The sequence below is a fragment of the Juglans microcarpa x Juglans regia genome, chromosome 6S (assembly GCF_004785595.1).
Source record: "Juglans microcarpa x Juglans regia isolate MS1-56 chromosome 6S, Jm3101_v1.0, whole genome shotgun sequence".
In the NCBI taxonomy this organism is placed as follows: domain Eukaryota; kingdom Viridiplantae; phylum Streptophyta; class Magnoliopsida; order Fagales; family Juglandaceae; genus Juglans; species Juglans microcarpa x Juglans regia.
The window spans coordinates 13938568-14004457 of NC_054605.1; the positions used below are offsets into that span (position 1 = coordinate 13938568).

The 65890-nt window shown below is 34.2% G+C and overlaps 4 protein-coding genes across 5 annotated transcripts; 3 read left to right on the forward strand and 1 right to left on the reverse strand.

The window, feature by feature from the left end:
* The first annotated feature begins 13570 nt into the window (after positions 1 to 13570).
* Positions 13571 to 14917, forward strand: LOC121236464 (transcription factor MYB3-like). 2 transcript variants are annotated; one of them, XM_041132891.1, is made up of 4 exons: positions 13571 to 13885; positions 14099 to 14228; positions 14310 to 14604; positions 14743 to 14917. In XM_041132891.1, the coding sequence occupies exons 1-4, from the start codon at positions 13747 to 13749 to the stop codon at positions 14782 to 14784; spliced, it is 606 nt and encodes a 201-aa protein (XP_040988825.1). In that variant the 5' UTR covers positions 13571 to 13746; the 3' UTR covers positions 14785 to 14917. The 2 variants fall into 2 exon arrangements, with proteins under 2 accessions (XP_040988825.1, XP_040988826.1); XM_041132892.1 differs by having other exon boundaries at positions 14310 to 14601; positions 14740 to 14917.
* A 5397-nt stretch (positions 14918 to 20314) lies between these two features.
* Positions 20315 to 21387, forward strand: LOC121236640 (transcription factor MYB3-like). The gene is made up of 3 exons (XM_041133077.1): positions 20315 to 20545; positions 20751 to 20880; positions 21024 to 21387. Exons 1-3 carry the CDS (start codon positions 20407 to 20409, stop codon positions 21385 to 21387), a joined length of 633 nt encoding a protein of 210 aa, XP_040989011.1. The 5' UTR covers positions 20315 to 20406.
* Positions 21388 to 23064: 1677 nt separating this feature from the next.
* LOC121237844 (probable glycosyltransferase At5g03795) lies at positions 23065 to 30048 on the reverse strand. Its single transcript, XM_041134744.1, has 5 exons — positions 29815 to 30048; positions 27749 to 28397; positions 27534 to 27664; positions 25051 to 25399; positions 23065 to 24163 (listed from the first exon to the last, which is right to left on the reverse strand). Exons 2-5 carry the CDS (start codon positions 28214 to 28216, stop codon positions 23477 to 23479), a joined length of 1635 nt encoding a protein of 544 aa, XP_040990678.1. The 5' UTR covers positions 28217 to 28397; positions 29815 to 30048; the 3' UTR covers positions 23065 to 23476.
* Positions 30049 to 33135: 3087 nt separating this feature from the next.
* On the forward strand, positions 33136 to 44790 carry LOC121237508. The gene is made up of 10 exons (XM_041134252.1): positions 33136 to 33452; positions 40742 to 40801; positions 40881 to 40920; positions 42096 to 42274; positions 42415 to 42453; positions 42635 to 42721; positions 42976 to 43036; positions 43696 to 43820; positions 44327 to 44418; positions 44506 to 44790. The coding sequence occupies exons 1-10, from the start codon at positions 33405 to 33407 to the stop codon at positions 44618 to 44620; spliced, it is 846 nt and encodes a 281-aa protein (XP_040990186.1). The 5' UTR covers positions 33136 to 33404; the 3' UTR covers positions 44621 to 44790.
* The last annotated feature ends 21100 nt before the right edge of the window (positions 44791 to 65890 follow it).

A 65890-nucleotide genomic window follows, 5' to 3' on the forward strand; every position in this document is an offset into this window, starting at 1 on the left:
CATGAGTAGTCTGTTCACGGAGGAGTTGGAATTGATGACCCTATTGACAGGAGATAATGGGCCAGGCTAGGTTGGAAGAAGGAAAGTCTCGAGTGACACTGAGATCACTGAAGGAGGAGATGATGTGGGAATCTGGCTGGGTGTTGTCTGAGGTAGAGATGGTGAGGTCAGGGTTGAAAATTTGGTCGATGAAACCTGAGTTGAAGATGGGCTGTGATGGAGGAGCTACGATGAAGTGCTTACTCTGTTTCGCCGGCAACCCCTGTGACAGATCCATGATCTGCTTGTCCCTGTATGGCGTTGTTATCATCGGCTCCTAGTGCCTTAAGAGATCGGGAACTTTCGTTGCCTTTTGGGCTACATCGATGCCACCGGGATCAAACTCCCATCTGATGGCTAGGCCTTGCTTTCTTACGATTAGTGAGTAGTGATTGCTAGGGACAACCGAAAGAAAGGAATACAAGGGAAAATAATTTCTAAGAGGAAGATATGAGAATGAAGAAATGGTTTTTGGTTTCTAACGGAATTTATGGAAAAATGAGAAAGAATAAGCTAAGCGGGGTTGACTACTTTTTCTTCTATCGTTGCTGTGTATTTTTCCTCTTATTGCAGAGCGTAGAGTTTGTTTTCCAGACTTGAAAACTCTTCATTGAAGTTTTTCCTGAAGTCTTCACAATTTTTCTTGATATTTTTTAATGTCTGCAAAATGACTTCATACTGTTGTTGTGATTGCTCGACTAGCTCTTTGATGTTAAGTAAGGATGAAAGAATTTCTTTCATTTTCATAGATTGATGAAGTGGCTGCCAAGGATAACCTGGATCAAGATAGCACTTGTAACACACTTGATAGTAGGTGTTAGTAGGTGTTTGGATGACTAGAAAATATAAGAGAAAATACAAAGAAATTGACGTTGACCTAGCCTCCAAAAAAAAAGTGAGAAAACAGAATAGAAAAATATTTTTATTAATGATTCTCGATGGTTCTTTTCAGTAACTACAGTACCCTTACATGTTAAAATGCAAACACTGGATAAAAGGCCTCAGCCTTGCTCCAACATGACCCGTGACTAACTAAGCAAACTTAAGAAAAGAAAACAAATCAACTAAGGCTCAGCTACTCTGCGGCCCACTCCCTAACACGATAACAATTAAGTAAATCAAATCCTATTAAACTTGCCCAAGCTTGGGCCAAGCATTCCATTCGTAGATTGTGACATTTTCAAAGATATTTGTGCATTGTAAATGAGCTATCCATTCGCGTGATCGGTGTCAATGCCTTTCGAAAAACATATACCTAATTTCAAGAAAGTTGCAATTAAGTATTTATTTTTAATGAGAAGTCACGTGTCAGTTTTTAATTAGTTGACATTGATATCTATGAGCAAAGTTATTTTTTATTTTATATTTTTTTGTTCAGAATCTTATGTGATATAATATATATATACATATTTTTTTGGACTGTTATGTGATATATTTTAGATAATTTGATAGGAGTATAATTACTTAAAACGTGATTGAAAAAAAAGAAAAGAAAAATGGTACGATGAATACTATGCCTTAAAATATACAATTATTTCGGCCGGGCTGAATGCCTCCAAGTGCACGTTTTAGCCATCATTAATTGAATGAAAGAGTCACAGGCGTAGGCCGCGGCCACACTGTTTTTAAAGGAAACACAAAATCTTTGTTTGGTGCGATTCTCGAAAGAATCAAAGCACGGCAGGGAACATTAAATATATTGGAACCATCTAACTAAAGGTCGTAATGCCATTCATTACACACCATATTTAAAATTTGGATGCATCGTAGCTAAAAGTCATCTGCACCATCTCCGATTCGTAACTAAAAGCATGCATGTGATTTCATTTGGACGTGCGTGCAGCCCTACAAGTCTCTTTGTGCTGTACGAGCGTCGACTCAACCATTCCCCCAATTGGATTTTACATTTTTCTTTCCAATAAAATTATTTTGCCTCATTTATATACCGTTCTATTTGACAGCTTGATAGAATTTTTTTTTTTAACTTAGTAATTAAGAAAATAATTTTAAGTATATTGATATTTTTTATTTTTATTTTTTTAAAATATTTAAATATATTAAAAAAATGTAAAAAAAAAAAAAAAAAAAAAAAAAAAAACTAAAACACAGTCGGTCAACTTGAGTGGGCTATTTTGGGCTGCAGCCCGACTCTTTCTTTTCGAATTTCTTGATATTTGGTTATCAAATTATATACTAGATTAAGATCCCCTATTCATATTATTAATAGTAGATGCTTTTTTTAAAAAAAAAGTGTGTGACGCTTACAAACTCTATAATTGTATCTAATATTACTTTTTTATCTTTTTTGCAACGGGAAAGAGAGAGCATTGGATGAGATGGGTTCTAAATTCAGAGAGATAAAAGAGAGAAGAATCAACAAAAAAGAAAGGAAATGAATATGCCCTTCGAACTGTGACATAGTTTTAGACCGGATTTATTACGTTAGGTGTGCGGTATATTAAACTCAGACCGGCTGCTTAACAAAGTTTTCCATGTTTTTATAATGGTGATGAGCCACAGCAAAGGAAGCTGAGAGAAAAGCTGAGAATTAGCGCCGGAGAGACAGAATACATGCCTAACTAACATTCACGAATTCATGCGATCGAGGTTGGATATATAAATCATTACCTTGATTTGACTCCGAAACTTTTAGCTGCGATTTGGTACCATTTTGAATAATCCTTTGTGGACGGATGTATATAAATTTAAAACGTGTTTGGTAATATTGGTGATTGCAATATTTTAAAATTCATTTTAATTCATCTCATCTTATTATTATAATTTTTTAAAATTTTTATACAAAATATAATAAATAATTTAATTTTTTCAAATTTTAAAATAATTTTTTTAAATTTTTACATAAAATATAATAAATAATTCAATTTTTTCAAATTTTAAAATAATTTTTTTAAATTTTTACATAAAATATAATAAATAATTTAATTTTTATTTTACTATTTACAAACTATTTCAATTTATTTTTACGTCCAAATTCCTTTTAATTGGTTGGGAAGATCATATTGAGGATAAATATAATATTTTTTGGGGTGACTATTAATTGAGGTGACATTTCAGGTGACTATTATTGTGTAAAGTATTGTTCAATGTGTTATGTGTAAATCATTTTCTTATTTAGAAAAACAAATATAAAATATATTATTTGGAGTAATAATTTGTACATATTTTAAATATAGCATAGTTTTTTTATAAAAAAGTAAACTTCCATCATAAAAAAATATAAAAAAAATATATCGTTTAATATTATTTTTAATAAGATTCATTTTTTTACAAAAGTAAGTATAACTTAAACCTATACCTAGTATTATTATTGGTACGCTTTGAGATATTGTTTTAATCACAATTGGAGGATTTTGATATTTCGAATTTATTTGATCAATTAAACTAAATAAAACTCATAAATTATATTCATTTTACAGCTCATGACTTTATGGACATGCATATATGAATGATGCAGCCTAATGAACTTTCTATAACAAAAGAAATGGTTTTTTCCACTTTGGCGATTTGAAAGGTTGGTGGGTCTTGGCCTTGGCCTTGGGGGCGACGAATGGGGACACAAAATCGTACGTTGTTTCTGAGCAAACACATGAATGGTTGTTGGTGGTACCTTGGAATTTTTTTCAAAACAGGTGAATCTTAAACCCGCATGTGATTGCATTGAAGACAAAGGTGGCTGGCTAATTTTATGCCCAAATTTATTTAATTAATTAATTGGCTAAGAATTTATTAAGGTGTGCTACTAATTACAGCTATTAGAAACTATGCTATCGGAAATTGTACACATATTAATATTATACATTTCGTATAATTTGGATGGACATGAGCTCTATATCCCAAGGCTTGAGACCAAACTCAAAATAGTTTAATGTTGATATAAAGTTGGTTTCCAAGTTTGATGATGTCGAGATTTTATGTACAATTGGACTTTTTACTCCTTATAGATGTAAGATGGATCAAATTAGCTAATTTGATACTGCATTCAAAAAAGATTGAAACGTTATTTTTATTTACCAACGGCTTCGTAATCTTCATTCTCTCACCATCCTTTATGTGATAATAGATTACTGAATAAGAAGGAATTGATAATAAATACTAATCATTTGACGACATCGTCGAAAATGATCGATGTCGTCAAATGATAGAACGATGATAGAAAAAAAAATGATGAATATCACTTCTCTTAAAACAATACAATAGTGTAAAACAAAAATCCTCATATTAAATACAAACTAAAATCATGCACACTTTCTTGTACATATCAATCAATAGAGTAAAGTTCTTTCATTGACATTGGTAAAATAGACATAGGCACCTATTATGTTAGGAGACTTTTAAGTACTTGTGGGGGGGTTTGAGCAGCCATCTTAACTGCCTCTCATTTCAAGGTGGTGTGCCGAGTAATCTTACTCATCATCTTAATTTTTATTATTTTTTAATTATTCTATGATGTATTATTAGATGATTAAAAATTATTTATTATATTTTACTTGTGAACATATCATCTAATCCAATGTTATGAAATGTTGTAAGGATGATAGAAAAATAGATGATGAATAGATTTTTCTTTTGAAAAACAAGTTTTCCTCCAAACTAGATTAGAGAATGTTTCCTTCGATGCATTTATAAATATCATAAACGTCCATTAAACATATCATAAGCACATTAAAAAAAATTAATTTAAAAAGTTGACACATGTCTATTCATAAAAAAATAAATAAAAATATTATAGCTACAAAATGATTACATAAAAATAATTAGACAAATTGATGTAACTTGATGTAGTTTGTTAGATTGTAAAGTTACTTTTATTATCAAGCATATATGATGGATTACATGAAACCATGTGATATGTTGTGTTTTTGCTATTGTTGACTTAAAAACAAATATTCAAAATAGAGAAATGATATTTGCAATCGTGGAGTATATAAGTATCGCACAATCCCTTTGAAAAAAATGAGTAAATACAAGATCCACATAAAAGAATTAACTTTTTAAAAGTAGTTTACACTATTTTTCAAAAAGATTACACGAAACTTACGTATTATATGACTGTATCTAATATTACTCTTTAAAATAATAATCTAGAGCTAGCTTGGTAGGAAAAAAAGTAATGACAATAACAGTTAAAAAGTTGCAGAGCAATTTGTTAATGTGCTGGAGAAGTGATGAATCACCTTTTTTTTCATTTTTATTTTACTATACAATATCTATAAAATTAAAAGTAATGTCAGATATAATTATAAGTTTTATAAATATTATGCAATTCTTTTAAAAAAAAGTAAGGTCTATCATTAAAAATTAATTTTTTTATGTAAGTCAAATATTTATTATTTTTTTTAAAAGTAATGCGCAATAAATGTGTTTTATAACTGTAAATATTAATTTTTTTAATATAAAAAGTTGGAGGGTGTTCATGAATACCGTTCGCTACAAAAATCATATTTATCTTTTCTATGTTCTTTTGGGCACAATCATGGCTTATCCCAGATTCCAAGATCAAAATGGAGAAAAAGGGCACAAGCCAACGAGGTGGTGGAAAGGAGCATTTGGCATAGGGTAGTAAATGAGTATTTTTACTACTCTATTATTATTTATTTACTATTTAATATATTTAAAAGTTTTTTATTTTTTATTATTTTTTAAGTACTTTTTTAACATTTTTAATCATTAAAAAAATTAAAAAAATATATAAGTTTACTAATAATTACTTTTTTAATTATTAAATAAAATTAAAAAAATTGAATATAAAAAAGATAATAAATAAGTAATAAGAGGATACAACCTATCTTTTTTCTTTACATTTGCAAACTACGCTTTTTGTTCATTAGTGCTACTGGCTCCTGTTTGGGTTTTGTGTCCCCACGAGAGCCTTTGATTTTTAAAGAGTTCTGCTAAGCCACCGAAAATATTTTTTTAACCATAATAAATATTTTTTAAAAAATAAAAAAATTTATAATATTATTAAGAAATATTTTCTTAATCACTAAAATAAAAAACATTATTCTGAACACTTTATAAGTCTTGAATTCGAGATCCAAAACATTTCTCATTTTCAAAATACCACTTCCCTCGCTTCCACTACCAGACAAATAGAGGTAAAAACACACGTGACTCACGTTTAATTGAAGTGTGATCCTCCGTACAATCATAATATTTTCAAGTCTCATATATTTATTTTAAAAAAATAGAGTTTATTATTAAAAATTTATTTTTTTATGTAAATTCTATAATTATCTTTTTTTAAAAAAAAATACTTGAGATTTGCACATACAAATATTATTTCTCAACAATTAATAAATCACTATACACACCATTTATTGAGATCTATATGTTAAGAGTTAAGAAAATTCTATATACCAGATCACTATTTTATTTTCTTCACACTATGTAAAATGAGACACATTTATTATCATTAGATGATTTTTTATTAGATGATTCTTTATCATCTAATAGTGATAAATATAAAATATCTTATATAGTGAGATAAATATAAGATGATAGTGTGGTGTAATTACTCTAAGAGTTATAACTTATATATAGTCATCTATTATGAGTCATATTTATGGTAAGATATCAATAGAGAGGAGCCGACTCGAAGGGTATATAGGACATTAGCAGGGCACCTAAAGAGCAAGGCCCTAAACATATAAATGCCTTGATATATTTTGAAAATAAAATAAAATATACATGGTATAAATCTTCTACAACAATTGGCGATAGATCGTATTGGTGAACAATGGAGAATGGATATTCACTTACCTACTCCATAGCTTGAGATATAAATTGTAATTTGTAGTCATGTTTCGCACGTCTTTAGATTAGGCTTCGACAACTCAGATTTTTAGAAAAGGACTTGCAAAAGATATGGAGGGAGGCAACTAGGAGAGGACGGTCTTGGGGTCGGGGAGTCTCCGATGCCAAAATTAGTAACTTATCTTGAAAGTTTGTAAATAAATAAAAGAGTTTAAAGATCAGAGAGTTTTCGCATACCTGGAGCTTGCTATTTATATAATGGGTATGGGGAGGCAAAGATCGTGTTTGTCTCCATGGAATTCGGGCAGATGATGGGAAAATAAATGATAAATAGATTTTTTCACTTGAAAAATAAGTTTTCTTCCAAATTAAATTAGAGAAGGTTTCCTTTGATGCATTTATAAATATCATAAACGTTCATTAAACATATCATAAGCACATTAAAAAAAAATTAATTTAAAAAGTTAACACATGTTTGTTCATAAAAAATAAAGAGAAATACTCTAACCATAAAATGATTACACAAAATTAATTAGACAAATTGATGTAACATGATGTAATTTATCAGATTATAAAGTTATTTTTATTATAAAGCAGATCTAACGGATCACATGAAATCATGTGATATATTGTGTTTTTGCTATTGCTGACTTAAAAAGAAATATTTAAGATAGAGAAATGATATTTACAGTCGTGGAGTGCGCAAGCGCTGCACAATACCTTTAAAAAAATGAGTAAATACGATACCTACATGAAAAGAACTAACTTTTTAATAGTACCACTCTTTTTCGAAAAGATTGCGCAAAGTTTACATATTTCACGACTGTATCTAACATCTTTCTTCAAAATAATAATCTAGAGCTAGCTTGGTAGGAAAAAAGCAATGACAACAACAGTTAGAAAGCTACAGAACAATTTGTTGTTGTGTTGTGTTGGAGAATTGATAAATCACCTTTTTTTTCATTTTTATTTTACTATATAGTGTCCATGCAATTATGAGTAATGCTACATACAATTATAAGTTATGCAAGCGCCATGCAATTCTTTTAAAAAGAGTGTGGTCCATCATTAAATTTTTTTTTTCATGTAGATCACATATCTACTAACTTTTTTTAAGAGAAATGCGTGGCAGACGCATTCTATGACTGTAAATATCATTTCTATGATATAAAAAGTGAGAAGATTGTGGATGGATAAAATGTTAAGCCCAAGATAGAGCCCAACCACCAGCCTACTTTAGAGGACAAGATAAAGGGATAAGGCCTAAGGGTGGGGGACAAGAAGGGACATAGAGCAGGTAGGTGGCAGGGGCTAGCAGGACAGAGGGAAGGTAGGAAAAAAGGGAAGATGACACATGTAAAGGGGTTAGGTCCCATCACTGCAAACTGATACGCACAACAGGGAAATGTATAAAAAGCTTTTAGCCAGAAGACTTCTCACGCTGACTTTCACTCTCTCAATCAGATCTTCTTCTTCAGCAACCTCTCGAGGAAGACAGCATCTCCAATAAGAGGAGCTCCAACTTTCTTTATACATTGAGATATGAAGAATTATGAGTGACTGTGAACAAATATATTATAGTAGAGACTCCCTTCCCCAAACCCCATCTAGATGCAGAAATTAGTGGATGAGGAACTCCGAGCTCATTGCAACTACTTTCAGCCCATTCTAGCGTGCTATGCAAGAGAAAAGCACAATGCCCGAACATTTGCAGGTGAACATTGTGCACTAAGGTGCACAATAGCACATAAACGCTGCCCCCATGTGCATAATACTCGAATAGGCATTGTGCCCAGTGCCATGCACGTCCACTGTGCACTGTGCGTGCATGGAGAATAGCCTCGTGCGCCCAGAGCTAGCGGTGCCATGCCGTGATCCCAATCAACTCACCAGCGATCACCACTCGAACTGTCGGCGGCTTTTGGCTCCACAGCCACGGCCCTCGCCATGGGGTCGTGAACAGAGCGTCCTGTGCGCACAGAGACTTTCACAAGGCCCGGTCATGACGCAGAGGGAGAGAGTGCCAAAGCCCCGTCTGGTTTGCCGGTATCGTCTATCTCCGATGGTGCATCGCCGGCCGACCCTCATAACGGTGGTAGTTCCTCCGGGACAGCCACATGCTCAACCTTGCATGCAGAGGAAGATACCAAAGCCCAGCCCTGACGACTCTTGGCTGGGCTGCTTGCAACCACCTAGCAACTCGCTGGCGCAGTCTACTGCCTATAGGGTGGTTCCCGAGTGCCCAAGCCAACCAATGACAAACGTTGGCCGTGCATACCATGAGCAGCTGTGCGAGTTGGCTCACGTTGTGTGCACCATGTTTTCGTCGGCTGCCACCGACACCTCTTGCCGCCCCAGAGGTGGTGCCCAGACCGCCACGGGAGGCACGGGGTGGCTTCCTTCCAGCAGCAAGTATACAACTCATTTGCACGGGAAACAATTGCTCGAAAACCACTGCATGTGAAGACACTTCACCTACATGGGAAACAACTGCTCGAAAACCACCACACGGGAAGCACCTGCACGAGAAAGTTTCCAATGTTGGGGATCGACTCTCCTCAACTTGGAACACACGACCACTACATCGCTACATCCACCATGTTGGGACCTAGTTGCATGAGAAGCTCATGCATGGCGGCCCATCGGCTTGGGACAGAACCACCTACTCGGGGGTCACCGGCTCAGAAGTCATATGCTTGGCAGTCACCAGATCCGAAACCACCAGCCCTTGATGTTGCTCTTGTCAGCTCGGGAATCTCACTTAATGCTCGACAAGCCCACTACTTGCATGGGGCTCGGCATGGTGCCCATTTGCCCAGCTCCTCGGCTCAGACCAGACCACTTGCTGCACGGGAGCGAACCTATGAACCCTCTCCTCAGGTTGGACCTCAACCACACAAGACCTAAGTCTACATAATGCTTGGACACAGCTTGCACGAGACTCGAACGCCAGTGAACAGAGCTCAGACGGTGCCCCATTTGTAGGGCTCGGGCAAGACTCACTTGCACGGCTTGTACTGTTACTTGGTTGCACTCAACTTGTCGGACCCCACGTTGAGTCGAACCTACATGTCCCATGCAATTGTGCTCACGGATTCTTAAAAATTAAAAAGAAAAAAGAAAAGAAAGAAAAAAGAAAGGAGAGAGAAGGGAAGAGAAGCAAACAAAAGAGAGTCGATAGATAGCTATTGCTAAGATGTGATCATAATTTTATCATTCCTTTTGAGTATACATCATTGAATTTAATACTTTCAATTATTTGGTCAATAGTTGAATGATTTGTTGTGTATGTTAATTCGAGAGATGATGCATGTAGTTTAGTTTCGTATGATGTATGTCATGAATTGAACGAAAGACAAGAATGTACCAACATGATTTGTGCAGTTTTTTATGTAAAATATTATTAATCTTAATGTGCTCAAGCGCTTGTAAATTCGTATAAACATATAGCGGGTTATCATATGTTGAGTAATTCTAATTCTACTCAAGAGGGAGTCTTAGATAAGTTAGAACATTTCGCCCACAAATAGGATGATAATTGATTGATTGTATAGTTAGGATTTAGGATTGGATTGGTTAGGTGAGTCGGATGCCTTAGTGTTTTCTTCTTGGGTAAATCTTTTTTTTTTTCAAGTGTTTGGTCAATTCGGATTTAATTTAATTTGTTGTTGTTTTTTAAATTCAAAATCTACCACTTTTCTTGATTTTCAAATTACTTAGAATTAGAACAATTTCAATAGGTAAATAGTTCTCATGTGTTTGACATCTTTCTTATCATTATATTATTTGGTACAATTTCGTGTACTAGCCAAATTTCTTTTCTCTACCAGTCACTTTGAATCTTTTTTTTTTTTTTAATTTTTTTTAACTTTTTCTTTCAGTATTTTTGTAAACTATTTAAATATATTTTTTAAAAATATTACATATTCATTTAAAGATATTTATTTAATTATTAAGTAAAAAAAATATTAAAAAAATTTCGATAGAAATCCTCTGCGGGCATAGTGTTTACCTTTCCAAATACCACTTCCCTCGCTTACACTATCAGACAAATAGAGGTAAAAATACTAAAAACATACGCAATTGGGCTGCATGTGACTCACGTTTAATTGAAGTGTAATCAGTCTTAGTATATCCAGGTCTCGTGCATTTTTTTTTAAAAAAAATAGGATCTATAATTAAAAGTTAATTTTTTATTATATAAATTTCATATTTATGCCTATTTTTTAAAAAAAAAAATATATATATATGTGAAGTTTGCAACTCTAAGACTACAAATATTATTTCTTAACAACCAATAAATCACTATACACACCATTTATTGAGATCTATATGTTAAGATCAGTTATATCTCGTCATTTATTATGAGTCATCTATATGGTAAGATATCAATAGAGGCCGGGAGCCGACTCCAAGGGTATATAGGACGTTAAGGCAGTTGTCATAGGCACCTAAAGAGCAAGGCCCTAAACATATAAATGCCTTGATATATTTTGAAAATAAAATAAAATATACATGGTATAAATCTTCTACAACAATTGGCGATAGATAGTATTGGTGAACAATGGAGGAAAATGGATATTCAATCAATTCATGCGCTTAATAAAATAGAAAATATGGGAGGGTTGTCACTTAAACTACTCCATAGCTTGAGATATAAATTTTAATCTGTCCCATATTCTTGGACCAATATTTGTGAGAATAAAGTTTAATCTTCGATATAAAATATATTTCTGACCCATATTTTTGTACAAGATTCATTTATTTATTTTTATTTCTTTTATGTATTAGAACAAACAAAAAGAAAATATAGGAGGATTTTGCTATACATCAGCAATTATTCACTCTCACATCGCATACTTGATAATTTTTTTTTTAATAAAATGTGGAGTGTAAATAGTAAATAGTAACTGATAAAAAAAATTATTTATTTTTTATTTTTAGAAAAAAAGTCAGCAAGCATTTGAAGCTCCCATAAAGTATAAGTACATAAGGATTCTCCAAAGTGCTTTATTATTAAAGATCCATATCCAAATAGAAAATTGGATATGCAATTACTACTATTAAATGCTCTCTAAAGTGAAGGAAGGAAGAGACGCATGATAAGAAATAATAAGTAGCATTACTCACATGGTAAAAAATATATATATAATAGCTTTCCTTTTATCATGCTACTTACACATAATAACAACTCAGATGGATTAAATCTAGTTCTAAACTGAGTAATTATGTTTATATAATACATTTCATAATATATTTTATAATATATATTTTAAAATAAGAGTATTTTTATAAAATGATATTACTTTTATAAAATATTTTAATAAACTATCATTCATTTTAAAATACGAATGTGTAATGTGTTGTAAATTTCTTCTAAAACTATGTTTTCCTCGTAGCGGACCATCATTCTTGTCCTAATTATAGCTCATAAAATTGTCAAAAAGTGATTCTAATTGAGCTATTTACTTTTTGTATACACATTTCAAAAAATATTATTTCTCTAACTTTATTTTTTCATGTTTCTGTCTATTTCTTTTTTTAATCACTTCCTTTCCTACAATCTCAAATAATATTGAACAAAGGTGAGATAATATTTAAAAAATAAATGAATATGCTACGTAGCACCATGCATGAAAATTTCTGAATCGTGTGGAGATAATACCCACTTGAAGGAAACACATTAGAATGTGGTCTGCATTATATATATATATATATATACTCAAGTCTTTCTGTGGATCATAACATCAATCATGATGATGACTTGCTTCATGTCAGTGCTATGCATAGACGTAATTATTAAATTTTGACAGATCTTATAAAAGTAATCTAACCTAATTTAATATGAGTGAGAAAATTTACTATGTGGCCTTAAGTTGATATTTCTATTTAACCGCTAATTAAAATTAATTAATTTTTTTATTTAATAATTAAGAAAATAATTTTAAATATATTAATATATTTTTTATTTTTTAAATATATTTAAATATGTTAAAAAAATATAAAAAAAATTACACTAAATGATATGCCTAACTGTCAAGATGAGACGGCATAATAACCGCACCCATTTAATATATATGTCAAATTGTAAATATTTTAATTTTACTGTAAAGTATGATATGTTACTTAAGATTAGCATTCATTATAATACATGAGATGAACTTTAAAAATCATACTTAGAAATTATGATCAAACCGGTCCCCATGGAGGTATAAGTCTACTGACATGTAACCGTTTTAAAAAGTAGTAGATTTTATTATTAAAAATTTAAATTTTTTTTCATACGGGTATTGTATTAATTTATTTTTTTTAAATAGATTGTACGGTATTTACAAATTATATTACTTCAAATATCATTTCTTTAATCCTATATATTATATTTTTTCCCAAATTAATTTATTAGATGATTATAATATATATATATATGAATATTACATAAATTAATAATCATGATCGTGTTCAAAAACAAATGGCATGCATATGAGCCTGGGAAGGGAAAGGGAAAGGGCAAGTTACATCATTTTCTGTGACTTTACGTACGGCAATAAATAAATTATTGAAGCCAAATATTTAATTTGCCAATGAAAACATTAGAAAAAACGTAGAAAAATGACATTTTTTACTTCCCATTCTTACGTACGTACACCAACTGCTTAACTGGTAGTTGGGAGAGTTTAGTTCTCTAGTTTTCTTTCCCTCCCCAGCAGGAAGGGTAGCTGGGGGGATTAGAAGACTCTTTGACTCCCAAATTCCTTTGCCAACAATCACCAATCTTCCATGTTTTTAAATCCTCGTCACTTCTGATGATCTCACTCGTCTAGCTCGCTCCGATCTTCATCAGCGTCAAACGTACAAGTAATTTCTCACTCTCCCGAGCAGCAGCAGCTAGCAAGAGTACGGCCATCTCTCTCTCTCTCTCTCTCTCTCTCTCAAATGGCACCAAAAAATGATGGATCGGCTAAGAAAGTTGTGATGAACAAAGGAGCATGGACGGCAGAGGAAGATCAAAAACTGTCACAGTACATTGAAATCCATGGTGCAAAGAGGTGGAAAACAGTTGCAGTCAAAGCAGGTTATTACCTATTTATCTATCTTAAAACACTATCAATTAGTCTGCAATAACGAAGGAAAAAGAACAACAAATTAAAGGAAGTAGTACTATTATATATATATTGACGAGAAAGAAAGAAAAATTAAGGTTAAACCAAGTACTACGCCATCTCTACATTTTCCGTTGCTTTATTCGATCGTACGCCTAAAGGCTTTTCATGATGCTCTTTTGCAGGTTTGAATCGATGCGGGAAGAGTTGCAGACTGAGATGGCTAAATTATCTGAGACCCAACATCAAAAGAGGCAACATCTCAGATGCTGAAGAGGACTTGATACTTAGGCTGCATAAGCTACTGGGAAACAGGTAATTCGCTAGCTTATTAATTTAAATAGAGAATTAGCACAACAAGCAACGTGATATTAATTTGCATATTTATTTATGCAGGTGGTCCCTGATTGCTGGTAGACTTCCGGGACGAACAGACAACGAGATAAAGAATTATTGGAATTCTCATTTGTGCAAGAAAATCAATAAGGAGAAACCAATCGAGACTTCAACGGAAAAAGAGATTGCGCCTGAGAAACCATCACGCGTCATCTCTCATCATGTAGACACAGAGGGTGTTAAATTAGGAAGTACTGGAAATAATTCAGAAGGTAATTTTGATGTCAACGAGTTCCTTGATTTTACCAGTACTACTGAATTAGGATCTTGTGGATTAGAGTGGGTGAACAAGTTCCTTGAACTTGACGAAGATTCATGGCTCATTGAGAAAAGTTGACCAGTACCATATGTAATAAATTAATGTTTTCTCCTTGAAAATAAACTCCATTATTAAAAGAAAGGAAATGTGGGATTGGAGTGGATAAACAAGTTCCTTGAACTTGACGAGGATTCATGGCTCATTGAGAAAAGTTGACCAGTACTATATGTAATAAATTAACGTTTTCTCCTTGAAAATAAACTCCATTATTGAAAGAAAGGAAATGTGGTTTCTGCTGTAAAAAAGACTATGATTTAAACTTTTCTCCGTACTCATGATCATCGTGGTGGGTGATATATCTAAAGCCACAGGCAGCTTATAAATTAAATTGTGTCATTCGATCACTGTCACATCATCAAGCTGGCAATTAAAAGAGGCAAAAAATGATCAAAGTCAAGCCAAAAGCAAGCAAGCAAGCTAGCTAGCAAAAGATCAGTTCATATGATCAGTATATATATATAGTACTATGTATAATTAAATCATGATCAAATGTGTTGGAAGTTTCCGAGAGTTGGGTGGGGCGCAACAACTTTATATTGGACTATATATATTATATACAATTATAGCGGAATTTCAAAGTCAACAAAACATCATCATCATCTTGAACATATATATATATATATATATATATATATGCCCACTGAAATCAAATTAATAATAAGATCACCATGAGGAGAGCCATGTATATGTGTATATATATATATATATATATATAAGTTCCTTAATTAATTTTATCCTGTAAATTATATGGTAATTGGTTTCTGCATGTGGAGTCGACGCAAAAGCTTGAGCTAGCTAGCTAGCCTTGTTAATATAATATTAATATATGCACGTGAAGTACTAACTAGCAGCTAGCCTCTTGGCTTCAACATGATTTTGCTTCGTCAGTACTCTCAATTAAGAACTAATATTCATGTTTAAAATCCAAGCAATTGTATCTTAAATTAATAATATTGGTCGAGTGTTTTTAAAACTACAGTAGTTCGTACTACTACTACATGCAGAATATATCATGACCTTAATTAAGAACTTAATATCCTGCATGCGAGGACATGTTTGAATAAAATTTATAATTAGCTTATACTATAATTTTTTAGAAGTACTATTGATGAAGAACAAACAAAGATGTGTGGGATATTGTGCTACTTTATGCATGAAAGTGGATTGTAAGTACTATATATATATATTAACGGAGTATTTTTTAAATAATTTTTTTGCATAATTAATCGGCCTTGATCAATAGAGATCGATCATATATATCATGTTTACATAATTAATATTATTAATCAGCCACCTAGCTAGCTAATTAATTCATGTCTTTATCAATCCAATCAAATCAGGGTTTAAGATTCACTTTCGAAACCTGATCTTTCTTTTCTTCCTGAAGTTGGCTTCCATCATGTTATAATAAAGATAATAGACACTAAGTTTAAGGAAACCCTATTCTCTCTCTCCATTTTTTTTATTTATACACAGTCCCCCCTCAAAACACTCAAATCAGAGGAGTAGGGTTGGAGCTTTGTCTCCTCCCTTCTTCCCTCATCCCTCATTCATTTTCTCTCGAGTTTTTCTTTTATATTTTTTTGGTTTTATTTGTTTTTTCATTCACAGCAGAGTGAAATATAGATTTGTTATTCTCTGGAGCCAGATGACCACCACGCGTCCCACCATAAGATTTCTAAAGTAACGATCCTTCAGACAGACGAAAAATCTCGTCGAACAGAGCGACGCGTAAGCTACAAGGGCGTCCCAAAGTGTGCGCATGACATCCACATGCCACTGCAAATGGAGCTCTATCGTCGCCACGTGCGGTTTTTTTGGGACCAGGGCTATCAATTTCTTCAGACCTGACATTCTGCCGTACTTATAGGGTTGCGCGTGTCCCTCACGCACCACCACAGTCTCGGTGTTTACATTTTTTATTTCCTCTAAGATTGAAAATACAGATCTACAGCTTTCCAAGCTGTAATTCGCTATTTTTTATGTATTTTTTATGTTTTCTGTTATTTCCTTTATTTTAGGTTAAAATAATAAAAAAATAAAAAATATAGTCTCTTGAATTTTTATCCATAGAGTATGTCCTCTACTCCGTCTTAGACACAGTATAAAGTTGTTTAATTCTGTCTTAGGACAAAATGTGGGCAGAGGCAAACCTACATTGATGCTTGGGGGGTTATCCCCCAAAAAAAAAATAAATAAATAAAAACTTGTTTTAGTATATAGTTTTTTAAAAATGTCCTAATATAAAGATATTTCCCCCCCCCCCAAAAAAAAAAGAAAAAACATTTTCAAAAATCTTACTTAATACTTAGTTGTCTAGGTTTCTTTTAGTTTTTCAACAATTTTTCACACTCACACCTATTTTTAGTTATTAATAAAATCTCATATTCTCATTTTTTTTTTTCATATCTCATAAAAAGTAAGAAAATATCTTAGTCCCTTTTTATAAGCTATTTGGTAAATCTACAACCTCATTTTTTCTATTTATTTACACTTTATTTTCAAGTTTTCCACTAGCTAATTTATTAATTTGGATTAGTTTGTTAGTAAGTATATATGTACTACTATTGAATTAACAATTAGGAGTGAAGACAAAAATAAAACCACGTAGCTAATTTTTATCGTTTGTTTACTTAATTTTTATCGTTTGTTTACTTAATTTTTATCGTTTGTTTCAACAAGTCTTACATAACTATTTCTATCTTAATTTTTATTGTTCATTTAAGTCCAATGGAGCTCAAGCGAAAGGTTCAGATAGATTGGTAGCTTGAATAATTTAGTTGTCCCTAGATAACTACCTTATATGGTTAATGTCAAATGTTAGTGACATACTTTAATATCTTAAATGTTGATTACCGTTCACCTTACATACGATACACTTTGCTAATCGCTCCACATGTACCAAATCCTAGTTCCGTCCCTGAATGTGGAGTTTGTTAAATCTGTCTTAGGACAGGTGTTGTCTCTCAAACTATTTATCTATAGAGAGTTACAGAAATGGATTAAATTATGTCAACCACAAAAAAATTTGTATATTGGAAAATCTTAAAAGTAATAATTAATTTATATTCTGTATGTCTCAGATTAAAATAGTAATATCTTATTATAAATTAATAGAGTTTGTTCTTCCTTAAAAAAAAAATCAGGATTTAATTAGATACATTTGAAAATTTCGTACGTGGTAGGTAACGTATACATACATAAATCATGTACGGTCATGAGAGAACAACGTAAGACGCATGGCCCCACATGTGATCATGATCATCTAGGTAGCTGATACACCATTAACCTTTCAAAAAGGGATAATGCTACAGTCTTTGGGAGTGTAGAATTATTTTACATGCGTTTTTTTTAGAAAAATGATACGCTTATCGCTGGGGGCTATCGCTGTAGCTCCCGCTCCTATTTTTTATTTATTTTTAAAATATTTTTTTTATTTAATAATTAAGAATATATTTTTTAATAATATTATAATTTTTTAATTTTTAAAAAAATATTTAAAAATATTAAAAAATACATATATAAAAAACTAAAAAATAATTCTTAAAACTAACGATAACTCTCAACGGAAATTGAGAGCTGTGGCTATAGAGCCATCCTTTTATATATAATGGAACCGGTCTACCTAAACGAGACTTTGGAAGTAAGAAAATTCTAAATGAATGAGATTCCCATGCACACTCTCTTGATCACTGTATCATGTAGGGGCTACGTACCGATTGCAGGGGCGTGATTTTAGGGTTCCCAGAAAAGGCTGATTCCAGTTGCCCATTGCTATTTTTACTATTTTAAACTCTGAACAATTAGGAATTAAGTAGATAAATAAAATTTCAACATTAAATACAGTAAAATTAGGATCAATATTTCTCAGTACTGTTTAATCATATATATGTTGCATCTCAAGAAGCTATGCAGAAGTATCAATAATAAGGTCACGTTGCAGATGTATATACTCCATTTATTCCAGAGGGGAAAAGTAGGACAAAAAGAAGAGGCAAAAGAGTCCAGAAACTGATTTGGCTCTTTCCCAGTAACGTGTCAATGCATTTTACAAGTATCCATGAATATTAACGGTGAATATGAAAATCCATATGGAGATATTTCTGACATGCTTGGATGAGATTTTAAGAGCTGCGATTTCTCCACAATCCATGACTATGGGATTGCATACGCTTCTTCCATTTCTCAGCTCCCTCAGCATTAATGGCAACTTTTGTTCTTTATCGATATGAAGTACTACTCTGTTTTCGACATTAATACAGCTTTCGTGCCTTTGTTTTTCTTTTTGGATTGACAGACAGACAGACATGCATGCATGCATGCATATATATATATATATATATATATATATATATATATATTTATATATATGAATCATGTTAATCATGAGAATACTATAGGATTACTATTTTCTATCACACATGTACTACTCTTTTATTTTTTATTTAATAGTTAGGGAAGTGACTATTAATGAAGTAATATATTTTTTTAATTTTTTTTAAAAAATAAAATATGTTAAAAAATAAAAAATAAACAAAAATTTTAAATACACTATAAAATAATTAATAAGTGATAGGAAGTAGTAAATTTATCCTTATGAATATATATATATATATATATATGAATCATGTTAATCATGACATGAATACTATAGGATTACTATTTTCTATCACACATGTGCTACTCTTTTATTTTTTACTTAATAGTTAAGGAAGTGACTATTAGTGAAGTAATATATTTTTTTAATTTTTTTTAAAAAAATAAAATATGTTAAAAAATAAAAAATAAACAAAAATTTTAAATACACCATAAAATAATTAATAAGTGATAGGAAGTAGTAAACTTATCTTTACGAGTTTAATGACATGATGGCATGCATATTAATCCTGAAAAAGAAAAGTTTAAAGAATTAAGACATCCTTCTGTATTTGGATGTTGAACTAAGTTGAGTTGAGATGATAAAATATTGTTAAAATATTATTTTTTAATATTATTATTTTAGAATTTGAAAAATCTGAATTGTTTATTATATTTTATATTAAAATTTTAAAAAAATATAATGATAAATTAAATGAATTGAGAATTTAAAATGAATTTATGAACCCAACAAAGTAAGTCTCTGGTCCGACGATCGAGATACACGTTTATTATGAGATGCATGACCAAAAGAACAATATGATGGCATGCATATTAATCCTGAAAAGAAAAGTTTAAGGAATCAAGACATCCTTAGTCTGTCACGTTTATCATGACATCACCAAAAGAACAATGAGTTCTCGTTTATTTTCATAATTATTTTTATTTTATTTTATCTAATTATTATAATTTTTTAAAATTTTTATAAAATAAAATAAATAATATAATTTTTAAAATTTTAAAATAAAAATAATATTAACAAAATATATTTTAACAATTTTTTAATAATTTTTTAATTTTTATTTTAATTCATTTCATCTGAAAGTAGGCCCGAAAGTACTATCACTTCTTTAGAAAAAAGAAATAAAGGTACTAGTACTTGTATTTCCAATGTTCCCATCCTCAAACCAACTGTACACTAGCTGTAAGCCTGTAACTGGTAGTTGGGGGTGCGGGGTTTCTCTAGTTTTCTTTCCCTCCCTAGGAAGGTTAGCTGGATGGATTAATTGACTATTCAACACTCAACAGTAAGAAACCAGCTTCCATGTTTTTAAATTGGAACTTCTGATCTCTCTCTGTGATCTCTGGCTAGTACTTTGATCTCTTGATCATCAGCAGACAAGTGTGGTACTGATCTCTCAAATGGCACCAAAGAATGCTGGATCGTCAGCTAAGAAAGTAATGAACAAAGGAGCATGGACAGCAGAGGAAGATCAAAAACTGTCACAGTACATTGAAATCCATGGAGCAAAGAGGTGGGAAACAGCTGCCGCTACAGCAGGTGGTTATAATAACGTCATATCTCTGAAGATAATACACAATCTCAGTCCACAAGAAAGGAACAAAAAAAGAAATTGAAGTAATGTTAAGGACAACGAAAGAAAGAAAAGCTTAAACCTGGCCAGTGCTACTCCATTTATACATTTTTCAGTGTTCTATTTCATCGATCGTACGTACGCCTAAAGGGTTTTCATGCTTTGTTGCAGGTTTGAATCGATGCGGGAAGAGTTGCAGACTCAGATGGCTGAATTATCTGAGACCCAACATCAAAAGAGGCAACATTTCAGATGCAGAAGAGGACTTGATACTTAGGCTTCATAAACTACTAGGGAACAGGTGATTATTTGTGGATTAACAGCTTAAAGCCTGCTGGAAGAAATTAAACATGATTGTTTTTGCAGTACTACTGCTAGAATTATAACAATAGATATATATATATATATATATATATATATATATATATATATATATATATGCAGATGGTCTTTGATTGCTGGGAGACTTCCGGGACGAACCGACAATGAGATAAAGAATTATTGGAATTCTCATTTGAACAAGAAAATAAATCAAGCCATGATCGAGAAGACATTGGAGATTCCAACAGCAGTAGTAGTACGAGATCGTACTAAAATAACTATGCCTCAAAAATCTGGTGCCAGCATTAATGATCAGGTGGGCATCGAGGCAGCAGGTGGTCATGTCAAAGAAAATGGGTACACTAAGCTGGCCGCCAACTTTGAGTTTAGTACTGACTTAGGATCATCTACTGGTTTAGAGTGGGCGAACAAGTTTCTTGAACTAGACGATGATGCTTGGCTTTTTGGAGAAAATATGAGTTATTAAGCTAATGTTAATTTTTGTTGTCACGTGAAATTAAGGTCATGATCATCATGAGTACTGCGATTCGATCCTCATGATCATGCCTAAAATTATAATTAGATGTTGTTTTTTCGATGTGTGTGTACGAATTTGGTCGAATATTTTTAATCTGCAGGTTACATATAATATTGATTATATAATAATGTGGCACAGCTAATTCAAGACATTGGAGTATAATTACTTAAAACGTGATTGAAAAAAAAAAAAGAAAAAGAAAATTACAATATTTATGGTTGGGTTATTTGCTAATTTCTTAAATATTTTTTTGTAAGTATTCTTATCGTCTTTGATCACTTAGGTAGTATATATCTTATGAGTTTTGTTATTTAATTTGTAAGTTTTGTTTATCAGTATCTATAGTATGGTCCTGCAATAATATATTAATTTCGTGCAACAAAATGAGTTCCAGCTAGCTGACATCCGGCTGTCAATGACACGAAATTTGGATGGTTTTCTATGTCATTCTCTGCCAGAGCACGAGCATCAAACTTTTCTTATGTCACTTTCCTGTGAAGTTTAAAAATAGAGCATTGATACACTACCAACGGTCTCACAATTATTCTACTACTTTGTAATAAAATAATATTTTTAAAAAATTTAAATATATCAAAATTAAATCAAAAGTTAAAGGAAACAATTAAAAAATCACTTTTTTTATTATTAAGTTGTATACAGATGATATATAAGTTGTCATCTTATCATTATTCTTAAAGGCAAATATAGATATGGTTTTCTATGTCACTTCCCTGTAAAGTTTAAAAATATGGATATGGACGAGAATACACATTGAATTCACGTGATTTATTTCAAAAAAAAGAAAAAATCACGTGATTACGCAAACAAAGAAACAAACATATAAAATTTATGGGCATATTTGAGCATCATTATTTTGGTCTCGATGGTTAAAAGTCTAGTTAAATTAATATTTAGTAGTCTCAATACTTTTGAATCAATAGTTAGATTTTTAATAATAAAGTGTCAGAGTAGGAACTACGTCACGTGTTCAAGTCACGGTAGGGGCACCCTATAGGCTAGATTAAAAGAAAAATACTAGTGAAATTCCTCAAACTTACCGCTCAATCTTACCACTCATGCATTTTTATTTTATTTATTTATTTATTTTACTTAATGGTTAAGAAAGTGACTATTAATAAAATTGTGTATTTTTTTAAATTTTTTTCGTTAATGATTAAGAATGTTAAAAAAACACTTAAAAGAAAATCAAAACAAAAAAAATAAAAAATTTATAATTAGCGGTATGCTCAACAGTAAATGCTGGGCGGCCCACTAGCATGATCTGGATTAAAATACATTGATACTATGTATGAACATAATGTTAAGCTATTGAATTCTGATAGATGAGTGAAGCCGCCGAAAGAGAAAGAGCTACCACTGGATTAATGTCGATAGTGGACGTTAGATTCAAAAGCGCGACGAAATGCTATGATCCTTAGAGTTAAGAATTAAAGGTCTAACCAAATTAGTATCTAACAATCTTAAAATTTTTGGATCAATAATTATATCTTTAACAATCAATTTACAGAAGAACGTGAAAAGAGTGGTGTACTGTTTAATTAATTAATCAATGTGTGGGCCGGCAGCCTCTCCCGCTTTTTTCTGGGCAATTATTGGGCACACAGGCCTTAATACTCGCTTACATTTCAAATAACGTCAACTAATTATCGTATCAACAAAATGAGCTTTGAACTGGCAACTGGAGTGCGTACCATCATGATGATGAAAATATGGCATTGATTGGTTATAATCAGAACCTTTGACCGTCTGTTAGGTCCGAGCCACTTGGTCAACGCGAATTATCTCCACTGATTGATTATTGTTCTTTTGGATTTCAATCCACACCACTCATTGTACCCACGGACAGTAGATTTTGGAGGCTTAAATGGATTCCTTCCCAATGTCTTTTTTTCACAATGATCCTCATTCTTGGCCCTGGTTTTGGTCTTTTAGTGCAGCAGTTGCTGGTTTGGATCTGCTTTGCTCTCCAGGGTACTAGGAAAACCAATCTGCATTCATGGGAAAACTAATAGAATTGCTAGGAATTTGTGACTTGAATCTGCTTGAGCCTGTTGAACCATATTGAATGCAGAATCATGTGGAACAGATCGTATCTAATTGGTCTTGGGTTCCAGAGAAAATGTTTCTGCACCATCTTCACATTAATTTGCATCTTTAGATATCTTCTCATTGGGATTGCCATTAAAATCTCCTTCAGCTTAGGAATATCCTTCTCCGTCACCACGACAGAGAACGAGCTCCAGTCTAGTACTTCACTGAACGGGAGGACAAAATTATCTGCAATAATTACCGGAACACACTCGTAGTATATGGCCTCAACAATCCTAGGGCTGTTCACTTCATATCCCATTGGGCATATACAATATTTACTGCTTTTCATGTGCTGCACATAAGACATCTTTCGGGAGACTCTGACTGGTAGAGGCCCATATATTTTCATATCTTCATCTTTGTCACGCCAGTACTTGAGCAATGTGGGGCGGACTCTGCCATGCATGTTTCCTGCAAAGAAGGCAAGAAACGGACGTTGGGATACTCTATTCCCACCAACATTTCTAAGAGGTTTTCTGGGAGTCCTTATAGTAGTTTCAGGCAGGGAAACATCCTTCCCAGCAACAAATATTCCTTCTGATAGGTCAGCATTGCATAGAGCTTTTATGGTGTTTTTGCTTAGTTCCTCATGCTCTGTTACTGTGTAGGGGCCCTGCAAAGATCAAAATCGAGCAGAGGGAAGTTAGTTAAATAAATATGATAACAGTGGCTTGATTAATATTTATTTATAAAAATAAAAAAGCTCTCAGCATTATGAATTCAACTGTTCAACCTTAGAGAGGTAACTGGAATGTAAGACAACATAGAGCCGCAGACATTACTAGCTATTGAGGTGAGGTGGCTACATCTCCAGCCAAGACAAGGATTTGGTACACAACAATTTTGTGTAAGGCGTTCAGGGGTTCAAAGAATAAATGCAGCCTCCAAATCAATAATGGGGAAGGGAACTTCTAAGATGAAAATTGCCAAGATAATTGAAAACATATCACTAGATTTTACATTAGCAAAAAATACAAAGAGAAGTAGAGAAGGCCATCTGGGATGAAGTACTTTTGCTGATAAACATGCCAATGGCATAATACAATCATATGTATACTGCACAATTAATGTCGAAGAGGAAATGCATCATTATATTAGTCACAGCACCTGATCTACGTATATCTATAAATGTGCCTTTCTGTGCTGAACTTTAACATCTGCAACCTAATGTGTACCATGTGCCGTATCAAGCTTTTCAAAGGTTTTGAGAACTTCACTGAGTGGAGATGTCGAACTTAAAAAGCAAACAATCCAAAGTCTCCATCCCATAGTTATTTTCTTAGGGGGGTCCCATCCCCCATTCAAATATACAGGTTACACTCGTTAATCCCAAATAAAGTTTTGAGTGTCATGAGAAGCGAATTTTAGTATTTTACATATTGAATTTTGCACGAAGGGCTTAAGCCAGCCAAATACAAAAATAAATGAAAAGAGAAACCTGTCTTTGACTATTAAAGAAGTTATCGAGATTGTAATTAAAAAAAAAAAAGACTACTGTACCCAGTCATGGCATGCAACAAGGAAATGATCCGCCCCATGTGTCCGGTTCCAGAACGGATACTTTGCAGCAATCATGTTCACATAGTCCCTCAGGAAGATTGACAGTGGTTTCATATTATGTGACCTAGGCACATAGAGTGCCATCTCCAGCTGGCGAGCACTGTACGGTAGATAAAATAAGTGAGCTTTTTCAGGGTCCCTCGTGGTAAACTGCCTGTTTCCCTCCATCAATCTCATGAACCATCCTTCAGAAGCATAAATTCCTTTGAGATGAGGTTGGTGGAAAATTGGCCTTGCTCCATCAGGGTAAATGAACACTTTAAGTATCATTTCCATCAATTCATAGCTCCTGCAATAGAGGAAAGAGAAAGGCTTTTCAAGTGATTTCTGAATACAGCATTTCTGACTTATTGGATGCACAAATGGATGAGGGATCGCATGGGCAATTCCTGAATATCAATAGAACGTTGATCGATATTCAGGAAGAGATCGAGGATCACAGCGGGAATTCAATGAAAATGAGATTGTGTATATATAATCAACAATATTGTTAACAGATGAATAGACCAATAGAAAGCCTGGTGAACCTATAGCAAGGGCTGGTGCTCAAATGGCTCTGCTGGGAACTGTTTCTAAATTCTCACGAAGGTTTCTAAATTCTCACGAAGGACTAATATTACTCCAATAAACTTAATCATAAAAATGGAGACTATGACGTAGAGGTCTACAATCTAAAATTAATTCTGGCATTCCGATGTTTATATCATTTCATTAACTGATAACAAGCCCTTAACATCTGAACTCATATATCAGCTTGTGTCAGTACAGGGACCGTGTACTGGATAACATTAATCGTATGATGCAACATTTTAAGTTTACTCTCAAACATATGCCACTCAAGATATCAATATCATATTTTTCATGTGCCAACTCCATTTTCTTCTGATATCAATGCTCTATATTATTTTTTCTAATAAGGCAAACTATCAAGTCAACCATTATTATGAAGAAACTGACATATGCCACCAAAGACTTTTGAATCTTTAGAGATGCATAGCTTTATTGATTAATATACATTAACGAATTATAGTGTACAACACAGTATCAATGTAAATTTATCTGCTTCGCACATTTCTGTATTTAGTGCTTCAACTGAAGGAGGGGACAATTAATTATCGTATCGAAGGTCATCTGTTCTATTTTTCCCTCTAACAGTTGGATTAGCTTCTCTCTCACACAAGAGTTTGAATTCATTGGAAATTATTGTGCAAGCAATTCCCCCACTTCCTTCACCTTCTTAAATCAGAATAATCCGGTAACATTCACCTTCTTATATGCAAATGATTTACTTGGGTGAGAGCTCCTTCCCCAGGACAAATGAATGGGAGTAGTTTTTGTAACAGGATCAAACCAATATAGATATGGAACATCAAAGGAGTGAGAATTCACTGGATTGCTCTGATTTTTTAGCATTGCTTAGTACAGAACCTGGTTAAATTACCAAATTTCATAATCGCCTTCTTATCACTTGATTACTGTTTTTTCTCTTGAACCAGGGAGGAAGAGTATCAACCAAAAGAATTCAATGACAAACTCATCTTATTACTAATGAGTGCTATAACCATGACCAAAAAAAAAAAAGCTACCAAATTCCCCGATTTTCTTTCCTGTTTCTCAAGTCCCTGCATATTGATAATTTCAGGCACTGGATGTACTACAAGTTCATACACGTATTTATAAAATCATGCAGTTATTCAGTGAATAAAGAGTTTGTAACCACCAAAAAAAATAAAATAAAATGATTTCACCAGAAATCTCGAGAGGATGGGATGATTGAGAAAATTGAGAGGAATAGTTGGAAATAGTTTGTGTATTACAGATCAATTATGAACTGTAACACATTATATTATAATTTTGAAACATGGAATTTTGAAAACATTTCAGTTAAAGCTTAATCTTTACATATTATTGGAGGCTGATATAGTTATGATTTAAAGGTTTATACACTATACTTCCTTTAAGATCTAGAATGTGTTAAAATCTGTTTGCATAATCAACTTGAAAAAGTGTAGTTTCACACTTAAGATTTGTATAAATCCAGATCTTGGGCTATGAAAGGTTGGGGTCAAAGCAATAGATCATGAATCTAGATGATGCAATTTAGACACGGTGAATTTCAGGTTCTCTAGGTTGGAAATAATTTGATTAATTGGAAAAAATGGAACAATCTAAAAGATATTGTAGGATCTAGGAGTTCTGGTTTAACGAAGAACAGAATTGAAGAAAGTGAAAATATTTTGTATTTGCACTTTAGTATATTTTGTAACATATGGATCGGAAGTATGATTTGTAACACATTATTTAGTTAAGGTTTGTAAAGAAAGCTTAATTTGTAATTTAAATATTATTGTAGTGATATAGAGCTCATATAGACATCAGTAAGCATGATGAAGCAAACATGGAAATATTTCTATGACATATACCTTCTGAAAACAGAAACATTCTGAAATAAAGGAGCAAAAAGATCGGGATCATCAACAACCACTGGGGTATGCTCAATCTCTTTTTTAGCATACACAAGCGCCTCATTTGGTGGCAAAGACCAAATGTATCTCTGCAGATATGAAGGAAAGGATTCATAATAGGTCCCTTTGTTATACTTCGAATGAATAAAAAATAGAACTGTCATTGACCCTACCTGGAAGCGAGATGGCACAGTTTTATGAGGGGGAGGAGGAGATAAAATGTTTGACTTGTCATCTGGCTTGATATTCTTTTTTCTCCTTCTAGAGATAGGTTTTCTCTTTACAAGATCAGTAACTTTCTTCGGCTCAACTGGCATTGATTGGATCAGCTTAAGAGAAGAATTCACTGAAACAATGGGCACTGTTGGAACAAGTTGAAACTGCTCAGCCCTTGCCTCACTGCGAGCCTCACTTGATGGAATTGTACCATTCATAGATCCAGATAATGAGACCGTAGCAGGCGGCAACAGAAACCACATGTTCAGGGAATAAGGAAGCGTAAACATCTGAAATACAACACCAGCTACTGTCAACATGGCCCCAAAAAGAGAGAGTTTCCTCCAATCAACTCTGTTCCTCTCGCATCGATAGATAAGTTCCTTCATCAGGAATGCAGCTATGCGCCACAATGATTTTTTCATCTCATTGTATTCAAAGATGTTGACCTTCCATCAATAAGAAGAGAAAAGAACATGTCCAAATGATCACGTTGTGATCATATCATTCTATAAATACTCCTCGATGGGACAGGGCTCCAAAGATTGGAATTTTAAATATTTGGCTACCTAAAAATGCCGATCTGATATGGCATGCATTTCTGCGCTGGAAAAGTCAAAGGATAAAACTTGATGTCAACTCACCTTCTTAATAAGAGACTGACGCATTAAGACAAAAAAAAAAGGCATCATTTCAAAGATTTTAACAGAAAATTTACGGTAAATGTTAAAATGTTCCTCATCAAGTCTCTGTCATGATCAAACGCAAAATTTATGATTGGCAGACCATAAAAAAATAACTGACTGACATTTGAATGAAAGAACAAAGGGTGGAAACACACAGAGAGAGAGAGAGAGAGAGAGAGGACTATTAAAAAAGAGTTTATCATACATTCAACGTTTGTTCAAAGTTGCAGCTTCCTCATACTATTTCTCTGTATTAGAATCAAGCAATCAACGTGCTGAAAGGGTTCAGGGGAAAAAAAAGCAGGTCCTACTTGCTTTCTGCGTCAGATTTTTTTTTTTCTAATGTCTAAAGGTGTACCCACAGTATACTCTTTGTGTAGTTGGTTGTCACCACTTCTTGAGATTGAATAAATTTAAATTTACTTATCAAAAAACATCAAAGATGTTCTAGTGATGCTATTCAGTAAAATCACATAGCATTTTGACCAACACATTTCCAATACAAACATGACTTTTGAATTTCAGCACTCAATAGCTATTAGTACAACAGTTTCTCGAAGATGTTATTAAAGCACACCTTTATAGAGAAAATATAGTTTTTTTATAAGTTTTAATACAAAATTCCGGGAAAAAGATATATTATCCGGATCAAAGAAGTCAACCGTATTTAATAGAGAGTCACAGAGAAAATATAGTTAATAATTAAATCCTCAAAATTTCAGGTTTTGGTCGATTCTATAACGTGTACTCAATTTCAGAATACTTGAAACAACTCCAGATCATAAAATTCAAACAAACCATATCAGACATCATTTCAAGCATCATCCTCATTCAATAAACAGGAAGCCAGAATATCCATCGTTTTCATTGAATTAAACAGCACAACCCATATCTTTCGTGGACATTCAATCCAAAATTTCTCCAGTTTCACCTCAAAATTGAGTAATTTGAGACCATGGGGAAAGGTAGCCAAACAAAGAAAAATGGGGTCAGTCAAACAATCACATCCAAACTCCACCACACTAACATCTAATTCAATTACAACACAAGGTTTTGTTTTTTTGGATAACCAAATCAATGATTATTACATTACTTATTATTCATTAAAAGAGAAAAATGGTCTCTATGTAAAGATTGCTTTTCTTCTTTTATTTTATTTTCTTTTTCTTATTTTGTTTTCTTCATCTGAAACTCCTAGTTCCCAAAATCCAATAAATATTCTATTCTAGAAGCTGATATTACGAAAGACAAAAGCAAAGCAAAGAGAAAAACAGAGAGATTGAGAAAGTAACGTAAATGACAGAATTATAGGACGAAGTATAATAAAATTATCATACCTTGATCCCGAGAAAGCTCAAAAAAATATTAACAGATTGGATAAATGGACAAATTGTAAGAAGAAGCTGGCTTCCGAAACCAAATTCAAGAACATGGTAAATGATGGAGAAGAAAGGTCAGCGAGAGAGGGAGAGAAAGGTTGAGAGGACGGGAAGCTTGAATGGGAAGGAAACAGACGGCTGGCGAGACATTCGTGTATAGCTCTCTGACTTTTTGCGGGCGTGATGTCTAAATTAGCAAAATAGCCGTGGAAAATAAATACTAAATTAGCAACTTTTTATTTTATAACAGCAAATTTTCATTTTTCATAGATATAGCAAGAGGCAAGAGCGGTGGTATCGGGTAATCAACTGTAGAAGTGATACCATCATAAGAAGAATTAAATAAAAATAAATTTATAAATTAGCGTAATTTAAAGTGGTCTGTTAAATTTATTTGACGTAATTTTTATAATTTTATAATTTAACTTATCACATAAAATCACTTCAATTTATAAATTTATTTTTTATTAAAATATTTCTTAATGAATAATATGCATGTACCTATATTTTAGTCTAATTAAAATCTAGTTTTGGTTATATTATTGAAATAAATATATGAGATAGTGTTCATTCAAATAAATATATTATATTTATTTTTTTATCCTAAATTAGAATTATATGAGATACTATTAATATTTCATATTTTATTATATTCTAAATTGCACCCTGTTTTTTTTTTTTTTTTAAATAATTGCACCCTAATTTGAGTTAGATAAAATCATAAAATTTGTTGTTAAATGTACAGCGACAGTTAGATAAAAAAAGGGTTAGATAAAATTTATAGTTTGAAAAATTCTTTTCATCAATTAATATTCATTTTTATATTTTACACTTATAATTTTTTATTTTTTATAAAATATAAAGATATTTTTTATAAAATATGAGTTATAACTGATGCATAAAATTTCTCGTTTATATACACGATGATGGCTAGACAAAGACAAGATAAAATATGGTTACATCAAATTTATATGTGTTAGATAAAAATAAAAGCTTACTGCTGGAGAAAAGGATCAGTTTATAGAAAGAGGCAGTGCTGTGGCTGTCCCGTCACTGCACACTGATGAGTGTATTTTGTACTTTTTAATTATTTTTGAAAAGTAAAAATCATAAATTCATTAAAAAATATTTTCTTAATTATTAAAGTAAAAAAAAAAAATCAAAATTGAAAGAATCTCGATGACTTTAGCTTTTTCCTATAGAAAGACGTTCAGATAAAATAATAAATACGATTGTTGGATATGTTAAATAAGGAAATAATAAAAAATATTAATAAGTGTTATTTTAATGGTTTAGTTAAACTTATATATAGAAAATGCATTATATGGATTTTAGGGGATACCGAAAGAGCATGCGAACTCCTTAGTTACCGTTCCGTTAAAATAATATCGTGCATTCAGATGGTGCTCGTAATTGTGAAAGCGTTTGTGACTATACCATACATCCAATGATTTTTTATATATTCCATTTATCTGAGAGTGGACTCAATTTAAGCATTTATCATCTTTCTATATTCCATTTCATTTATTAGATCTTCAATATTTTCATGAAATAAAAATTATGACAAGGATATATATAATCAAGTACAAAGTGAATCAACATTTACAGAAGGTTGGATATGTGACATTTAAATGATGGTTCGATATTCTTAACGTTTTCATTTAAATTATAGAGTATATATTAAAAAAAAAAAGACACGAATCAGTTCTATTATATTTAATATTATCTATACAACTTATGTCAATAATGGTAAATCTATTAAGATCCATTTTATACGATTCATTTTATGCGTATGCTACTCTTCACATCTTAATTATTTATATTTGTTCCACAATATTTAAGCTGTGTTTGGATATTGAGTTGAGTTGAATTGAGTTCTTTATAAATAATAGTAAGTTAAGATGGTGGAGTAAGTTTTGTATAGTTCACATAAGATGAGTTTAGAGTGTGTTTGAATGTTGAAGTGAGTTGAGTTGAGTTGAGTTGTGATGATAAAATATTGTTAGAATATTATTTTTTAATATTATTATTATTTTGAAATTTAAAAAAGTTGGATTGTTTATTATATTTTGTGTTGGGATTTGAAAAAGTTGTAATGATGAGTTGGGATGAGTTGAGGTGAGTTTGGTAACCAAACGTACCCTAAATGTGTTTGGATATTAAGATGAATTTATATGTATTTATGAGAAGTTGAAAAAAGTTATGGGTCCCACATGTAAATAAGTATTGAATTGAAAAAAATTGTGGATTCTATATATAAAAAAATTTTGAGTTGAGATGAGTTTAGTAATTTGAGAGTTGAGTGTTGAGTGTTTAGATGTTAGACTCAGTTTAAAATTAGATTGAACTGAATTGATCTCAATTAAGTCTAACAACCAAACGGGACCTAAAGAGTATTTGATACAATAAATACTATTAAACTTATTTTATAGGGACTTTATATTATAAACCTATATTTTTAACAACTGTTTTATAAATTAAGAAATAATTAATACATTTTATGAGATGATAGTATTTATTGATTAGTTATAAAATAATTATAAAAGAACAATAAGTTGAGCATTTTTCATATGTTTACATGTCTCTTGCTCCATATGCAATTATCTTTTCAAATGGACTTGTTTGGTCAAACGTATGAATTAAGTTTGAAAAAATTATAATAATTATATAAGATAAGATGAGAATATGAGTCTTATCTCATCTTGATAACCAAACCAAACCTTAACCATCATAATCTTTAAACCACGATACCACCAGTGGGTAGCCATGTTACAGGTTCATTTTCTTTTTAGTAATGCTATTCATCATCTTTTTTTTCATCATCTCATGATGTAGTATTAAATGATTGATTCATGAGTAAAATATAATTGATTCACGAGTAAAATATAATAAATAGTATATAATCATCTAATACTACATCATAAAATGATGAAAGGATGATGAGAAAGAAGATGATGAATAAATTTGTTATTTATTTTTTTACATCAAACTGTGATTTAAGTGATAAGTCATAACAGTGGGTTACTATGCTAGTCTATTTGAAGGTTTAGCTAGTCATAAAAGTTTTGCTGCGGTTCCCATTAAAATAAAAAATAAAAATAAACGACGACGTCTAAATTCGCTACTTCTTCAAACACGTCGAGAGTTGAGCCACAGCCAATGCAAATACGCCATGTCAGAAATGAAACACGTGTTTCATCCAATAAATTCCACGTCAACACAAGAAAAGAAGAAAAAAAGAAAAATCCGAAAAGCCAAAACTAAACCTGAACCGACAAGAACGCCACCATAAGACTTAATACCAGCGAAGTCCAGAGGTAAAAGTACTAAAGTGATTTGACGAAGATGGCTATTTTAGTAATTTGGCTTCCTGAGACCCAAAAACCCCTGCAGTAGGAAGTAGGAAATAATCGCTCGTCATTTCTGTACTTTGATTTCGATCCGATCCCATGAACGGAGCCCTGTTGAGAACTGAAATCTCGTAAAGAAATCGAACGACTTTCTGTTCGATCTTTCTCAATTCTGAGCTCTTCTTCCGTGATTTAGCTATGGCCGCACCGTTTTTCTCTACTCCTTTCCAGCCGTATGTCTATCAGGTACTCACTCCTTCGCAGTCTCGTTCTTCACTTTGATGCGTGTTCTTTTTTACTTTGCGTTCTTTCGGTTGCCAGAATTACGAAAATGAAGAATCTTGGTTTTTATGTCATTTTTACTGAAGCCTTTGTATGTGAATTAGGGATTGAGTTTGATTATTGGCGTTTGCTCCGTTTTGCTTTATTTGCATTGTTGAAGATTTTTTTATTTAGTTTGCTCTTTAGGGTTCAATTTGGCGGAGTAAATTGGCGTTTGGCATGGATATGTTGTGAAAATTATGTCCAAATTGTAGTTGGCACGTGTCGATTTCAACGACGTGAAATGTAAGTCTGTGAATGATAAAGATTAATCACATTTCTTTTAAAGAAAAGCTGGATCAATAGGATTATTGTTTTCAGGCTGATTAAAGTCTACCTACCTATGGTAGTTCGTCATTTTACCCCAAGATTGGTTGGTCAGTCATGTCATCCTAGATAGGGAGAAGTTTTTTTTTTTTTTTTTTTTTTTAATAAGAGGATTTTATTCCAAGTAAATAGGTATAGCTCAAGTACACATGATGTATACAATTGAGTACACCTAAATACAAGCTAGAACAGAACAGAACTAAAACAACACATTTCAAATATTCCCATTTCGAACAAGATTCTTCACCCAAAAACTTAAAAGGTATTAAAGAAAAACCCCCTAAGTTCCCCCAAAGAATGTTCACTGTCTTCAAAGCACCTTCCGTTCCTCTCCAACCATAGACACCAAATCAAGCACAAGGGGATCATCCTCCATGCTACTGCACTGCTTCTTCTCCTCCCAATACCCTGCCAGCAAGCAAAGAAGTCCACCACATGTATAGGCATCGCCCAAGCAATGCCCACCTAGCAAAAATCTCATTCCAGAACATCGTCGCCACCTCACAATGAAGGAAAATATGGTCAACAAATTTGTCATCCTTCTTACACATGTAACACCAGTCAACCACCAATAAATCTCTCTTCCTTAAATTATCCGTGGTTAAAATTTTTCCAAAAGATGCCAACCAATAGAAAAATGAAACCTCCCTTCCTTAAAGTATCGGGGTCCCGAGTGTATCGGGCATACTTTCTCCCATCACGACGGTGGCGCCACTTGCTCTAATGGCCGCCAATGCTACATAGACTTTTTCATCGACCATCGGCGACTCCTCTGGTGAGACTCCAACAAGGGTTCTGATGCCGGTGGTGGCAAAGGGGGAAATGGAGGCTCGGGAGGCTGAAGAGGAGGCTCGGCAGGCTGCAAATCAGGCTGAAAGTGAGATGTCTCCTTGGGAAGAAATAGAAGAAGTGGAGTTGGAAGAGGATCCAGAAGTGGGTCATCTCAACTCGAACAAATTACTCCTCTGGCTTAAGTGAACTGATATCGCCAGAGGAGGAGTTGTGGCAGCTGTAATTGGCTGGGGGGGTTGAGGGAGGATCAAGAACATCAACATAGGGTTTAAACGGTGCTGAGCTGTCGGGTTGTTCCTTAGAGATGGTGGTCAGCGAGATAGAGGGAGACAAGGAAGAAATGGTTAGTCCCATCCCGTTATGTACTCTCTCTCCTAGGCCAACTTTTAGATTAACATAGACTGGGTGTTAAAAAAAGTGGAGGATGTTCAAGGGTGTGTGGGGATATCATGTGCTGGGTTTGAAGACCAGTTTAAGGTCCTTTTTATTGCGATAGAGGTAGGGAGATCAATAGCCCTGGAATCAGCAGTGAAATAGGATAGGGAGTTGAAACGTTTAAAAAGTTCTATTAATTACGATAACGAGGAGGGAAGTGTGGGGAGGGAGAGGTTGAAGGGGAGAAAAGGGGGGGGGGGGGGGAATGGTCTTCTTATGAAGCCTAAAATCCTTTCTTGGAATGTAAGGGAGATCAATGACGTGAATAAATGCCTTCGCATTAGATCCCTTCTCCACAGCTAGAAAATTGACATTGTTTGCCTTCAAAAGACTAAGCTGAGTTGTATTGATAGAAATATAATACGTAGTTTGTGGGGTTGCTCCTTTGTGGGGTGGTGTTATTTAGCTTCGTTGGGGGCTTCGGGAGGTGTTATTTAGCTTCGTTAGGTGCAATAACACTATTGAAGTCCTCCATTCCGGCTCAAATGTGCTACATTCTCCCGAAGAGATCCAAGATCACATAGTGCAGTATTATGAAGACATCCTTGCTGAAAAAGTAGAATGGTGCCCCAAAACTTGATGGTTTAAGTTTTGACCAGCTCGATTCGGGTGTAGCAAGCTGGTTGGAGAGGCCATTTGATGAAGAGGAGGTACATCTAGTGGTGAGAGGTATGTGCAAAGATAAAACCCCGGATCCGGATGGTTTTTCTATGGCTTTCTTTCAAGAGTGTTGGGATATAGTGAAGGAAGAAGTGAAGCAGATTTTCCATGATTTTCATTCTAGTCATAAGTTTGAGAAGTCACTAAACGCTACTTTCATTACTCTTATCCCAAAGATAGCTGGTGCCTTTGAATTGAAAGACTTCCGCCCTATTAGTTTTGTAGGTGGGATCTATAAAATCATATCAAAGGCGTTAGCTAATCGTATGAGTTTGGTGATGGACAAACTCATATGGGTTAAATATTGTGTTTCGACCGCTCAATTTTTGGTTCTAGTCAATGGAAAATCATGTGGATTTTTTTAGACTTTGAGGGGTTTGAGACAAGAGGACCACCATCTCCTTTTCTTTTTGTTATTGTAATGGACGCATTGAGTCGCAGGGTGGAGGCTGCAGTAAGGGTGGATTTGTTGTTGGTTTTTCAGTGGGCAACAATAGTAATGGTGTTAGTTCCATTTCTCACATATTATTCGCAGATGATACACATTTTTTGTGATGCTGTTAGTGGCAAGATTCAAGTTCTAAGGGCTGTTTTGCTGTGCTTTGAAGCTTTTTCGGGACTCAAGGTGAACTTGAGAAAGTCGGAGTTGGTGCTGGTGGGGGAAGTGAGGAATATTGCCTCTCTAGCGGAGTTGTTGGGCTATAAAATTGTCTCTCTTCCTATGAAATATCTTGGGCTTCCCTTGGAGGTGTCATTCAAAGCAAAGAGTATTTGGGATGGTGTGGTAGAGAAGATTGAGAAAAGATTATCAGGTTGGAAGCGGTTATATCTATCAAAAGGGGGGAGATTAACCCTTATCAAAAGCACTCTTTCCAATCTTCTCACTTACTATCTTTCTCTTTTTCCATTACCGGTGGGTGTGGCAAATTTATTAGAAATCAAATTTGTGGGGTGGCAAATCGGATCGAAAAATTGTTTAGAGCTTTCTTGTGGGGTGGCATGGGGGAAGAAATCAAATTTCATCTTGTGAGTTGGCAAAGGGTGAGTTGTCCGATTGCGAATGGTGGTTTAGGGGTGCGAAATTTGTGCGTTTTTAATAAGGCATTATTAGGAAAGTTGTGGAGGTACCAAATGGAAGGGAACTTGTAGTGGAGAGAAGTTATTGATCGAAAGTATGGTAGTGCGTGGGGGGATGGTGTTCTAAGGAGGGTAAGAGGTCTTATGGAGTAATCCAATGGAAATTTATTAGAAAGGGGTGGAACAGTGGGTGATGGAGCAAGAACCCGCTTTTGGTTCGATGTATGGAGTGGAGAGAGCCCTCTTTACACTGTTTTTCCGGTCGTCTTCAACTTGGCTGGAAAGCAGCAAGTTGCAGTTTCAGAAGTGTTGTGTCGTACAAATGGGACTGTAATTTGGAATGTCACTTTGACTAGAAATGCCTCAGGATTGGGAACTTGAAGAGCTGGCAGATTTTTATAGCTGTTTGTATTTAGCGCAGTTAGGAGGAAATGAGAGTGATTGTATGTTGTGGATTCACGTGGAGAGAAAAAAGTTTACTGTTAAATCTTTTTACAAGGTTTTGACAGTCCAACAGCCCACATTCTTTCCGTGGAAGAGCATCTGGAAGGTTTTTGTTCCGTCTAAAGTCGCCTTTTTTACTTGGACAGTTGCACTTGGGAAGATTTTGACGGTTGACAATCTAAAGAAGCATGGTATGGTTGTTATAGAGTGGTGCTACATGTGTAAAAAGAATGGGGAATCGATAGATCATTTGCTTTTACATTGTGAGGTGGCTGGGGAGTTATAGGCTGGCATCCTTAGTAGAGCCGGGCTGAGTTGGGTAATGCCTAAGAGTGTGGTGGATCTATTAGCATGCTGGAATAAGCATCACAATAGCTCTCAACTGGCAGCATTGTGGCGGACGATACCTTTGTGCTTAATGTGGTGTTTATGGATGGAAATGAATGATAGGTGTTTTAACAACAAGGAGCATGCAGTGGGGGAAATCTGGAATTCATTTGTATTCTTTCTTTTACAGTAGTTTTCTGCTATTGTACTGAAGGGTGGGAATGTTCATGAGTTTTTATCTTCTTTCCAGCTTACTAGAATGTAATTACTTGTCTCACTTTGTTCATTCTATTCAATAAAGATTCTTACTTATCAAAAAAAAAAAAAATGCATTTCCAGGGATAATCTGTAACGCCATGACTGGTTAACACCTTATAAAAAGAACTCACAGAAAATCTGGAATTTTCTGCAGGCGCCCACATCAGACAATCCTCCCTGTTCTGATCAAACTTCATATCATATAATCTTCCAAAGAAATCAGAAATTTCACTTACTTCCCAATCCTGCACATCTCTAGTGAATACCATAGTCCAATGAAACATATTATTAGAAAAATGATAAGAATCAGCCATTGCAGCCCCTTTATCTCTAGCAATCTTAAAAATATTAGGATAAACATATTTAAGAGCTGAATCCCCACACCAAGTATCATGCCAAAAATAAATCTGTCCCATCCCCCACTTTAAAATTAATGTTTTTGACAAAATCCCCCCATCCCATCCGAATGGTGTTCCACAAACTCACCCCATACACCCCTCTTACTTCATTCGTACACCAACTCCCCCTCATCCTCCCATATTTAACATCCACAATATGTTTCCATAAAGCATTCCTCTCATTAATATACCTCCAAAGCCATTTCCCAAGAAGGGCTTTGTTGAAAAGCTTTAAATTCCGCACTGCCAATCCTCCACTAGAAACCGGAAGACAAACCTTATTCCAACTCACCAAATGAAACTTTCTTTCCTCCCCATTACAATACCACAAGAAATTCCGGAATAAGTTTTTGCATTTATAATGATTTCAAGGGGCTCCAATTATAACCTTGACTAGTATTTTCTGGTTATAGCCTAGATGTGGCTTGAATCTTTCCTTGAGTCTCCAATCCCAGCAAAAAATGTGAGAATTATGCTGTGCCACTTACAACATAATGGCATGAGGAGGATGTTTGAGACTTAAGGGAGGAGATTGAGTATAAGAGGGTAGTGAATGAGATTTCACATTGCTTGGAAGGGAGAAGTTTTTTTCGATTTATAATGATTTCAAGGGCTGCTGTTGTATTTTTGACATATGACTTGGGCGTTTCCTTGGATTGTTACATTTTCAACCTGCATTAATTTTATGAAACTACTAGGAGATTGTAATCTCTTAAAAGCTAGTTAGGTAAAGTATAATTAGGCTATCCACATGGAGTTGAATTGAAATTTATCCTTATCTTTTTTTTTTTTTAAATGAGATTTTATATAGATGTGGAGCAGAGTGGAAAGTGAAGTGATAAAGGTGCAAAGAAAGTCAATGGCAATAAAGGCAATACGAAATGAAGATAGGTCATTTGGGGCATGTGTTTTGGCCAAATTTAATTGAGAAAGTTGATCTTTCGAAAGTTCTTAATACTGTAGAGGGTTCTGATTAGGCTGCCAAAGTGCCAAATAAGTGAAACATATGTTTGACATGTAGCAAGGATGATGATTTTCCTGCAACCTGATGTTGAATGAGGTGACTAAGGTGACTAGTGACTGTTTGGTGTGCCGTGTAGCCAAAATGTTTGCTCGTAGGGGATAGACTCGTGTTTATTTTTATAACCCCAGTTGACATTAGCACTATGATGTTGTGCTCTTGATGCCTCTGGAGGAGCTTGGTGCAACTTGCACCAATTGCTTCTAGGTATGCTTCCAATTTGTATTGGTGCCTAAATGGATGAAGGCAGCCACCTTAGTGATCTCAATGGGACGACATGATTTTTCTTTTGATAGGTGTGGGCAACAGGATTTAGATTGCCTTGCCAGTAGAATCATTCCGAGAAATCGGCCAACAACTGTTTACAGTAGAAGTGATGTGCTTTACAGGCTGGTGGTTTCACAGTCATTTTATAAGAATTAACGAGGGAAGCATTGTAAAAGATATAAATTTGGTGAAAACTTTTCAAGATTGAGGTTAGGGAAGAGAAAAAAAAAATCATTTAGATCTAATTCAATGGGAATTCATTTAAAAAGGATTTGTCCTGGCTAATTTTTTAGGAATTAAACTCACTAAATATCATCCAAGTTGGCCATCGATTCTTGTGAAGGACTGCTATGGTTGACGTTTGTAGCATCATATGCATAATGTTATACATGTGGAGAACATAACCTAAAAAAGTGTAGGAAAAGTACCCATCACGCTTTTAGGCAAGGCTAGATCCAGTATTTGAATCTTTTGGAGTTTTTCTGTAACATAACCAATCCCTTAAACATAATAAAAGGTGTTAGCGCACAAAATGTGAGATTGGTTCCATTATATTCCTAAATATAAATTTGAACCATTATTAGCACACATAATACAGGATGTTGAATTGTATACTTCCTTGTATGCATGGAGTCTCTACTGAGTGCCTTTTTGTGTTTGGGGGGGCTTTTGTACTTTTATCTCCATTTTTATCTTCTATCTAATCCCAGGATTAGATATTTGATAAAATAAAAAAATATACTCTACGATGCTAAAGGTGGAAGCTCAAGTCGAGGGACAACTAAAGGGAGGGCATTATGAAGACGTTCTTGTAGAGGGAGTTTTGGGTGGAGTATTAGTCTTACAGAAAACAAGGGGTTGGGGTTGGAAAGTGTGTTCTATTACAATTCGGGCTTGGTGTATTTTGGGTAGTTTTTCACGGGCTTCTTGGGTCATTAGGAGCTCTCTCGTATGGGCTAGTTGTTTTCTTGTATACGTCCAGTATACTTGGTTACTCTTATTGATATATATAATATTTTTACTTAAAAAATCTACTCTGTATCAAACACTGCTAGAAGATTGATTATATGTGATATTTTATGGAGTCTTGTTTGATTTGAGGAGCAGGCATGCTTATGTTAAGCGATTTGTGCAAATACTGATGGTCCTTGATGTCTTTCACGCTGTTATTGCTGCATAATCTCATGCGTGATATTTTACCTCTGTAGAGTCCACAAGATACTGTGACACCCTTTCAGATTTTGGGTGGTGAAGCTCAGGTGGTTCAGGTATATGCATGATTATCCCAAAGTTTATAGTATTATTTTTTCATCTGTTCTTGAATCTTTAGAGCTCTCATATCTGCAGATAATGTTGAAGCCACAAGAAAAGGTTATTGCAAAGCCTGGTAAGTTGTCCAGCATGGGTTCTGCATTGTATGGTCAATTCTGTTTTAGTTTATTAGTCTGACTTCAAGCTGTAACCTTATCTTTTTACCTTTTTCTTTTTCCTCAAGTTTTTCCTACATATTTTTGGTGGTAGTGGTGTACGTCTATATAAGCTTAAGTTCTACCACTTATCTATCCAGTTTAAATTCTTGAACTTGATACTACAGTAGTCAATTAAGGAGGTTTTCTAAAAGATGGGACAAGTATGATGGAGACTTGGTTGGTTCTTGATGCCAATTTGCTGCTGTTTGAGGGTCAAGAGTCTAGATGACACTTTGTTAGCCTTTTCTGTCCATGGTTCGCTTCAGGATGATGGATTGATGCAGGAGCATCTTTGCCCAAGGCAAAGAAGGCCCCTCGCGTATTGTATATTGACCATCAGCTAACCCAAGAGTGTTCGTTCTATGTTATGCTTTAAATTACTGTCTTTAGTATTCTTGAAAAGGTCGTGTGACTTGTAATGAAGTTGTATAGTTAAAATCTTCGTACTTGTTAAAAAAATGAAGTTGGATGGTTAAGATTTATTTCTTCTATGAAAGATGAAAGGCTATGATTTAGGGTTAGTAAAGACTATCATAAATTGCCTCTTTTGCGTCATTGCCCGGGGTTTTTTCTTCTCTAATAGATGGATTTCAGATTCAGGTTTCTTAGTTCCACATTCTTTTGTTATTTGGACTTGCATATCGATCTCCTGCTAAACATTGTTGAGGAAGGTTAATAATTAAAATTACTTCTCTGTGATGTTCTTAATAGTCTACGTGCAATTTTAGAATTTTATTTTCTCTTTTAGCAACTTTGCCATCCCATTTGCTAGCCCAATAGATCATCTGCTTGCAAAATACACTAGATTAGTATGAGAGGGTGGTAAATGGCATCCCACATTGCTCGAGTTCGTTGATAATAGATGTTGAAATTTTTATGGGGTTTTCTTCATATCCAAGAGTTATTTTTTATTTTTCTAGAGTGGATTGTGGATTATATTTGACATATTTAATGAACCTATATTTGGTTTCTCTTTCGAGCTATAAATATTTGTTTTCGTAAGTCTTTTGAGCTATAAATATATATAAATATAAATATATATATATATATATTTATATATTGGTGTTGCAACTGATATGTGGAAAACTCATAGGTTCCATGTGCTTCATGTCTGGGTACATTGAAGTGGAAAATGTTTTTATCCCTGAAAATGAAGTAGGTATGTGGCAATGGCTTTTCGGGAAGAGTGTGAGTAGCATAGTTTTTTGCAATCCTGGTTTAAGCGATGGGTATGTTGGAATTGCTGCACCTTCTCTTTCAAGAATTATTCCGGTATGTGTTTTTTAGACATACTGCATTTCAAATCTTTTTTTCTTGCTCATTTTAAGCAGGCATGAGCGATGATCCATACTTGCAATCACATATAGCTAACTGTAGTCTTGTTATGTGTTTCTGGTTCACATTATATACAGATTGATTTGGCAATGTTTGGTGGAGAGATTTTATGTCAGGTAGAGATAAATTATTTGCATTGGTTGCTTCTATGTTCAGCTAAAGCTTACAATTCTTTTCTGGTATTTCCCATTCTGCAATGAGCAACTTTGGATACTGTGTTTTATGCTATACTCGCCTTGTCCTCCCTGCTTGATATCTGTCGGCTAGTTTTATGTGACGGTTGAAATTGATATGTAGCCAGATGCATTCCTTTGCTCCATCAATGATGTGAAGGTCAATAATACAGTTTATCAGAGGGCACATAACCTCATCACTGGGGCTGAGGTGAGATATTTGGTACTGTCAGATTTGTTTCTTCTTCCTTTTTTTCCAGATGAGTTGGCTTCTTGCCATTGCTCCTTCCAGCAGTTTAAGTTATATGTTTTTTTTTTCTTTTGCTTTCTTTCTTTCTTCCCTTTTTTTGAGTCTCTTTGCATTGTAATTTGTTTCCTGGGTCTCTCCATTTTGTGGTATACACCCATTTGGTGGACATGTAAATGTTTCTTTTCATGGTGAATAATGTCTCAAACTTCTTACAGGGTTTTCTGAGACAGAAGCTATCGGGCCAAGGGTTAGCATTCATACTTGCTGGTGGATCTGGTATGAACTTTCTGAATCATTTATACAATTTAGAAGATTTCTTACAAGATCTCTCCATTTCTAGATTTCGGCCCTGCCTTGGCCTTGCAGGGAAAGTGCTGGGTGGGTTCAGTAAATTGAAAATACAAATTTAGATGAGCCTTTTGTATTTGTGTTCAAGATTGTCTGTACCAGGTTGTGCAGATTTGCTTGTTCCCTTAAAAAGATAAATTACATTTTGTACCCCCAACTGCCATTTTTTTTTTTTTTGCAGTCTGCTCAAACTATAAAACTGACACAGCACTAACTGTCAGATCTCAACCAAGTGTAAATTGCCAAAATTTGGCAGTTTAGTTTGTCAATTATCAGTTTTGGTAGTTTATGGTGCCTATCATTTTTTGTAGTTAGCGGTGGTGCATATTGTAAAAAGGGAAATGGTTCAGGGGTTCTAAGTGTAATTCCTCCCCCTAAAAAATAAAAAAAATAAATTATTGGTGTCAGTTTTCTACATGAACACAATGTAGTACCCTGGATCTCCTCTGTTTGGCTGATTTAGAGCTTGTTTCTGTTTTGGTTTTTAGCACTGCCTCCTCCGTCTTTCTTTGTATGTGCCTAATTACTTCTTGATTGATTGTTTTACACCTGGAAACTAACCATCCATGGATTTCTATGTTGGCTAGTTGTACAGAAAAATCTTGAAGTGGGTGAGGTATTAGCTGTTGATGTATCTTGCATTATTGCCCTGACAACATCAGTCAATGTGCAAATCAAGTACAATGGTCCTATGAGAAGAGCTGTTTTTGGGGTTAGTTTTCAATTTTCCATCTTGTTACTTTTGGCATCCTTTCACCTTTTTGCTTTTTGTTTGTTCATCAAAACCCGTTAATGCATAGTTGGTGCTTTAAAAATGTAGCCCGGGGAGGTGGGGGAATAAATCGTTGTATTTGTAGCTTTACCCTATTGTGAGACACAAATGAATAGATATTGAATAGTTATTTATAAAGTAAGCTGGGTGAGTTAAGCGCCTCAATTGTATATGGGGCTCCACATCTAATGGCGGAGATTCAGGAAGTTCTGGGGCTTCCCAATAAGGTTGGCCACCCTTTCTTATTGACGATATTGGGCATGGTGATGATATTGAGCTTTTTCTTCAGTGGTTGCATTATCTTGCAAAGCTGAATTGGGCAAGTTTGATGCCGGCAATTTACACGATGTTTTAGAGTCCGGTGATTCCAGTAGCTGTACGAAAAACACGCTCAATTCTTTCCATTTTCCAATAATGTGGTTTTTCTGTTGTGTTCCAACTTTCAGGGTGACAATTTGGTAACGGCTGTTCTAACAGGACCAGGCATTGTCTTCATCCAGAGTTTACCCTTTCACCGACTCTCTCAGCGCATTGCTAGGTAATGTATTTTTGCATTAAACCCAGGGGGGCTAGTGATTTCTTCTGATTCCCATTTTAACTCGATGAATGTTTTACCTGGTTGCAGGGCTGTTACATCCCCTAACATGAGGGAAAATCCAAAGTTCTTCATTCAGATAGCCATTTTCTTTTTTCTGGCATATGTTGTGATTGTATCTTCATTAATCTTGACCGATGTGTGACTTAATAGTGTCTTTTTCTTTTTTCGTCCCCCTAAATTTCATTCCAAGAAAAAAGAAAACCCTGCGAGGAGTGCATTTGGTTAGAATGATTTGGATTTAATTTTGGATTTCAAGTCTATTGATTTTAGAATTCCTTGTTTAGATGTATATTAGAAACGAATGGATTTGAAGATACAATCCGTGTCATCTACTACACATAAAACCATGTAGAAAATGGATAGAGTCCAAAACATTTTGCTCTCTTTCAAAATTATAGGATCAATATTTCAATACCTAAAATGTATCTCTGACTCTTAGAATTGGGGACGAGACTGTAAAATAAATTATTCACTTATGCGTGTAAGGTTTTAATTTGGAGAAATCCTTTAAAGCCATGTTTGGTCTTACCGCTGTCCAAAGAGAAATGTCTCCTAAAAACATTGTGGAACAACGACTTCTCCCTTGTCTCTAAGAGCATTGACATTGGCCTAGCCAATGCTAAAGTTAAAATTTGGTTAAAACTAGATGTTTTGCCTAAAAGTTAAAGCCAAAGCCATTAAAGTATAACCCCACATTGGACTAGGTAACCCAGGGATACTACTAAAGTGGTAGTCTAGTTGATACAAGTTGATATTCCATGGCTTCGAGGTCATGAGTTCGAGTCAAGTTATAAATTGAAACCACTTGTGATGGTAAAGCCCGACCTTTGGGCCATGTGGATAGGCATTGAAATAGCTAGATACTTTCGAGGTGCTGCGGTGACGAGCTCTTCTTTTGGACAATAGCTATGGCTCAAACTAGACATTCTGCAACGGGGAGGAACTCTTATGGTCATGCTCATGGAGAATTGCTGCACTGGTAGCCTCTGCCTCTCCTTTGTGCGGGGAAAAAAAAAGAAGCCAAACTAATAATATAATATTATTTTTTTAATAATAATATTTTGTTTTAATTTTTTTTCACATTTTGCAATTATACTAACTATATTAATTAATAATTTAACTTTTAATTAACTTATTGTTTCCCAACTATTTGTTTTTTTTAACCTAATTATCCAACATAGACCAAGTCTACAATTCTTGTGAGGAATGTCTGTCTTCTAATAGCAATTCATACACTTTCATCGTGTCCAATAATGTGAATGCATACACATTTCTGTCTAATACATACGCATTCCCAACTTAAAGAAATATCTTAATTCATCATGAGCTCCTCATAAAAAATTGGCCATTCATCCTCTTTTTGCCAGCAAAAAAAATCCAAATCACGTTAAGCATAAAAAAAACCAAACTTAACTTAGTGCAAATATATGCCATTTCCAAACCAAACCAGTGCAAACTTAACTCGGTGCAAATATATGCTTAGTTCAGTATAAAACAACCAAACCAAACTTATACATGTAATTTCCAAACTCAGTACAAATATAAAACAATAGAAAACATAAATCCAACTCACTATACATGCCATTTCCAAACCTAACATTAGAATACAAAACATGTCACTTTGGTTAACATATTGCAAATACAAAATCTGTCCAGTTGTAGTATCTAACCAAAAAAAGGTCCATCAAATCTGTCCATTTGTTCCATCTAATACAAACTGTCCAATTGTAACATCACATAAAAAAACTGTCAAATTCCAGCTGCCATACATACCACATGCACATACTAGTAATGTTTACCCAAAAATAAAAAATCATAGTTACTGCCCAGCCACATGTTTTTCCATAACAAGTGGCTGGGTAGCCACTAAAATCATAACAGATAACCAAGCTCAACAGTTACAAACCTCCATGAGGTGTGGATAGAGATATAGATGTACCTTCGGTATTATTCGTTGATGCTTCAAAAATTTCCCTCTGAATATTAAGGAAGTATTCTTGCTGCATGGCATTCATGCCAGCTCGATGGGAGAGTATCTCACATGTCTTAAAACTGAGATATTAAAGTCATATGAGATTAGGTACGCAAGCACAAGGACTGCAAGAAACACATGAAAGAGCAATGACACAATGTTAACGAGGTCAAATCAAAAAAATGTGCACAAAAAAAAAAATGTAACACTAACTATAAAAAAAATGTCACTCTATCAAAGATGTCAAGTACTGAGGTTGTTTCTTGGTGGCCTCTTAACTAATTTAAACTTATATCGCATTGAATAATATCAAAAAACATTTTGTCAATTCAGACTGCATACATCTTAACTATGTTATAAAAGTATGCTTACAATCACAATAGAAGGTTAAAAAAAAAATGAGGCAGGGTGAATGCTTAAAAATACCTGTGGCGGCTACCGCTGGAACAAGAAAATTCAATTAAGGATTAACTACCAAATATGAGTAAACCAAACCACAAAAATAAAAATGCAAAGAACATATGCATGTGGAAGACACATAGAGATTGAAAAAATAAAAATGGTAAAAGAGAAGTTGCACTATTGAAAATTTCATTACAAAGTAAAAGAGAAAGGTGAAGTAGCAGTAATACTGAAAGTTTACAGAAGTTTCACATTCTAAGCTTGGTTCAAGAAACATAACAACAACCAAAAGGGGGGGTGGAGTGTAGTTCAACATAAAAAATGTTTTGTTATTTCTCTTTCTTTCTTTTTTAACAGAAAATATTGATTCATCTTGTTCCTATAGCGTGCTTAACACCCCATTACTCAGCCTATTGCTTGATCCTCGAACCAAACACCCAAATTATAGACCTTTATGTTTGATGATCTACATCCAGGCAATGCATGTCGATAGAATAAACATTAGCATCTTGCTCAGACAAATCCAAAAATAGTGTTCCTTGAATACTTAAATGAATCCAGAAAATCAGATGGTGAATAATGTCTTGACATATGTCAAACACTTGAATAAAACTGTCCAGACATTGCAAAACTCGATCTACACTTTCAGTCATGAAAGGGTCAGGTGTGGGGGTTTAACATTAGAATGATAATTTTGTTCTTATGAAATGTGCACTCATAGTAGTTATGAAAATCAACCACGGATCAGACCAGTTCCCCACCACCACATATCAGACCATGATAAAAATCAACCAAACAATAGAAATAGAAATAAAAAACACAAGAATGATCACAAATTTTTACCCTTGTGAAGCACAATAGAAATCGAAATAGAGAGACTTGGAAAGGCAGTCTACGGCTCGGTTGTTCAAGCCAAAATCCCAGCGTTGGTGGTAGAAAAAATGTGTCAATTTCCTCTTGCAAACACACAGACTGTTAAAGAAAATTCCACGTCTACAGCACATGCACCATCACAGACATCACAGGCGAGTAAATCAAGCAAGACTCCATAACAAATTCTCTTCTAGAAGCTGCCAGCCAGCTGCTGCCCCTGCTACGGATTCTACATGCATGAGCTTCACTGCACTCTGCTACGCTGCTATTGCTACATGTTGCCTCTGTTGCACTACATTCTGCAGCTTGTAACAAACTACCGTTAGAATATTCTTTGTAATAATTATTCTTAGCAAGCTACTAAATAAAGACATTTGCCTCTGTAAATTGATATATCAATGAGAAGAGAATTTTTCACAACCTTTTTATTCTAACATGGTACCAGAGCTAATATAGGACCAACGTCCATGGCGTCTTCTTCACCCATCCAACTCATTCTCAATCTATCACATACCATCTCTGTCAAACTCACCACCGAAAATTATCCTCTATAAAAAATTCAACTTGTCCCCTATCTTCATGGCCAACGCCTCTACAAATATGTAGATGGCTCTTGCCCTGCTCCCAAACCTTTTCTTGAAAACAAATCTCCTAATCCCGACTATGAACTCTGGCTACAATAGGACCAGCTGGTTATGTCTGCCATCATTTCTTCCCTTTCAGAATCTTTAACGGCTGAAGTTGTTGGCTGCGCCTTTGCTCGTGAAATTTGGACCTCTCCGAATTCTCCTATGCTTTCGTTTATCAAGCTCGTTTAATACAAACCCAGCTTCAACTTGCATCACTAAAGAAGGGCGCTGACTCGATCTCAGTTTGTTATATTCAACTTCCCCCAGCAGAATTTGTTCCATACTTGTTTTCTGGCCTAGGACCTTATTATGATGGCTTTGTCACCTCTGTTGCAACTCGGCTTGATCCTATTTCTTCTGAAGAACTTCTTGGCCATTTACTTGCTCATGAAGCCAGAATGCCTCATCATACTGAAACCAAATTCAGATGTCTCAGCTAATTTTACAGCAAAATCTAACGTTCCTCAGTGCGGTCATTTCCGTGGTCGATATTCCTCTCGTGGCCACAACAATGGGGACCGTTTTAATTCTAATCAGGGTCATGGAAATTTTTCAGGTAACCACGAAACCAACTCTGTTTCTCAAACTGACCCTCCATTAATTTGTCAAGTCTGCAATCGTTGTGGTCACTCAGCCCTCACACGTGTGTATCGCTTCAATCAAGCTTACACTACAATCCCACCTATGACTGCGAATTTTTCCAACTTCTCTTCGACTTCCAACCTTATTGCTTTTTAGTGACATCGATTGGGCTGACTGCCTAGATGACAGAAGATCAACCAGTAGCTATTGCATCTTTCTTGGTTCTAACTTAATTTCTTGGTTTTCAAAGAAGCAACCTACAATAGCTAGATCATCAATGGAAGTCGAATTCAAAGCCATTGCTAATGCCACAGCCGAAGTAATTTGGATGCAGCAACTCTGCGCTGCGGAGACCTTGGTATTACACTCAATCGTGTGCCCCTTCTCTATTGTGATAACATTGGTGCAAGTTACTTGTCTTCAAATCCTGTTTTCCATGCTAGAACCAAGCACGTTGAAATCAATTTTCACTTTGTGCGTGATTGGGTTCTTAACAAGCCTTTAACTGTCTCTTTCATTTCTGGAAAAGATCAGCTTGCCGACATCTTGGCTAAACCCTGTAAAAAAAAGAAATACATGTTAGAAAGTAGAATCTGAATGAATGAATACAGAGTATGAAATGTAGAAAATGTACCTGCAGAAGACATGATTGAAGAATGTAGACAGATCTTTCCATCCTTGCTCCTCACAAAATACCAGCTTTCAATGGGGCAAGCTAATGGATGAATGGAGAGGAGAAGGGACCTAGCCTCTTATAAATTGAAAACTTATGGAGTCCTCACATTGAGAACTCAAATTCCAATGGGTCTAGAAAAATTCCAGAATAAGACCCTTAGCTTCCAGGCCTACATACGTAATTTACCACAATTTAAATAAGATATAATCCTATATTACTAAGGAGCAATAAACCCCAAATGATCACTCAACTTAATGGGTTAAACCAAAGTACCATTGTGAGCTATATATCTATATATACCTAACCCGTTTTATAAAACATGCAATCAAATGAAGCCCATATTTGAAATTATTCTAACATTCTCCCACTTGGGCAAACATTGATTGCTATAAAATAAAAACTTGTTTTGAAAATGACTTTCAGGTTAGACTACATAGGTGGCCACACAAATATATACCTCAAATGATAGCACCTTAAAAAACACGATCCGGTCCAACAAGAATATCAACATTGAACATGGAAGTCGTTACACCACTTAAACAATGTAAGACCACTCCATAGCTACAAATGCTAATATCCTTATCGACATGGATCACCATCCTCCGACCAATGTGGTAGTATGTAGTATGAACTTAGCACCAATGTGATCAAAAGTTGTGCTAATTCATATCAGTCCTCATAATGCTTCAAAATGAAGCCACATGTCTCCAAAAGAGACTCATCTTATGTCTTTTATCTATATATCTCGAGATCATAATGATATCATAATAAAAGACATAAGCCAAATGCATGCTAAAAAACATAGTTTATGAATAGGAGAGATTTATTTTTATTGGAAAGGGGTTGTACCCTAAAACAAATGGGTTGCTTACGTATCCTGTAAAGGGATCAAGCCAAAACGTAATTCTTTTTACATAAGTAACTTCCACTAACCAAAAACATCAAAAGTTTCCTCAATACCCATATTTGTAACATGTGTTTTAAAAACTTTAGGAGCGAATCCCTTAGTCAAAGGATCTGCAATCATCACCTCTGTATTTATATGCTCTATCTTTGACCACCAAATACTTGATGTCAATGTACTTGGATCCACTAGAACTTTTATTATTCTTTGAAAAGAACACCGCTGCACTATTATTACAATAAATGGTAATTGGCCTCGAGATGGAATCAATAACTTTCAGTCTAGAAATAAAGTTCATTAACCAAACAACTTGGATAGTGGCTCCATAACCATAAATTCAGCTTGCATAGTAGAAGATACCACTAGAGTTTGCTTAACACTCTTCCAAGAAATAGCACCCCCAGCTAGCATAAAAACATAACTTGAGATCGATTTCAAATCATCTTAACATCCAGCAAAATCAGAATTTGAGTAGCCTACCACCTCAAGGTGATTTGAACGTTGGAAAGTGAGCATGTAACCTTCAGTTTTCTTCAGGTATCTCATAACTTTCTTAGCTGCTTTCCAATGCTCTTGCCCTAGATTTGACTGAAACCTACTAAGAACACTAACTGCATAGGCAATATCTGGTCTAGTGCAAAGTACATCAAACTCCCCACAGCACTAGCATCTGGTATGTTCTTTACAGATTCCCTTTCAAGCTCATTCATAGGACATTGATTTTTGTTAAACTTATCTCCTTTTATGATGGGTACATCACCAGGTGCACAGTTTTGCATTTCAAACTTTTGTAGTACACGACGTATATAAGCTATCTGAGAAAGTCCCAACAAACCACGAGCTCTATCACGACATATTTCAATGTCAAGCACAAAAGAAGCTTCTCCTAGATCTTTCATCTCAAAATTAGCAGATAACATTTTCTTTGTTTCATGAAATAATCACAAGTCATTGCTGGCAAGCAAAATGTCATCTACATACAGAATAAGAAAAATAAAGTTTCTCCCACTAGTCTTGCGATATATACACTGATCAACTGTATTTTCAACAAAACCAAGTAAAGTTACAACCTCATCAAACTTCAAATACCACTGTCGAGACGCTTGCTTTAGGCCATATAAGGATTTATTTAATTTACATACCAACTTTTCTTTTCTCTTCACAACAAAACCTTCATGTTGTCTCATATAAATCTCTTCATAAAGATCTCCATTAAAAAATGTTGTCTTTACATCCATCTAATGAATCTCTAAATCATAGTGTGCCACGAGTCCCATGATAATTCTAAAAGAATCCTTAGACGAAACTAGTGAAAAAGTTTCATTATAGTCAATGCCTTCTCGCTGATTGAACCATTTTGTAACTAATCTTGCCTTCTTTCGTTCAACATTCCATTTTGAGTCTAATTTTCTTTTGAAAATCCATTTGTTGTCTACGGCCTTAGCATCTGGAGGAAGTTCAACAAGTTCCTAGACTTTATTCTTTGCCATAGTGTTCATTTCATCTTCCATAGCACTTAACCATTTATCTGACTTAGGACATGTCAATGCTTGCTTAAAAGTAACAGGATCAACTATATGCCCAATATTAAAATCACTTTCTAACAAATAGACAATATAATCATTAGGCAATGCAGACATTCTTTCCTTTTAAGATCTTCTGACTTGTGGCTCAGAAACTAACTCAATCATTGTTGAAATTTCTTCTTGTTGTCCAAAGTCTTCATTAACAATTTCAATTGGCGGAGAAAAAATTCTTTCCTGTAATATAGGAACTGGAACAACAACTGGATTAGGTTCAACAAAAAGTTCCTTCAATACAGAACTCCCACAGTCACCAGCATCATTCTTTAAAAATTTTACAGTAATAGACTCAACAATTCTGGTGCCACGATTAGGACAATAGAACTTATATCCTTTTAACCTGTTTAGATATCCAATAAAATAACCAGGAGTAGATTTTGGGTCTAGTTTCTTTTCAAGAGGATTATAAATCCTAATCTCAGCTGGACATCCCCAAACTCTGAAATGAGCCAAACTTGGCTTATGACATGTCCAAAATTCAAAATGAGTTTTTGAAACAGCTTTACTAGGAATCCTGTTTAAAATGTACATAACAGTTTTCAAAGTTTCACCCCATAGATATTCTGGCAAATTTGTTCTGCTCATCATACTCCTAACCATATCCTTTAGAGTCCGATTTCATCTTTCAGAAACACCATTCTGCTCGAGTGTCCTTGGCATGGTGTATTGAGGCACTATTCCACACTCTTGTAAAAATTTTGTAAAATCGCCTATGTTTTGACCAAACTCATCATACTTCCCATAATACTCACCACCACGGTAAGATCTTATAACTTTAATACTTTTTTCATATTGATTTTCTACTTCCATTTTGAATATCTTAAATTTCTCAAGAGCTAGAGATTCATCATTAATCAGGTAAACATATCCATAGAGTGAGAAATCATCAATAAAAGTTATGAAATACTTATTTCCATATATGGTAGAAGGTAAAGGTCCACTAATGTCGGTATCTATTAAGTCCAAAACACCGTCACTCCTAGTAGAACCCTTTCTTGTGGATTTAGTCAGCTTTTCTCTTATACAATCCACACGTGTTAAAATCTGAAAAATCTAGAAAGTGAAGTATCTCGACTTTTACCAATCTCTCCATTCTTTCCTTTGAAATGTGTCCTAACCTCTTGTGCCACAACATAGAAGATGATTCACGGATTAAAGACCTTTTCTTCCCTATATTGGTAACACAAGATACTTCACCAAAAGAAGCCAAAGATATTCTATACAAACCATCATACAAAAAAAATTTCCAACCAAACGAGAATCATAAAACAATTCAACTTTTCCACTACCAAACTTAAAAGAAAAACCAGAATCATTAAGTTTTGATATAGAAATCAAATTCCGTCTCATTGTCAGTACAAAAATTGTGTTTTTCAAAATAAGAGAAAAATCAGACTCCAAAGTTAACTTTACTACTCCTATAAACTCGACCTTCCTTGAATTCCATTCCCAACGCACAAGCTCACTTCATTCTCACTTGGCCTCCGTTTGCTTATAAACCCCTGCAAGGAATTCGCAATATGAATACTTGCACCTGAGTCTATCCACCAAGAATTTAAAGGCACATCTACTAAAGAAAACTTAAAACAAACTAAGGCCAAGGAGATACCTGCCCAGTTCTTCTTCTTCTTCTCCAACCAAGCTTTAAACTTAAAACAATCATTTTGCCAATGACCTTTCTTTTTACAAAACTTACATTGATCATTTTTCTTTATAGTTTCTTTAGGACCACCAGAAGTCTGACCTTCAAACCTTTTACTGTGTTAATTTCTGTGTGACTTATTTCCCTCGTGGATCTTAGACTTATGATTATGAAAACACCCCTTGTTCTGTTGTGGCTTAAAAGCCAATTGCACAGTTTCTACAGTCTCACAACGCATCCTCTACTCCTCTTGAGCACATACTACTACTAAATCATTTAAATCTCATTTATTCCGCTGAGCATTATAAGTAGCAACCTTTAGCTGATTAAACTGGCTAGGAAGATTATTAAGAACATGATAAACTAGAAAAGGCTCAGCAATGTGAATTTTGAGGGCTTCTAGCTTAGCGGATATATATCATTTTCATAATGTACTCATAACTCCATTAGAACCATCATATTTCATACTCATCAGTCTATCCATCAAGTTTCCAGTTTCAGTTTTATCGAATTCAACAAACATTTGGCCTATGGCATCTAAAAAAAATTTAGCATTGTCATTGTCCGGAATAGCTTCCATAATTGAATCTGATATAGAACGTTCGATGATCTTTAAACAAAGCCTGTTTGCCCGATCCCACTTTTGATATTCAACCACATATTCAGCAGTACTCTTATCAATAGGTTTTGAAAGTTGCTCCTTCAGGGCAAAATCCAATCCCAAAAGACCAAGAGCAATTTCTATGTCTCGTTTTCATCTCATATAATTATTTCCAGTCAAGGTTTCAATAGCAGATAATTGACTTGAAATAGAGGAGGCACACAAAACTATTGAAACATGAAATAATACATTTTATTTAATTATCATCCAATCATAATGCACGCAGCCAATGGATGATAACAAATCTTTCTAATTAATATGAGCTATTAATTAGACAGTCCATAATTAAGCTCGGAACCATATGAGTTTCATTACGGTAAGAGCCTTCGTGCATCATTGTAAAGTCACCTTTAGGCTGACTAAACAACATGCTATAAGGTACTCTTAAAACATATCATAAAGCTAATTAATAAAATCACATCAAGTTTGAAATACCATCACTTTTAGATAGAAGAAAATTTCTAGACTAATGCAATCTCATTAACTAGTTCTCACCATTTTCTAAAATATCACACACAATAACATATTTGGGCAAGATAATATGTGCAATAAATTAGAAAACAAAGATATCATTTTTTTTTTATATATATAAATAAATATCAATGAGTGTGTCACTTTGGCCGCTACCACCCACTAATATTTCAAAAATTTCGCTTAATGGAAAAACAAGGATAATCTGAATGCCCATAAATTACAATCACAAAATGATAATAATAATCATCAACTTGACACAATCAAAGTCAGAGTTCAAATGTGATTATGAGACAAAAACAGTGTGAATAGATCAAGTATATAAGACAATAGATATTACCTAAAATTAAATATGAACTTGAAAAGCATATATATACAAAAATGCTTATAACAAATTACAAAATTAATATGCATCCAAAACATGCTAAGAGAGAGAGAGTACATATATGCACAGATCATATAAAATACTGACTATTCACCAAAAATTTTATCACAATATTTAGTACACTGTAGCCCATAGAAAAAGGTGTAAATAAAATTCAAAATTATAAAACAATGTCTTATGATGGTACTAAAATTTTTCAAAAAATATATAAAGAATTAATAGGGTTAGTAAATAAATACTGGAAAAAGAAAATGACTAAAAACACTGTTCGTGGGGCTACACAAGCCGCATGAACCTGATGTGCGTGGGACACGTCCTGGCTGGAGGAGAATTCATCTTCAACCTCCAGCCGGGTCAGTAAATGGGTCGCAAGTCAGAAAACGGGGTTTTCAAAAAAATTTCTCAATTTCTTGCAATTCTCGATAAAAAAAAAAAAAAAAATTAATATAGGGGAAACAATATTGAGTACCCGAAAATACATATATAATGTTTTAAAAACAATGAGTATCCATATTTAGTGTAGATTAATCAACCTTTCAAATGGGTATGAACCCTAGTTTTATAAAACTCAACACCGAAACAAAATAGCGAATTAAAGACATCTAAAACAAGTAAACATCATTCCAGAAACGATTTTGATATGGATTTGATCAGTCGTTTATGTAATACGATTTTCTTGCCCAAAAATGGTTCCGAAAAAAAAATATTAAACGAATCCATAACAGTAAGGCTTGAGCAAGGAGATGAAGAGGAAATAAAAGCCCAGACGATTTGAAGATTTACAATAAATAAAATTCAACGAATTTGATTTTGAGTGATCGGTTTGTATAGAGAAAAAAAAACTGAAAATACAATCATACGAAACTTCATTTTATTGTCACGAAAGATTTTAATCCTAGCATGGTGGCTCTGATACCAAATGTAAAAACAAGAAATACATGCTAGAAAGTATAATCTGAATAAATGAATACAGAGTATGAAATGTAGAAAATGTATCTGCGGAAGACATGATTGAAGAATGCAGACAGATCTTCCCCTCCTTGCTCCTTACAAAATATTAGCTTTTAATGGGGCAAGCCAATGGACGTAGGGAGAGGAGAGGGTACCTAGCCTCTTATAACTTGAAAACTTATGGAGTCCTCCTATTAAGGACTCAAATTTTAATGGGTCTAGAAAAATTTCAGAATAAGACCCTTAAGCTTCCAGGTCTATATACGTAATTTACCACAATTTAAATAGGATATAATCATATATTACTAAGGTGCAATAAACTCCAAATGATCACTCAACTTAATGGATTAAACCAAAGTACCATTGTGAGCTATATATATATATATAACCCGTTTTATAAAACATGCAACCAAATGAAGCCCATATTTGAAATTATTCTAACAAACCCCTTCCAGCAGCTCACTTCACTCAATTATCTTCAAGTCTTCGCCTTCAATCCTTACCGTTTGACTTGAGGAGGGATGTTAAGGAAAATTCTACGTCTACAACACATGCACCATCACAGACGTCACGGGCAAGTAAATCAAGACCGACCCCATAACAAATTGTCTTCTAGAAGCTGCCAACCAGCTGCTACCCCTGCTACGGATTCTACATGCATAAGCTACATTGCACTCTACTACGCTGCTACTGTTACGTGTTGTGTTTGCTACACTACATTTTGCAGGCTGTAACAAACTATCGTTTGAATATTATTTTTAATAATTATTCTTAGCAAGCTACTATATAAAGGCATTTGCCTCTGTAAATTGATATATCAATGATAAGAGATTTTTTCACAACCATTTTATTCTAACACAGATTGTCCCTACATTCCTCAACTAAGCCGAGAGATCTGCCTTCGACAATCTTGGGACAACGAGAGAAAAAAGAAACTAAAAGGAAAAAAAAAAAGGAGAATGGGAGGGAGGGAGTGTTTGGCGAGGGAAGAGAGAAAGAGAAGGGAAGGGAGAAAACGGGTTATGCAAATAGGAAATATGGTTCGGCGAGGGAGAAGGGAAGATGAAAAAAATGGGGCGTCGGGGAACTGATATACGAGGGAACTGGGTTTTTGCGGTTGTGAAAGGACTTTGGAATAAAAATTTCCTTTTGTAACAATACGACGCCAACCTTGGAGAAGACTTTGATGTTACTGTAGGTCAAAAGGAGAGTTAGGGAGTTTTGATTACTCCAAGAGAAATGCTAGCATGCCTCTTTATTTTGCCTCCTCATTTTAACCGCTCATATATTTAATTTTTTTTTAGTTTTTTTTCTTAATGATTAAGGAAGTGACTATTAGTGTATTAATATTTATTTAAATATGTTTAAAAAATATTTGAAATAAAATGTAAAATAAAAATAAAGTGCAAATTGCACTAGGTGGCACAGAAAGCAGTCATGCCCAGGCGACATAGTAGCACTGCTCTTACTCCAATGTATATGATTTCAGAGATATTTAGGCAAAATTTGGAGAGTATATCCGGAAATTTTGGTTTTATAATAGTGAAATCATGTGCATTGGAGTAGTCAAAACTTAGAAGCTCCACTTATGAATTACAGTAAATCCAAACTTCTCCATCTTTGGCTAAACAATGTTCATAGCCAAAACACATATTTTATTCCAAAATATTGCTATCTTCAATTATTAATTAATATTGTCAATAATAATATTAACTAACTGATTTTGTGCATGATTATTAATATCGCTATCTCTAATTATTAATTAACATATGGTTAGTGTAGTTACAAAATATGAAAAAAAAAATATTATGATTACAAAAATAATATTATATCAATGTTTTGACTAATATATAGATAATCCAATGTAGGGTTATATGTTGAATGACTTTGGCATTAGATAAAACATGTAGTTTTAGGCAAATTTTGGCTTTGGCTTTGGCTTTGGTTTTGGCTAGACCATTGACAATGCTACTCATTGAATATTTTCATGTCTAGCCATCTATTATAGCTTATTATTTTTCTTTTATATATACATAATTAAAAAAAGCTTACTGTTTTGTAGTCTTCTACCTTTTCTTTTGTGGATGATTTGAGAAAGAAAATGTGAGTCTCTCCTTCGACTATCTTAAAAGTAGGGGTTCTGACTCCTACCCCTATACGGTTGACAGACTGCATTCTGTCTCCTCATCTGGACAGAATAGCTAAATCAACATTTGCATCCGGTTCCCACATGTATCCCTAACCGTCCACATCCACTTACTATACATGCAAATTGATACAACAACTATCCAGTCTATCCGGACACCCCATCTACCAATAATAAGAAATGAGGAGCATAAGAGAAATGGAAGAATTGGAGGAGAATAATAATAATAAGAGGAGAAATGAAGAATCACTTGTGTGAGAAAGAGGAAGGAGAATAAGAGAAGAGAAGAGAATGGAGAAATGAGAGGTGGTGGATGGAGGAGAACTCGAGAGAAGAGAAAGAAAATTAGCGATTGATTTTATATATGATATAATTTTTTTAAATAAATATACACACAAGCGGGCAATTACCCCATCGCCCTTGCCCACATTTCAATTTTTTACTTAAGCACCTGCTTGTAAGGGTGTACAAGAACCTGCCAGGAAGCAATCAGACTGGTTGTTAGAGCACGGAACCGGCAAAGAATCGGTCGGCATGCGAGAGAATTTGAGGGAAAATCGATATTAGCGGTTTGGTGGCAGTTTGAACCCCTGGGAAACAGTTGAACATGTTGATCCGATCTTTTTTTTTTTTAATATATGTATATAAAACGGCGTCATTTCAATTAAATGAGTGAAACAATGTCGTTTTAGAGCTTGGAAGTTAAAAAAATATATATAATAGAACGGCCTCGTTTGGCTTAAAGCCATTTCAAAATGGATTAATAACCCTTCATTCTTCTTTTTCTTCTTCTTCTTCTCCGCATCTTCTTCTTCCTTAATTTGTCCTCCTTCATAGAAGACGCCGACAATTGACTGAAGACTACACCGACGCATGTCGAGACCGATATGATCAGTTTTCTCTCTCCAATCGATCGGTTTTGGCCAATTCAATAAACTCATGGCAGACATCGGTGGGGTCTCGGTTTGGCACAGAAACCGACGCCAAACCCATCGGTGTACAGCCCTACCTGCTTGCACCCACACATGAGCACGGGCAAGTTACCTGCCATTCCTTAGAGGGAATGGTAGATTATGCAGGCCCGCTGGATTGTAGGGGGCTCGCCGTCTAGCCATACTTAAAATAGTAAACTAAAATATATTTCAATCTCTTATTCTAAAGGGCCACACAACTTTTTTTACAATATTTTATACAAGTATATTTTAAATAATAAATATTTTGATAAAATAAATTATAAAAATTATATTTATAAGCCCGTGTGGATAATACATATAGTCAAGTATTTATATGACATTATTTGATTTGAAAAATAAATTTTAAAATTTAAATAATATATATCAAAGAATAATGCTTAGGCCACCGAGGATCATGACTGATTTGATTTTTTTTTTAATAATTAAGGAAGTGTTTTTTTAATGATTTTTTTATTTTTATTTATTTTTTAAATGTTTTAAGGGGTTTAAAAAAAATTGAAAAAAAAAGTAAAAAAATAAATAAAATTTTCCTGCTCGGTGAGGATCGCCGAGGATTAGGGGTATAACTGGTTCGATTCGATCCGATTTTGTATATTTTTAAGAACCGATATCGAAACCATAACTTTCGACTTTTCTAATTTTATGGATTATCTATGTTAGTAATAATATGATGTTTTCATATACTAAACTAATAGTCTATTTATATTATAGTAAGAATACATTGTTTTATAATAATAAACACATATTGTTATAGTATTGAATTTAACTATAGTCTATATAAGTTCTATATTTTTTATATGAGTATATATGATTAAACGTATAAAAATGTATTTAGAAAAAGAATATATATATATATATATATTATAATTTATTATGCAAAAAATGTATTTATCATTGATATGATATATAGATATTAATAACTTAATATTAATATTTATATTTAAGATTAAAATTTTATATTATATTAATTAGCAATTTTATTTAAGATTAATATATATAATATAATATAATAAATTATCAATATATATACCAGTACGGTTTAAACTGATTTTCAAAATATGAAAATTGATACTGCATCAATTTAGGATTGATTTCGATTTTTAAGAACCGATATCACACTGAATCGCTTACAAATTAGATCGAACTCACCAGTTCAACCAATTTCCCAGTTTTACTTTACACCCTTGTTGTGGATGCTATAGCAGCTCCCTAAAACAAATATAACTATTTAAATAATGTAAATGTATATTTTACCCATGAGAAATGATAGTTACAGTTGTGAGTGTGCAAGCGCTGCACAATCATTTTGAAAAAAGTGAATAAATATGGGAGTCACATAAAAAGAAAATTAATTTTTTAGTAGTAAACTCCACTCTTTTTCAAAACGATTACACGATATTTATGTACTTCACGACTGTACGTAACATTACTTTAAATAATTCCATGTGTATCGAAAAAGATAAATGTTATAGGAAGAAGAAGTTTCGCTTGGCTTTGAAAATTGTTTTGGCTGTTGTGAAAATTATTTTCCTATATATATATACTAGTGCAGGAGTAACGTGCAAAACACGTTTGCCTAGTTCTACTTTTAGGAAATAATTTGTTTTTTATAAAAAAAAAATAGATTTCAATCAATAATTTAATGTATAGAGAAAAAAAAAATGTAAGTTCTAGTAAATATTTTTGAGTAATAATAGTTAAGTATTAGATAATAATTACATGTTTGCATAGATTATAACATAAAGACATTAGTTAATACAATTATATTTAACAAAAACATTAGTTCAAGATATGATTTCTTTGATCATTCTACCATGATCCATTATTTGTGTTATCTTGCACAATATCAATAGAGACGACATTGAAAATCTTATGCTTCTATTGTTTGAATCGGTTAGGATCTGCAGAAAGTTGAATCATCCACTCTTTCTCTGAAGTTTTTTCTATAAGATTTTTTATATATGACAAATGTTCCTACAAAATAAATTTTGAATAGTTTTGCATGATTAATAAAAACCTAAACAACTTATATACTGAAAATTGAAGTATTGTAAATTAACAGAAATCTTAAAATAGAATGTTTTTAACTAAATTATTATGGATGCTATAAATAAAACTAAATTTGGCATAACACACAAATATATAAAAATCAATTAAAATAATTTTTATTATAATTAGTAAATAAACAGTAAATGAACATGAATACATAGTTACACTTTTTTTTTCCATAAAGAGCCTTGAATGAATACTGACATTTAGTGAACAGCCCCAACTGAACAATGCAGTGCCCTCAAACAAACAATGCAAAAAATAAAAGAAAAATAAATAAATAAACAAACAAACAATACAAGAAATAAACAAAGAAATTCATAAGCCTTTATTGTGTTTTATAGTACTGTTTTTAATGATGCTCTACCAACTGATATACAATTCATTTACCATTTAGTTGATATATAATAATAAAAAAATTAAAAAAATGACAAAACAGTACTATAAAAATTATTTTATAATTTTAAAATGTATTTTTTATTTGCAAGTAGTAAACTTAAACCAGCTGTACTGCTATAATTATCCAAAATATTTTGAACATTACTTCGTAAAATGGGAAATCATCCCAGAGATTCATTGTTGCCACCAAAACCAAAACTTGCACTAAAATGGTACATGTTTTAGGAGAAAATTATAAAATTGAAACTGGAGAAGTACCCATTTACATTTGCGCACCATATGTTTAATGAGAAGCGGAAGGAACGCAGGTTCACTTTCTCGCAATTTCTTTCACTTTCTCAGGTGCTAAACGGAGAACCAAAACTTTGGAAATAAAGAAACAAGGGAAATTTCAAAGAAAGAGAAAGTAAAGTGAAAAGGAAACGGGGTTGCGTGGTGCACCTAATTTGGTGCTTCTGGACCTCAAGTTATCTCTTTTCCTTCGTAGTTATCTCTTTCTTCTACCTCTACATCTGTGTTATTGTTAAGGACCTCGGTCAAGTCCCTAAACACTATGTTCTTCTCGCCAAAGGTGGCCTTGTGATGACTGAATCATTGTTCTTCTCTTGCTTGGTTCTCGAACAATTGTGGTCAAGATGACCACTTGGGTACGGTGAGATTATGTGTTTAGGCTAGGATGAGTGTATTGAGTGGTGGTAAGGGTCAAGGAGTTGTGTAGGGTTCCACGAATGTGGTCGCACGGCTCTAGAGTGAACTAGGGTTGGCGCCACTTGGAAGATGGAATTTTAGGGTTTGGAAGTGGTATGATGGACGGCTAGGGTTTAGGTTAAGTGTATGGAAGATGAGAATGTATGTGGTCGGCTAGGGTTGGCCGACAATGCTAGGAGAGATTTTAGGAAGTTGTTCCTAAAATCTAGGGACTCAATTAGGAAGGAGTTGGCCGAGTATGGGAGAATTGATTGAGTCAACTAGGGTTCCTAAATTATAGGAACCTAGTTTGGTAAGTGGAATGTTCGGTTAAGGCAATTCAAATTAGGCAAGTGGTTGCCGAATTTTGAATTCAAATATGGGAGTAAGGTTCGGCTAGGGCAACAAGATGAAGCCAACAATTTATGGTAAGTTGACTAACACAAGGGTTGGTCGACTTTGATGAAAGGAATGGATTGGAAGAGCAACTTATGAAGAACGCCAAGAATAAAATGAAGAACACTCAAGAACACAAGCAATACTCATGAACTTGAATGAATAAAAACATAAACAATGATAATTCAAGACTTGATTCACGTATTGCACAAGTAATGAATAAATATCATATATTGATAAAATCAACTTGGATTCACGAATTGCACCAAGTTGCAAATAACAAGATAAATGAATCACACTTATTCAAAGAATTGAAAAGTGTGATTCTCTCTTTGGGATTCACGGATTTCACCCAAAAAGCCCAAGTGCAATGGCACCGGTTTGTGATCTCTCAAATAATAGTCTTCTCTCTAGGAGTTTTGCCAAAAGATTCTAAAGCAAATGAAAGATGTTCTATTTATAAGCAATACAAAGTGGAAATCCCAATAGGTTCCTTGAAAATAAATAATTAAATCAAATTAATTAAATTAAATAAATAACAAGATAGTGGTCATGGACCAAGGCTAGCCGCGACATGCATGGCTCATGATGGCTAGGTTGCAGCATGGTGGTCTTCGGCTGGTCCATGGTCATGTGGTGCAGCATGGCTTGTTGATGGTGAGCCAAGGTGGTGCACGGCGTGGCCTAGGTTGGTGGCCTATGTGTTGAGTCTGCAGGGCATGGGCTGGGGCCATGAGCTGGATGGCATGCCTGGTGGGCATGCCACTAGCCTGCTCTGCATGGCACGGGCTGGAGCCGTGCGCTGGTTGGCATGCCGTGAGGCATGCCACTAACCTCGCTGGGATGCTGCATGGCTAGGCAGGTGCGTGCTCGCGCGCATCGGGTGGATTGGTAGTGTGATGCAAGGCCTTGCGCCGCATGGGCGCGTGCAAGGGCCGCGCGGCCCATCGCCAAGCGCATGGGCCTGCGCACAATAACTTGTAGGCGCGCGAGGCGCGCTGCTGTCTGTATGGCCGTGCACATGCGCCCACAGTCAAGAGCTGTGCCTCTCGCCGCACGCATGAGCGTGCGGCTCATGCCTGCGCGTCTCGCTGCGAGCAGGGGTGTGCGCGTTGCCGCGCACATGGGCGCGCGGCGCATTGCTGCGTGCGCAGACTGGTCTTGACTAACCTCGCTAGCCCTCATGCTGGACGCCCCGTGTGGTTCTGCGCGCGGGCCAAGGCATGCATGCATGCTGGGCGCCCCGCGCACCTCACCCCACAAGCCAAGGCATGGTTGTGGGTTAGCCAAGGTGTTTGTTCCCACCATGACTAAAGCATGTGCGGCCTCTCTAGAGGCAACTCGACGTGGGGGTCTAACAGTTATTCCTCAGCCCGTTTCCTTACCCATTTACCTCCCCACAAGGGTCTCTATGAGTTAAAAGAAGTCATTTTTTGCTATTTCCAAAGACAGAAAACCCCAAACCCATACACCCTCCCACGCAGCTCTTTCACGCTTATCGACGACATTGATTCTTCTCCTTAGAATTGGCTCGGCTTCTCTCTTTCTAACCACACCAACTCCCACTTGCCCTCTGACTCGTCCCCACTCTCCCTCTTCTAAGCCTTCACGTCCTCTACCAGAGGTTCAACATCTCTTACCATCTCTCCCAACATCCCCACGCATCTCTCACACATGACATTGATTCTATCGCCGGTACTATTGTTGACGCAAGGCCTGAAGAAGATGCAATCGACCTCTCCATGTTCACCGTCGGTCTGAAGCTTGAGGACTTTCTCGGCTGCTCCACCGCCACGGTCGAAACTGCATCGCTGGCTCAGTTTTCTAGCGAGACTCCCATGATGGTGACTATATGTGAGCCCGAGATGTACGACTCTGAGCTCAAGACCATAGCCGCTAGCTTCCTTCGAGGGTTCTCCACCCAACAGCAAACCCAAGCCCAAAAACTGGTGCACCTAATCTGCAAATTGTTGTATCAGAGAGTCGTTGGCCATCAGAAGGGGGTGATGTAGCAAGCGGAGAAAATACAAGAATTTGATTAATCATGTGAAGGGTGGGACTCCAAAGAGGCCTGGACAAGCAATAGAAACTTACTTGTTTGCGACGTTTGATGAAAACCTGAAGAATGTTCATCCAATAGCTACGAGTGGGAAACGTATGAGAGATCGAGAGAGAGCTGCTACTGCTTGAAGGAGGGCTATTGTCTAGCCTAGTCTGCGGCTGCTAATGGCGGCTAGTGGCGCGAGGTGAAGAGAGAAAAAAGAGAGAGGGTCTGAGTTGAGAGAGAACATATAGATGAAGACGAATAAAAGATGCAGACAAGATAGAGACAGAGAAAAAGAAGAGAGAAAAAGGTTACTTTGGTGAGAAGAAGAGACAGAAAATGAAGAGAAAAGATAAAAGAAAAATGTAAACACACGATATATTTTACAACATTTTATATAACAATATTTATTTTAAAAAGAGAGGTATTTTTATAAAATTAATATTATTTTATAAAAATATTCTTATTTTATAATATATTGTAAAAAGTATTGTAAAAAGTATCGTAAAAAGTGTGAAAGCAAAAAGCTGAAAGATTAAAAAAAGGCAAAACTGTCAACATCAGAGAGCACTCTTATTGATTAGTTAAAAAAAGCATAAAATGCAATCGAATAGTTAAATTTTAAATAATTGAAATTTTAAATAATTAAAATTTAATTATATTTATTTTTAAAATTATTTTTAAATTTAAAAAAATTATTCATTCATCAAATATATTTTATATTAACTAAAATAACAATTGAAAAAATATAATTAGAATATGATTACTAATTAATATATAATATTATGAATAGTAAAATAAGATAAAATAAATTCATAATTAAAATATTTTTGAAATTATTAATTATTTATTATTATATAATAAATAAATAGATAATCTAATGTAGAGATTTGATGTGAATAGTTAAAATCAAATTTATTTTATATTATTTTATTATTATATAATAAAAAAATAATTATTTTAATATAAAAATTTATATGAATAGA

Bases quoted from the DNA above. Each gene is read 5' to 3' on its own strand.
- LOC121237508 (XM_041134252.1), top strand. From the start codon at position 33,405: ATGGCCGCACCGTTTTTCTCTACTCCTTTCCAGCCGTATGTCTATCAG. The intron at 33,453-40,741 runs GTACTCACTCCT...TTACCTCTGTAG, and splicing joins TCCAGCCGTATGTCTATCAG to AGTCCACAAGATACTGTGAC. The intron at 43,821-44,326 runs GTTAGTTTTCAA...TCCAACTTTCAG, and splicing joins TGAGAAGAGCTGTTTTTGGG to GGTGACAATTTGGTAACGGC.
- LOC121236640 (XM_041133077.1), top strand. From the start codon at position 20,407: ATGGCACCAAAGAATGCTGGATCGTCAGCTAAGAAAGTAATGAACAAA. The intron at 20,546-20,750 runs GTGGTTATAATA...GCTTTGTTGCAG, and splicing joins AACAGCTGCCGCTACAGCAG to GTTTGAATCGATGCGGGAAG. The intron at 20,881-21,023 runs GTGATTATTTGT...ATATATATGCAG, and splicing joins CATAAACTACTAGGGAACAG to ATGGTCTTTGATTGCTGGGA.
- LOC121237844 (XM_041134744.1), bottom strand. From the start codon at position 28,216: ATGAAAAAATCATTGTGGCGCATAGCTGCATTCCTGATGAAGGAACTT. The intron at 27,665-27,748 runs GTAGGGTCAATG...TCATATCTGCAG, and splicing joins CTGTGCCATCTCGCTTCCAG to AGATACATTTGGTCTTTGCC. The intron at 24,164-25,050 runs GTACAGTAGTCT...TGATCTTTGCAG, and splicing joins TTGTTGCATGCCATGACTGG to GGCCCCTACACAGTAACAGA.
- LOC121236464 (XM_041132891.1), top strand. From the start codon at position 13,747: ATGGCACCAAAAAATGATGGATCGGCTAAGAAAGTTGTGATGAACAAA. The intron at 13,886-14,098 runs GTTATTACCTAT...GCTCTTTTGCAG, and splicing joins AACAGTTGCAGTCAAAGCAG to GTTTGAATCGATGCGGGAAG. The intron at 14,229-14,309 runs GTAATTCGCTAG...TTATTTATGCAG, and splicing joins CATAAGCTACTGGGAAACAG to GTGGTCCCTGATTGCTGGTA.